A 60948-nucleotide genomic window follows, 5' to 3' on the forward strand; every position below is an offset into this window, starting at 1 on the left:
AGAACGAGAAGGTTGCTTATCTTAAGTCACAAAAACAGACAAGTGTATGTAGGAATATAGTCTCCACTTTAGTAATGCCGAAGCCTTGACAAGTCCAAGTTCCTCAAGAGTTTAAAGTCTGAATACATGTTAGCAAAATAATCATTATCCAACTAACAAATATGCAATTCAATAAGAAACACTTTACATTTCCAAATCATATAATGTTTTTGCTTATTTTTCTTTTATATACATGTCCATTACCATGATATGCTAAAAGTAAGCATATAATTTAACCCTGAAAATGTCATCGTTAGTATATGGTAAATAGGGATCGTTCTAACCGGGGATTGAGGGTACACCTGTAATTGCAAAAACAAATAAAGAATTAATAAAAATAAAAAGTATTATTTACAAAAATAAAACAAAGAAAAACAAGATATATACAAGTTAACGTAAAGAGAGGGGATTTTAGAATTATAAAATCAAAAATTAAAATAAAGAAAACGTAAAAACATATATACAAGGGTGGAACGTAAGGAATAAAGATCAAAACCAATTCCATGTAATCAAATTCGATTCAAACCCTATAATTGTTCTTCCAAGTCATAAGAAAGAAGTTGATCATGTGAAACATTCGAAGCAAATGATTTCCCATATTTTACTTTCCTTTACTAATTAACCTAAGTGAAAGCACCTAGATCAATCCTATTAAACATGCAATCAAAGTCTAGAAAGCTAGCTAATCAAAACATGTTCAACGCAAGAAGTATAGAGAAAGATTATCAACTTAAGTGCACAACCTAGTATGAATAAGTTCACCTATTTGCAATCCTCTTCGATTGAATTCGACCTTTGTCCAAAGCCTTTACTACTTGTGATTTAGGTTCACAAAACTATTAGGTGAATCGTTTGCCTAAATCTAGCACCAATTACATGTAAATCCTACAAGTGTCGACCCAAATAAGATAAACATATAAAAGTTTTCTGTAAAGCAAATTCAATCGAACAAACTCACATAAGCAACTTAGAATCACAATCATAGAATTTGAAAACTTTATTTGAACATAGAAATTGGGCTTAAACTTTGCCCTAAACGTTATTGTTAACTAGAAACAAGTTCATACGAAATCAAACAAGGAAACCAAAAAGGTTACAAGGAAAAGGAACGAATTACACCGTGAGTGGAGATGGAGATGGAGAGCTTGATGGTTGGATCTTGATGAAGGAATGGATGGATTTCAAAACTTTTTAATTAGTGCGGAATTAGTTTAACCATTAAACTACTAACTAAACATAAAATCCATTCCTTTAACCCATGATCTTGGCTTATTGTGATATGTATATAAACATAGCATGCATAGTAAGGAAGAACAAAGAGGGAGTTTATGTTCTACTCACCCTTGGAGCGTGATTTTAATCCGATCCAAGTGAACCACCAAAGTTCCTCTCCTTGATCTCTCCTTGTGTGTGTTTCCTCCACCTTGAAGCACCTTGGATTAAGAACTCCTTCTTGTACTCCTTCTTGTACTCCTTCTTGTGCTAGTAATCTTCTCTTTGATGTAACAAGTAAAGCCACAAAAGGATATGGCCTCTAAGGATCTTCACCAAGTGAATCAAGAGATGAAGAAAGATGAAAGAAAAGAAGAAATTATGCAAGTGTTCTTCTTTCCTTTAATTTTGTAATGGACCAAGAAAGAACTCTTTCTCTCTCTCTATCTCAAATCTGAAAATAATAGTGTGGAGACACACTTATTCTCTTTGTCCATGCTTTCACTTTTATATAATAGGAAATAACTCCAATTACTAAAAGAAAATATTGACTTTCATAAAGCCAATATTTTGGCTGGTCCATACTTGTTATTGGGCACTAAAAATGTATCTTGGGCTTTCATTTAAATCTCATTTAGTGAAGCCCAAGTCCACACCAAAAGCCCGACAATCGTTTAGGCCCAATAGGTTCGGTTTTACCCGAAAATCCTAATTATGTTCAAATAATAAATCTAATTAATTATTTGCTCATAACCAACTCTTGTTTAATCTTCTTCATATACAATCTCAAGGATCCACTTATATGGTGTGCGATCTCTTAGGTTCTAATTAACAAGGCAGTGAAGTTTATAGAAACCATTCTATTTTGTTTACGAATCAAAAACTCCATTTTTGATTCTCCCTTGTTATTAGGATAATAAATGTTTATTAATCCTCGGGGACTTCACAAGTCATGAGTGACGTCTTGCAACATATCATGACTACCCTAGTTAATGTAGAATGACAAAGAACCTATTCAATTGGAATTACAATACAATACGGTCCTTCTCTAACACGATGTTCTAAATCACATCATCGGGGTATGGAATTGATATGTCAATCCCCTAATGTGATTTTCATTCTTATGTGATTATTAGAATGTGATTAAAAACTCCTTTTTAAATCTCATTCAATGCTTTGGCCAAAGACTCATTGAATCACATCTTTGAACATACACCTTATTTACTTAAGGATAGAGATTCCTTGTTGTACACTCACATGTCTCCATGACCGAATTGATTATACCAATGAATGCATCTATTATATCCATTAAGGGACGCAATATTATTGCATCATCAAGAGATAATCCATTCACTCATAAGACAACTATGGTGTCTCAGGTCAAAGGACTAATTTGTATTATTGCAATTTAGAGTTCAAGTTTGACATGTAAGTAAGACTCCATACAAGAACTCTAATGATCGCGTTCAGTGTACTCTTTAAGTTAAGAGCACCCACATACTTGTATTAGTGTCTCTACACAAATGACAAGAGACATATCATCCTCCATATTGAGCATACATAGTATGTGCTAGTCTTTCCGGATTATCAATGTCCAAGTGATAATCCTATGACTAGGAACCTTTTAGGATAAGAGTGTGAAAGAGTAAAGGTCTCACACATCTAACTCTTTAGATTACTTTCTCTTTAACTCATATTCCTTGGACATTGTTCAATCAAATATTAAATATAAGCAATGAACAATAAACTTGCCCTTTTGATTAATAATAATTACAATAATAATTACATCAAAATGATTGTTTTAGGACACAATTCCTTCACTTGAATCTTGGAAGCAAGCCTTCAAGGTGGATGATGGAGGATATGATCTTCACGGCTCCTTCTTCTTCTTCCTCTCCTTGCTTGAAAAAGCAGAACTTTGCAACTAGAGAATGGAGAGAATTTTTCTGAATGAAGAGGTGTTGTGGTGTTTGTGGTGTGTTGGTGTGGTGTCGAGAATGCTCCTATTTATAGGAGGATGACAACTTAGTCTCCAAGTCTTTAAGATTGATCCACACAGCATCAGCCAATCAGATAATGCCACGTTAGCTCTGCTATGTCATCCAACCAATCAAAAAGCTCCAAAATCAATCCCTAATATTTTGTTGCTGAATTTTCCATGATTTAATCTGATTTTATTCACAATTTTCGGCCAAATCTCTAGGCATGAACCTAGACAATGTATCCAGACGCATTTTAGACCTTTTCTCCCATAAATCTCTCCATGGCTTTATCCTTAACATCCTCCCCTTGATTTTCTCCTGATTTTCACATTAAAATTGCAGATTTTATTCTCTAATTTCAGCCAACATATCTTGAGGGAATTAAGGAACGAATCTGGACTTGTTTTGAGCCTTATCTTGTTGCACAATCCCTTGAAACTCTCCCTTGATTTTCTCAACGTAATCTCCTTGATTTCCCATGTAAAAATCAGATTTAATCTCCCATAATATCTTCAAGCCATGTGATCTCCTAATGCCTTCAGGTTTCCTAGCCTCATCAGGATTCCTGCGTTGACTGGGATTCCTAGTTGGACCAGGAATACTCCATTTCTTCATTTCAGCTCATTTCTGCATCCCTTCTGCCTTTAAGCTCATTTCTTCTCCATTTATTCGATGTACCTAGAAAATAGAAACTTTTATTAAAATTACTAAAAATAGAAACTTTCCTAATCAAGAAGGATTTATTTAAGGAAATAACTAAGTAAATATGAGGAAATAACATTTAAAATGTCGCATTAAAATGCTCCTATCATACCACTGTGTTTTGACACTACCGGAGTACTGGTCTTAGATACTTAAACCATGCCAAAAAAAAGAAAAAAGAAAAAAGAAAAAACGAAAGATATAATATACTGTACAACACAGAAACCTTAAGAAAGTAACAACAACAAACCAGACATAGTGTTGCAAGAACTCCGTTGAATTCCTACAATTGTGAGAGGCAGATATAATATACTATATGTGGAACTTTAGAGTATACCTGGATTCTTTTTCGATGATACTACAGCAATTTCTGCAATTTCTTTTTCTATGATACTTGAAACAGCAGCTGCAGGAATGAATAGAACAAAAATATGTAGTGTGTAATCGGGGAAGAAAATGAAGCTAGCTAGTGATGAAGCTTTCTTTCAGGCTATGCTAGAAATGCATCAAAAGTAGACAAGTCACAGTCAACTATAGGAGCAATTAGTAGAGTTAGATAAGTGTAGTCTTACGCCTCTGTTAGTTTAAGTTGGAGAACTCCCATCATGTTAATCAACCTTAGCCAGTATGTACCTAGAGAAACTAATAAATATAGACTATGAGACAAGCATCCTTAACATCTGAAATCAAGGTTCAAATGAACACAAATATCTGTTTTGTGTACCCTCTAAGCGATGATAAAATCCTCCAAAGTTTGATTTATCTTTTGACATAAGCAAGCAACACCACATCACTACCTCAGAAACCAGAAGACCACGATTTACTCTGAAAAAAAAAGAAAAAAAAAGAAGAAGATAATAATATAAAATCAATCTACCATCTAGAACTCCACAGAACTAATATGAAACAGATATTGGAACTCAATAAAAGGGAAAACCAAATCAACCCAACACAATTTAATATGAAACAGAAATCGAAAAGACCAAATTCATCACAAAATTGAAATTGAAAAGTCTACAGAAAACAAGAATTCACGTCTCAAACAATTATCCATTGTTTTTCTTACCAGTATAAGAACCCATCATCCGAACTGGCATATAAGAACGCATCATCCGAACTGGTATAGTGTAATCAAAACACAAGTACAATTAAATTCGAAGGAAATTGACAATACCCATTGAAATAACGAGTCAAAATATAAGAAGAAAACCAGCTATAAATTAAAATTCTTTTACCTGATCGATCAAAAAACAAGAGGTTAGGTTGATGATTTTGGGTCTGGGCTTTTGGGGTAGATAAGTGAAGAGAAGAGACCGATTGGAGAGAAGATGATGGATTTGGTGCCGAGCGTCGAAGGTGGGAGTCGCTTGCAGGTTGAGGTTCCAAGTCGTGAATTTGTTGGAGGTGGGGTGAATGAAATCTCACCCTATTTTAATTCCCTTGCCACGACGTTTTGGCGGTTTAATCTTTTCCTCTCAAAATTTTGATGATGCCGCCGATAATTCCCGCTTAATGAACGAAGCCAAACCGCCTAAATTATAAAAAGAATAGAGATCAAAAATTTATTTTATCTTTGCGCGACAAATTTTTTTTGTCTCCTTTCACTATTTTTTTGTCTCGCAATCACAATGCAAGTCTTAACTTATGGTGACGATTTTTAGGTGACAAATCAAAAAATTTTGTCACCCATAATAGTTATTAGAGACGCACATGAGTTGCGTCTCCTATACTTTTGTCTCTAAAGGGGTTTTCTTTTGTAGTGGATGGATACAAACTTCACATAATGTAATCTACTTGAGAGGAGGTTTCCACTTGAACATTTATGTTAGGCCTGATAATGAAGGATTCTAGAACTGTGACAATATTTGAATCATTTAGCGTATGCAATCAATAGTAAATTATCAAAATCGGATGGACATTTCATGACCCCATCTAATCTTGACATATGTAACAATAAAATACAAAAATCCTTTACCCATAGTGCTGCAAGACATTGATGTTAACTGGTTACAGCAGAACAGACAGAAAATGTAAAACTTGATTCTAGCAAATCAAATATCAACGACATCACCAAATCATAGATCCTTTACAATAACATCTGAGGAGTACTTGAGTTGCAATATAATTTACTTGGCATTAGTCTTCTATCCAACAGTATTATTTAGACAGAACTTCCAAAGCTGCTACGTTCGGAAAGAAGCTTAATTTTACTGGCATGGATTTCTAAGTCATAGACTTTAAATCACAAAATCACATCTTTTCAAATTTTATGAATTGCATATTCCATTCTTTGAATCACAAACTCCTTCAAGACTCCAAGCAAGAAAATTTAATTAAAAAAACAAAACCAAGATATCCAATATAGATTAGCAGAGGATGAATCATACGCTAGGGATCTAAACAATGTGCTTAATCACTAGACCAGTAAAGTCCAAGTTGCTCTCGATGGCTCTGGAATTCCCCAGCGGGGTGGTCTACCCTATGTTATACTGATAACATTTGAATATGAAATAATTGCCACTGAGGAGAGCCATGTCTTGGATGTCAAGTGTAGAATGCGTACTACTAGCCATCACGAGGTGCATCACCATCCCCACAAGCTGTACCGGCCGACATTAGCTTCCACAGATACTTTATGCCTCAATACTGCCCTCATGCGCTAGTACTATGGTAGCTTTTCTTTTCTTTGATTTATTTCGCAGTTTTTTTTAATTATGTACTTTTCATATTCATCACTTGAATATATAAATAGATGGTGCTCTCTGTTTAACCGCTCACAAGGTATGACATTTTATGTTTTGGGAAGTAAGACAATTAAGCACTTTGGTTAGGGATTGCAATCATTCTCCACCCCCATCTCCGAGGTCATTCTCCACCCCCATCCCCTCTCCAACCCCCAATAAAAATATATTGGGATTTCCTGTCCCCATCCCCATCCCCACTGGGAACCTAGTAGGGGTGTGCAAAACATGGGTACAAACCGGCCAAAACCGAATGATAAATATGGTTTGGTTGAGGTTTTTAACGTTAAAAATTGAAAATCGGTTCAATATCGAACCAAACCATTTATGAACTGGGTTGATTTGGTTTCTCTTGTACTTAAACCGCAGAACCCGAACCGACCGGTATGTATGAAATATAAGAGATATATATATACATATAATAAATATATATATTCATTTGTCCGGTTTGTTCTAAGTAAGTTCTAAATCTCCAGTTATAACTTTATTCTCAAATGATATACTATCATATTGAATTCAAGGCCCAAAAGGCCTAAAACCTTAGTATATAATCGCTACAATTTTTTTGATCCTTTCATATCACATCTCTGATCTTTCAATCTCTCATTCTTTGACCTTTAATACTATCAAATTAAGCTAGTATTGATGGCTAATTAAGTCGTTAAATAAGTGAATCACTTTGAATCTAATTTAGGTTTTAGTTCTGAGATCACAATACCAGCCCCACCCCATCCCCAACCTTAGATAGCGGGGATTGGGGATCCCCATCCCCATTTCCCATTTGTCCCCGAATCCTCCCCCCATTAGGAGCGGGTATCCAATAGATCTCCGCCCCGCTGGGGATTTTTGCCATCCCTAACTTTGGTGATCATCATTGGATAATAGCGTCATTTGTCAAACACCTGAAAATAACAGTTGAACCTGGACTATATATGCATGCATTAAAATCAATTGTATCTTACCTGATTATGTGTGGTATACAATAGATTCCATTCATTTCAATAGATGCAATACATATATCTGTGTGTGTGTGTGTGTGGATACTGTGTTCATATGCATCATCACCTGAATGTAGAGCCCAGGTAAGATTTCAAAAGTAACAATGCTATGTTCTACATACTAACCCCAAAAAGTTCCCATGCCAGAATCAGCTAAATAATTCATATACAGGACTTTCAGAAAAAGTGCCACACTTTGTCATTTTCTTTTCTGGTGTTAATTAGCTTTTCATGCTTTTCCACAACATTTTTGCATCAACTTGTTTAGGTTTATTTAGTTCCTTCCTTCAATTCATATTGAAGCATGAAAATCAACATAAATTATATTTGGCATTACATAACTGTGCTGAAGAGCAGGGCTCAAACACCAAACATAGTGCACCTAACATAAAGTCAAATATATATAGGAAACTGAAACAAAGCAAGCAAGCTTCGGAATTAATGAATTTTTATTCAGAACTTTGAGAAAACTTAGTTGAATTGGGTCTGTAGAAAACATAGACACACACACATATAGTGAATTAAAACATGCAGAATCCCAGCAATTGATTGTTTGGCTGATCTATATAGAGATAGTTTTATGTGCATTTATGATTATCCAATAAAAATTAACAAATAGAATCTAGTACATAAATTTTAAGACCAGCCTCAAAAGCGCTAGGAACAGACCCAGGCCAGGGGAAGTGAGTACATGTGGGCCCTGTTGCAGCAACTGTTGTTTGTTTATGACGTTTGAGCATTGCAAAGGTTCAAAAATGGACAGTTGTGATGCATTCAATTCAAAATTGGGCGTGTAGATTGAATTAATATTTTTTTATTTAAATCCCCAATGATTATATTTTTTTTCTTTAAAATCGAAGTCATGGGTTCGAGTCACCATGGGATTAAGAGTGAAATTTTTTATCCCTTTTAACTTAGGAATATATATATATATATATATATATATATATATATATATATATATATATATATATATATATTTGAAATCAGACGGTCGAGATTTATCAAAAAAAAATTTACTGTTTATATTAAATCAAAGTTTATTAATTCTGTAGCAAATTATCACAAAATTCAAATTATATCCCAAAATGATAAAATCAAAACTCCTAAAATTAAAGCCAGAGGTACATTAATCTCGAATATTCCTTGTTCCCGCCGTTTCTTCTAATCAAAGTCATCCAATGCACTTCGTTTATTCACGTAATATTCCTCCATTGGAATCCTAATCCCTATAGACTTGGACTTGCTTTCGCCTCCCATAAATACTGCCCTGTCCTTCCTCCATTTGCATTGACAAAAACAGCAACCAACCAACCAACCTTGATCTACTTGCAATATTAGTGGCATCTGTGGCTCTCCCCTTACTAGTGACCTTGGCAAGTATCTTGGAATGCCTTTGATCCATACTAGAGTAAATAAGCATACTTACGCTGGAATTTTTGATAAGGCTCAAAGCAGGCTTTCTAGTTGGAAAAGCAAGGTTTTGAGTATGGCTGGCAGACTCACTCTTATCCAGTCAGTTTCTTCCGCCATCCCAATTTATGCTATGCAGACTGCTAGACTACCTGTCAGCCTTTGTGACAAATTGGATAAGCTCAATAGAGACTTCATATGGGGTGACACTAATGATAAAAAGAAAGTTCACTTGGTCAGCTGGGATACTATCTGTCAACCTAAACAGCTTGGAGACCTTGGTATTAAGAAAACCTCTGAAATGAATAAAGCTATGCTTGCAAAAGCCAGTTGGAGAATTTGGCAGGCTGATGCTGGTCTTTGGGCTTCCATCTATAAAGAAAAATATCTGCTGAATGGTTGTTTAACTGATAATAATTACAAGCCTCCTCTGGATTGCTCTAGTACCTGGAGAAGTATTTCTCATGGGGCCGAGCTGCTTAGAAAAGGCCTCAAATGGCGTGTAGGTGATGGCAAAACCATTAAATTATAGTATGATTCTTGGCTAATCCCTAGTGCTCTGATTGCTCACGCTCTCCCTAGTGCTGTTATTCACAATGATGCCACGGTTTCTGATTTCTGGGATGATTTTGGTTGGAATATTGAGATGCTCTCTTATGTTATCCCCACTCACCTGGTAGACTTGGCTATAAATACCCCAACTGGTTTTGAGGGATGTGGTGATGATATTAAAATCTGGGCGGCTACCTCTAATGGTTGTTTTACTGTCAAGTCTGCATACAATTCTATTTTTGACTTCTCAAACCCTGTTAACCCTCATTGGAAAATCATTTGGAACCTTGATATCCCTCCTAAACAAAAGACTTTTGTTTGGGTGCTTCTTCACAAAAAATTGCTGACTAATGTTCAAAGAGCCAGGCGTGGCTTCACCAACAGTAGTACCTGTTCTATTTGTAACTCTGCTGATGAGACTCTCCTCCACCTGTTCAGAGACTGCTCTAGATCTAGACATATTTGGTCTGCTATTCCTAAACCCGGATCCATCATCGCCTCCTTTGCCCTCGACTGGCATGGTTGGATCACTGCTCAACTGCACTGTAAGTCTCTAACTCATAAAGGCATCAAATGGTGTAATCTCTTTGTTGGTGTCTGTTGGTTTATCTGGAAATGGAGGAACAAGCAGATTTTTGACCCAACCTTTACTCTCCCTATTAATCCTGGGAAAGTTATACTTGACTCTGCTGATGAGTGGAGAATTGCTGCTTTCAAGGCTAAAGTGTCCACTACTTGTGATTTTAGTTTGTTCTCTTAGACAAGGCCTCCTGAAGGTTATTATAAGCTCAATGTTGATGGCACAAGAATTGCTTCTTCTGGTTCAATTGGTGCCGGTGGTGTTATTAGAGACCATCTTGGCCATTGGATTACTGGCTTCCAAATTAACCTTGGTACTGGTGCTATCTTTGATGCTGAAGCTTGGGGGCTGTACTATGGTCTCAAAACTGCTAGAAATCTACTCATCTCCAATCTAGAAATTGAGTCTGATTCTGTCATCCTTATTAATCTCTTGCAAAGATCTGATCTATCTCTGCACCCTCTTGGATCTCTTGTGGAGGGTTGTCATCATTTCATATCTACCTTGGACAGTTCTAGAATTAGCCATATTTTTAGAGTGTGCAACATGACAGCTGATGCTCTAGCCAAAAGGAGTACTGAGCATGCTCCTAGTCTCATCATCTTTGAGGATCCTCCTACTCATGCTGTGAATGCTTTCTTGGATGACTTAGCTGGTGTTTCTAGACCTAGAAGAACTGGGATTACTGTTGCTCCTTAGTTAGCTTTTCTTTTCTTTCGTTTTTGGGCCTCTGTGGGCTCCTTTTGTAACCAAAAAAAAAAAGCGCTGGGAACAGACCCAGGGGAAGTGAGTACATGTGGACCCTATTGCAGCAACTGTTGTTTGTTTCTGACGTTTGAGCATTGCAAAGGTCCAAAAAATGGACAGTTGTGATGCATTCAATTCAAAATTGGGTGTGTAGATTGAATTAATATTTTTTTATTTAAATCCTCAATATTATATTTTTTTTACTTAAGATTGAGGTCATGGGTTCGAGTCACCATGGGAGGCGCAAGAGGATCTTGTATTTGTCAATGCTGATTATATATATTTGAAATCTGACGGTCGAGATTTATAAAAAAAAATTTACGGTTTATATTAAATCAAAGTTTATTAATTCTGTAGCAAATTATCACAAAATTCAAATTATATCCCAAAATGATAAAATCAAAACTCCTAAAATTAAAAAAAAAAGAAATTAAAGCCAGAGGTACATTAATCTCGAATATTCCTTGTTCCCGCCGTTTCTTCTAATCAAAGTCATCCAATGCACTTCGTTTATTCACGTAATATTCCTCCATTGGAATCCTAATCCCTATAGACTTGGACTTGCTTTCGCCCTCCCATAAATACTGCCCTGTTCTTCCTCCATTTGCATTGACAAAAACAGCAACCAACCAACCAACCTTGATCTACTTGCATCGGTCTCTAGCACTTCATATATTAAACAGAGTACCAAGAGTTCTTGTTCTTGAAAAATGGCCGGAATTGTGGTGGTTTTCGACTTTGACAATACCATCATCGACTGCGACAGCGACAACTTTGTCGTCGACGGGTTGGGTGCCACCGACTTGTTCAATGAGCTCCTCCCTACCATGCCATGGAACTCACTCATGGCTAGGATGATGAAGGAGCTTCATTCACGAGGAAAAACAATCGAGGACATTGTGGAGGTGCTCAGAACGACTCCTATTCATCACAGAATTGTGGCAGCCATTAAAGCAGCTCATGCTTTAGGATGTGATTTGAGGATTGTGAGTGATGCGAATGTGTTTTTCATAGAGACGATTTTGAAGCATCTTGGTCTGGAGGAATGTTTCTCAGAAATCAACACTAACCCAGGTTACGTTGATGAAGAAGGAAGGGTTAGGATTTCACCTTTCTGTGACTTCACCAGTTCCCCTCATGGGTGTAGCCTCTGCCCTCCTAACATGTGCAAGAGCGTGATAATTGAGAGAATCCAAGCTTCAATTGAAGCAAGGAAAAGAATGATATACTTGGGTGATGGAGTTGGTGATTATTGCCCAAGCTTGAAGCTGAGGGAAGGAGATTTTGTGATGCCAAGGAAGAATTTCCCGCTTTTTGATAAGATTTTCCAGAACCCTCTGGCTCTTAAGGCTGAGATTCATGAGTGGACTGATGGAGAAGAGTTTGAGCACATTTTGCTCAATTTGATGAACACAATCGCCATTGAACAGAATGCTGCTGCTCAGTTAATTACAACTGACTGCAAGTTACAGACCATCTCTGTTTCCGGTCATGAGGCCTTCCGTAAAGCTCTCCCAGTTTAGAAGTAGTGGATTTGAATGGTCATTTTGTATCATTGTATGTATGTAACTAGAGTAATATTTTTGCTGGCAAATTGTTGTAGTAAGCTAGCAAAATGTTGCAAATTCAGAGAATCCCTTGTTTTATTGGTCTAGAAATGAGCTAAGTTTCCGAGTTTGTGATTTTAATTGATCAAGAAAATTGGATCATTGAAAATGAAAAATAAAAATCCAGGGAACCTGATTATAGTTAGAGTGCGTTCCTACGTACTTTTCTGAATAGAAGAGTTTATAGTTCTAGTAAGGCAGAAAGTAAACTTTTGTGACTTAATTTGAGCATGCCAAAGAAAGTTTTGAATAGTACAGATGATATTCTTCAACTCACACCTAAAATTTCAGTCTACAGAATGTATTATTACAATCAGAAGCTGAACTTTTGGCAAAAGTGTCTTGGAAGCTCTCAAGTGAATCAGCTGCTCCAAATCCTGTGAAAGCTTCTGGAAAATAAAATTGCAAGGTGATCATGAACTACTTTGCTCTCTAAATACACTCTGATGGTGGTGAACTTGAGGACTTCTGTTCAAGATTCAGAAGGACAGCATTGTGGTCATGCGGTCATGCCCGAGCTCAAGTGTCTGCTATTGCTGATAAGCCAGTATGATTTTCAGAATACGGTAATTTCCGTTTCATTGATAACTATGGTTGACAGTTATGCTGAAGAAATTTAATCTTTATGTTAAATCCAGGGTGACAAGTTTCCACGGTGGCCTATATACCAATCTAGAGCTTGAACATGTTGGCAGAATTCAGTTTGAAATTCCACAAATCCAGATGAAAATCATCATCTTAAGGTACATATACGTTAAAACTTGAGGGTTGTATACTCCTCTCAACAACCGAATTTCAAAGAGATCTTTCCTTGTGGAACATCAAGTAAATATATATATATATATATATATATTTTCCTAGTCTTTTTTATTACATTGCCTTTTGTATCTGTCCTCATTAGAAACTCTGTTTACAGTCCTGTAGTTGGTGGAGTTAATGCTAGAGAAAGGTTTCACTTGCTTATAGTTTCATGGATTCGAAACAAGCATTGTACTTGGCAAGACAAGTGCAAACTAGATATGGTCTATACAGCATCGCACAAGTGATCACCCAACTTCCTCTCATAGATGTTTCTTTTTAATTAGTAGCTTACAAGAATAAAATCAAATGCAGAGAGTTTCCTGGTATCACATGCTCATGAAAATTAGTCTGATAAAGAAACACAGAATGAAACAACTCCTTTAATTCATGCCATTTACAACCAACTGATGGAGACACTCCATGAATATGAGATCATCAGTTCTCACTTGCCCATGTATTCATCTGCTTTGGAGAATGTATGTGCAATTCACTTTGCAAGTCTTTCTTCTTTCAGTCAATTTTATTTTTCTAGCATTTTTTTCTGTTTTACTCTCTGAACCCAAAATTACAATGACTAATTCCTAAAGGTTATGTGTGTATTCAAAAGGCTATTACAGATGTTGATAAGGCAGTTGCTAAAACTCTGGAAAAACGCTATGCTAATGTTTAAAAGAAAAAAGATGGGCAAGGCATACAGTAGCAGATAGATCTAAGTCATTCACAAGTCATGAAAAGAATGTTTCTTCTACCAACTATAATTGAATGGTATTCTTTTTACACATCTTTGTATTTTGTACAACTCTCTTTCTAATTTCTCAATCTAAGGAAAAAAAATTTGTAATTGTGGTATTTGTCCCCTAATTAATCAAAATTGGCCTTTCTTCAGATACTTAAAATCCATGGATGAATCAACACAGTCTAATTTACTGATGTGAAGATTGAACAACTTCAACAACTCAGTAACCTTGTCCTTGATTCCATCACCACACCCAACCTGCAACAGAACCAAGAACTTCTGAAATGCGCCCACTTGAAGTGCCTCCATCAAAATCTTAATGTCTTCCTCATCATCACCATCACCATTTTGGTTCCTGCAGAGCTTCCAAATTATAGAAACCGAAAACTCATTCGCCAAGACTGATACCCTTAGCATCTTCTTAACCAAAAGAGGCATGGTTAGAGCATTCTCGTAGGCCTTTTCTCTCCCTTGCTTGCAATCACAAAGACCTTCCAAAACCCCCAAAGCCCTCTCACATAGGCTCTTCTCTGCATCAACAAGCATCTCTAGCAACAAAGAAACCAAACCCAATTCCACAAATCTTGATTTGATTTCATCACTTGCTCCTGAAATCATGTAGAAGACACAGGATAGAGAAGCTTTAGTTGCTGTAGGACAGACACTAGGGCCCTCCCTAATTATCTTCACCAATGCTTCAATGGCTCCCTCAATCTCCACAATCGCATCCACATGTTTTTGATCCAAAGAAACCAACTTTCTCAGTACCGAAACTGCGTTTTGCCTTGAGGAGAGATCTTTTCCCTCCAAAAACCACACCAAACATCTCAACGATTTTGCAGATCCAAGCTTTGATTGGCCTTCTTCACCAATCGGAAACATCCATGTCAGCACGGCCAAGATCTCCTCCAACAACGTTGTTTCCTCATTTCCGGCGAAGAACTCGAAAGTGGCCGACAAGCAGCAGCCCATTCTGTTCTCCACGATACACTTCTTGTTACGCTCGCTGTCTTTTCCCCAAGCTCTGACCTTGGCCACCAACTCTAGACACTTGTTGTAATCGCCGCGTTGAGTCGCGGCCATGATTCTCTGATAAACTCTAGTAACCTCGTACGCAGACACCGGAATCCGAGGCGTGGGGATGCGTTCCACGCCGTGAGAGCGGTTCTGGACGCACCAGTCTTGGATCATCTTACGTAGCGCGTGGTTGGGGATTTGGTCGAACGTTGCCAGAACTTGATTGGTTACCGGACAGGTCTTGTTCCCTTTCTCGATCCAGGCGTCGATGCTGGACCTGTCGTAGGTCATCCCCGTCGACAAAGTGACCGGATCTTTCATGAGGTCCAGAGTAATAGGGCACCGGAAGTGGGATGGAATCACGATCTCCTCCATCCCCATGTCTAGAGTCTCGCCGGAAAACTCCTTCCTGTTGGCATACTTGCTGGCCCTTCTTCTCCTCCACGACAAAATCATCGTTGCTTACGAAGAACACAGAGAGATTTAGCTTATGTGTTTGTTTTGGTTATGATGTCTGTAAGAGTTGTGGGTTGTGAAAGTGTATATATATGTCGCAGTTGGACGTGTTCAACTCGTACGCGGGTCAAAGCTGGTATGTGAATGTTGACCGTTGAAAGTTTCAAATTTTGAACATGCATGGTCGACGTCTTAACCCCTCTAACTTGTATTTATTTTAGATCGAGTCGGCAGAAAGATTGACCAGCTGTTCTTCGCTGTAGTCAAATTCTTTTGGATAACAATCGCTGTAGTCAAATTGATTAGTTGGTTTCGTGGGCGTAACAGTTGGTGACTGCCTGGGTTGTCCCAATGGACATTTTCGTTTTATATTTTGGTGAAAGGCGCGTAGTACCTATAATTTAGTTCATTACTGTAAAGATATGAAGATTACTTACATTACGTATAGAATTTTACGCCTTGGAAAACTGAAGAATTGGTGCAATTTTCTCAAAAACCATGAGTAGGGGCGATGTTCTGTCTAATAGAATTTGCAAGCTTGTATTGGATTTCAAGGTTACTCTTTCGCTCTGCTTGAAGTACACGTTCTGTTTTCATTGCTGTATTGCTGTAACGTACCGTATTATTCACTCATATTAGTCATAGATATAAGTCCAACAGCAGGCTATGGTCTCGGTCGAAATATTTTCTCGGTCATCATCCTTATTTCTCTATTGATGAACGTGTGTGTGTGTAAAGCAAACTAGGAGGGAGAAGGACCGCTACTTGGCTACTTGCTTGGTTTGAATTAGAGGGTAATTTTCTTCACAGGGCCCTGTGTGCAGTTTGTAGTTGGCCAAAACCAATTGGGTTTTAATCAGAGTGACTTCAACTCTTTCATGGTGTAGAACCATTACAGGCTATGACATGTATATAAAATAATTTGACAACCTTAGAAGCTTAACAGTGTGTTACTACTTGTATGAGTATGAGTAATTGATTTTGGGACTGATTTGTGCCTTTCCTATTGATTCTTTGTGTGCTGGAAATTATTTCAAAACTCCTATAGTGAAATATACTAGGATTAAATTCAGTTTACCTCTCTGAGGTTTGGGGGTAATTTCATGTTAGTCCCTGTCCTCTCAATTTAATTAGTTTACCCCTCGAGATTTTCAATTCTCCTCAACCGTGTCCATTCCATCCAATTTGGACGTTAAGTCTGAAAAAAAAAAAAAAAAAAAAAAAAAAAAAAAAAAAAAAACCACTCTAAGGGCTAAAATTGTCATTTCAATGAAAAAAAACACCATGACAAAAAAAAAATTCTTCTTCCTTTTTTTTTGTCATGGTTTTTTTATTTATTTATTTCTCTCTCATTGAAGAAGAAGAAGAATCATTTTTTTTTTAATTGTCATTTCAAGGAAAAAAAACACCTTGACAAAAAAACAAAAAAATAAGAAGAAGAAGAAGAATAAGAGAATTAAAAAAAAACAAAAAAACCAAAAAAACAAAAATTATTCTTCTTCTTCTTCAATGAGAGAAAATTAAAAAAAATGACCAAAAAAAAAAATTCTTCTTCTTCAATGAGAGATAAATAAAAAAATTAAAAAAAGAAGAAGAATTTTTTTTTGTCACAGTGTTTTTTTTCCTTGAAATGACGATTTAAAAAAAATTATTCTTCTTCTTCTTCTTCAATGAGAAAGAATTTAGAAAAAAAAAACCATGACAAAAAAAAAAAAAGAATTTTTTTTGTCATGGTTTTTTTCTTCTTGAAATGACAATTTTAGCCCTTAAAGTGGGCTTTTATGTCAAACTTAACGTCCAAATTGGACGGAATGGACACGGTTGAGAAAAATTGGAAAGCTCGAGGGGTAAACTGATTAAATTGAGAGAACAGAGACTAACATGAAATTACCCCCAAACCTCAGGGGGGTAAACTGATTAAATTGAGAGAACAGAGACTAACATGAAATTACTCCCAAACCTCAGGGGGGTAAACTGAATTTAATCCAATATACTATTGTTCTTTCTCAAAAATCATTCTCCTCTGGAAAGTAGACACAGAAATGTGAGCAACAGAAATATCTGAAGTATGCCATAATCCCAAATGTTATTCAACTTTCAAAACTTGATTTCTTTTTATTCGAATTGGAAATACTTAGATTCTTTTATCTCCTAAGTAAAGACAGTAGCAAAATCTCTGGCCACTACTTCCTCAGCTTGATAAACAATATCAAGTTCTTGAGGGATTCAATAGTTTCAATTTGCGTGTGAACAATAGTAACCTAGTAGGGATTTCAAGAGATGTAATGATGACATTCTTCTATGACGCAGTCGGAATGATAAACTAGGTTTACCAGCAATAAACCTAAGCAAAGATTCTGGAGTCCACCAGAGATAAAAGAGATAAATCTCAATTTGATTGATAAATATGATAAAAGATGCGTTCTGCAGCCTTAAGGCGGCTTATTTATAAGAAAATAAACCCTAGGGCGACTAACAATGAAACCCTAAAGCCCATGGGTAAAAACGAAAACAACCCGAAAATAACTAGGAAAACCAAAACACCGGAAAATAGAAAAATGCAGTTTTGAGGCCCTAAACGACCCCGAAAGCCTGAAAGGTCACAGGTTTGCCACGAGTTTGATTTCTGGCCCGATTCCCTTTCCGGAAAGGTAAGGTGCGTCCCAAACGGACTCCGAGGAGCTGTTTCGCGTCTACTAGTCACTTTTCGTTTTCCTCCTTTAGCACGATCCAACTGTTCTTCAAATTGGGCTGCCATCTGTTCTGCATCATTCTAACTGATCATGAAACAATAGAATTCTATGGAAAAATAATGAAATATCACCAAATACAGATACATTCCAAGATTTAGCAAGAGCTTCAAGAGAACCAGTGTAAGAAATTGGTGACTAGCTGAACCAGAAACTTGATTACCGTACCCAGGGCTGTATTAACAAGATTGTGGAATGTAGCGTGTGGAAGAAAGTGTTGAAATCATGAATACGTGGTTAATTTAGGAGGCTTCAGGGTTAAGAGATGATTCCACATACATAACTGATTTTCTTACTGAGGATGCAGTAATTAATTAAAGATCAGTGATACAGCAATGAATACACTGAGATTGATTCAAAAGTACAAAAACATGCAAACTATTATTGTTCAAAGATGTAATAGAGGCCACCTTCATCAGAAGAAACACAGAAGAAGTTAACAAAAGGCAGCTGTGTAGCTAAGTTAGATGTTAAGTCTGCATTCATCGTAGCTAGTATCAAGAAGTTAAATATCCGATCAACAATGTTGGACATATTTTTGATCATATTATGACATGTTGTAGTTGGTGTGCTAATTAACCATGGATTATAATAAGACAGTACTAATAATTACATCATATGAGAGTATTCTTACAAATGATCAATCGTAGAAGGATACATTCCACTTGAATACCAAAACGTTACCAACGATGTGATACCTAAAACAAAGAATTACTATTGGTAATAGGAATTTCAATTGCAGCAATTAATGTTGAGTAAAAGAGCTAAAAAGATTTATAACCGCATGGCTTCATCGCCAATCTTAGCTGTTGCCAACCTATTGACATAGAGGCTCGGGAAATAATCCATGTTATGAAAATCTTCTACCCTGCGCATCAAGAACAGACATTCTTCTGATGTACTCTCTAGGTGCTTTACAAAAGTCCTGCAGACACTTGTTCTTGGTTTCAGACAGTATGAAATCACCCACGTACAAACATCACTATAACATATTACATACCCTTTAACCAAAGAGTAATGCTAGGTGAACCACTTTTTGGGAAACCACCTAGAGCCCACCTTAGGTGGCAGCTTATGTGGCGTATCCATATCATTAAAGCATAATTTCTGATTTTTATATTTCTATGTTTTCTAACTTTTCTTAATTACAAAAATTCCTTCTTTTTTTCTTTTTTCTTTTTTACTTTCTTGATTTTATCTCTTAAACCTTTTTTTTTCTTTGTGATATTATCTGGGCAAACGTCTTCTCTATCAGACGTTGTTTTCTTTTCTCCTCCTCTCACCCCTCCTCAACCCTCTCACCTCTTCTTCAATTGATCAACGCCTTCTCAATTTGATCTCGGTTTCCTCGCAAGTATCGTCAACAAACGCTCTGCCTAAACGTGGTTAGTTTTTTTTTTTTTTTTTTCCTGAGTATGAAACACGATTAGAATGGGCAAAGGCTCTATTAACAATGCTTGTGAGGAAACTAAAATCAGACTGAGAATGTGTTGATCAAATCCTAATTCAAATCCACTTCCCCCTAAACCCTAATTTTGAACAAGCTCTGCTATTCGTGTTTCATACTTAGGAAGAAAAAAAAAGAACTAACCACGTTTAGGCAGAGGGTTTGTTGACGATACTTGTGAGGAAACCGAGATCAAATTGAGAAGGCGTTGATCAATTGAAGAAGAGGTGAGAGGGTTGAGGAGGGGTGAGAGGAGGAGAAAAGAAAACAACGTCTGATAGAGAAGACGTTGCCCAGATAATATCACAAAGAAAAAAAAAAATAGGGTTTAGACAAAATCAAGAAAGTAAAAAAGAAAAAAAAAGGAATTTTTGTAATTAAAAAAACATAGAAATATAAAAATCAGAAATTATGCTTTAATGATATGGATACGTCACATAAGTTGCCACCTAAGGTGGGCTCTAGGTGGTTCCTCAAAAGGTGGTTCACCTAGCATTACTCTTAACCAAAAGGAGTTTGGATTTTAGATAAAATTTCTCTGACTGATCAAATCCCATCCTCATGTGATCCTAGATGATATTAGTGGCACAAGAGGTCCTACTTTTACTTTCACAAGTGGTAGTTCTATCTTATCTAAGCTTCCCACTTTCACTGCTTATTTGCAAATTTGAAATGGAGAGGTTTTTGGATGTCACTCAGAAAAAGAGAAATATTCTGGCTAGACTTGGAGGTGTCCTAAAGTCCGAAAGGCTCTGTGTTGACACTTCAGATCGTTCTAGCTCACAGCTTAATACAACGTATTCTTCAGCGTTCTTCAATTGAAATATAATGTGAGAACTCTCACTGCTCCCATATTATATCAGTTGGAGTAGCTGAGGTTTGGAAACCTGTGAAGACTACTCAGGATGGTCCTATGGTTCTCATCTTTTCTTTGCTCATGATTTGACTCTGTTCACTGAAGAGGTGCAAGATGCCTTGGACTTAACCTCATCTATCCATACCTACACAAAGCAGGTTAGGATTAAAAAGACACTTTTAGGAATTAAGCACTTCTTTCTAAAATGGATGTAGGATTCTACAATAAGATGACCAAGTTCTCTCTGCTTAGTACTTAAAGAATAAGAGTATCCTGCGAGTTAATGAATCATTCTTTACTTGCTCTACATATGGTGCTCAACTTAAGGGATTACCATAGAGGATTGGCCCTGGGGTCAATGTCTTTCTCTGGTGGCCCTTTTGGGGATTTTATCAAGGTATCTTTGTCCGATGAGCATCTACAAGTCCAAGCTTTCCTTCATGTCTAGATGGGATATTTCTGAATTCTCTCTTTGCTTCCTGAAAATATAGATAGTCCGTACTCATGCACCATTCCCTAGAAGTGTCAAGATAGATGCATTTGGACTTTAGAGGCCTTGTTCCAATGGTAAGTTTTCTGTCAGTCCAGCAGCTCCAGCTCATGTTCTTTGTTTAAGATGAGAGTACCTGGAGGTGAAGTTTCAAACTATCTCCTAAACTGCAAACTATTTTCTGGACTGTCCTTCATGGAAAAATATTAACTAATATCAAAAGAAGCTCTTTCGGTGATCACATTTGTCCCCAGTTTAAGTTTCGCATTGCATCCTCAGATCTTTTTAGAAGATGTTAATTTTTCCTTGAAAGTTTGGGGTATAACTCTTCCTTCTCTAGCTGTATTTCTCTTGCTTTGAGGACTGGATAGCTGTCAACTTGAAAATAGAGTCCAATATCATTCTGTCACTCCTTGGTCCCTTGTACAAACTGTTTCTTTGTGGTTTATCTGGAACGTGATGGTGCAAAGTTGTTCTTGATACTGATATGCAATCCCCAGTTTGGCCACCTAGTGATTTTGCTCATTCTGGGCCTTCTGCCAACCCTGCTACCCAATCTAAAGTCTCTTGTGAGCCTACTTCCTTATGATAGATTGATTGGATTCCTCCTGCTAGTGGTAGTGTGAAATTGAATACTCATGGAAGTAGATGGAGCGATGATAATATAAGTGCAAGAGGTGTTTTACAATGGATACACTTCAGGGAACTACTGGAGATCCTAAATTTCTGTAAGTGTTTCCGACTTTCTCAGGGGCATTGTACTGAACAGTTGTGCGCACAATGTTCCAAATTTCCGATTAAAATGGCAAAATCAAATAGTAGAAAGTTTCAGGAGATAGAGGCACAAGAGACCTTAATTTACTATCCGGAGAGGCATTGTTTGGACATTAAAACACAGGTAGACAACATCCCAATCAGAAATGATAAAATCAAACACCACAAAATTCCAGAATAAAAGACTCACACTCAAAACTGAAAATGCGAAAAATAACCGATGATAAACTTCTGATTCCATGGTATACGTATATAATTATCTCCCGACTCAGTGACTTAATCAACTACATTTCTTTTCTATCTTAAAGTATGCATGGATTGGAATCATATATATCATGAAACAGCAGCCCACCATTCACATGCTTAAGTGTGTGAGAAGCTATGCACCGAAAATGAAAACACCATTTCAATTCTTAAGGTTTTAATTGAAGTAAGCTAATCACACCACAAGTGTCTGCAAAAAGACAGGACCCTCTCCTACTAATTTACCTGAACCCACAACTTTACTTATACAACACCCCTGTTGGTAGGCCTCATCAACGGGTCGGGCTGGGCATTCGTAGCGGGCTTGGGTCGGGCCTTACTCTATTTTTAAATAGTAGCGGGCCGGGCCGGGCCGGGCTTTATTGTAAATTGAATGATCCAAGCTCATCCATTTAATGCGGGCCTCGCGGGCTTTTTCGGGCCGGGCCGGGCTAAGCCTTGCGGGCTTTTTTGAGGCGGGCCTTGTGGGGCTTTATTTACAAATAAATCTTTAAAGATAATATTTTTTATAAACTTATATTTATCTATCATACACTCCAAAGAGCAACCTCTATCAACTTAAATAAAATGAGAAAACCGACATTTGGATGAGATTATTATAATAAATTATGAGCGTGGTAACAAATTTAGCCAATTTCACCATATTTTCGAATCCGATCGAATTAGTCAACCGTCGTCACGTGTATGTTTTCTTGGTTGACCGATGGCATGACGACCGCGAAACATGTTATTTTTTCACATCACGTCTGTAAATATTACATCGATGGATGTGCGTAGACATAAGATAAAAATTTCAATTTTAATTACAAAGAAGTTTGCCTATATCAATTTGCCTCCAAAAGTTGTATAACTTGTATATTGCATTTAAATTGTTGAGATTTATTCTAAAGCAACCATGAAGTGGAAAATGAATTTAGAGAAATCAACCGCTCGATTGAGAGATTGTAATGTTTTATGGTGATTGTAAAAAATTCAGCTAATTTGATTCTCGTTTCGAATTCGATCAACTAGGTCAAACTTAGTTACTCTTATAAACCTATATTTATATATCATACACTCCAAAGAGCAACCTCTATAAATTCAAATAAAATGAAAAAACCGACCGGTGGATGTGATTATTACAATAAATTATGAGTGTGGTAAAAAATTTAGCCAATTTCACCATATTTTCGAATCCGATCGAAGTGGTCAACCGTTGTCACTTGTATGTCTTCTTGGTTGACCGATGACATGACGACCACGAAACGTGCTTATTTTTTCACATCACGTATATAAATATTCAGTCAATGGATGTGCATGGACATAAGATAAAAATTTCAATTTCAATTACAAATACGTTGGCCTATACCAATTTGCCTCCTAAAGTTGTATGACTTATACATTGCATTTAAATTGTTGAGGTCTATTCTAAAGCAACCATAAAGTGGAAGATAAATTTGGAGAAACCAACCGCTTGATGGAGAGATTGTAATGTTTTATGGTGGTTGTAAAAAATCCAGCCAATTTAGTTCTCGTTTCGAATTCGATCAACTAGGTCAAACTTAATTACTCTTATAAACCTATATTTATATATCATACACTCCAAAGAGCAACCTCTATAAATTCAAATAAAATGAAAAAACCGACCGTTAGATGTGATTATTACAATAAATTACGAGTGTGGTAAAAAAATTAGTCAATTTCACCATATTTTCGATTCCGATCGAAGTGGTCAACTGTTGTCACTTGTTTTTTAGAATATATATGCACATATTCTATATAGAAGTATGAGAACTTCCACACACACACACACACACACACACACACATATATATATATATATATACAGTCCGGCTACACTAAGGACGTCCTTACCTAGCCTTAGGTACGGATTCCGGTTTTCACCCACTTTCTGATCACATTTTCACATCTTAACCGTTCAGTTTTTAGGTCCTAATGTATAGATCACCTCTGCAAAATTTCAGCCACTTTGGTGATCGTTAAGGCATCAAAAACTGAAATTTACCATTATAAATACGAACGGTTCCGGTTTGACAGATTCGGTCCGTTCGTGTAAATTGCAGTTTTGGACGCCTTAACGATCACCAATTTGGCTGAAATTTTGCAGAGGTGATCTATACATTAGGACCTAAAAACTGAACGGTTAAGATGTAAAAATGTGATCGGAAAGTGGGTGAAAACACCAAATCCGTACCTAAACCTTAGGTAAGGACATCCTTACCTGAGAAAAATCCTATATATATATATATATATATATATATATATATATATATATATAAACACACACACACACACACACACACACACACACACACACACAGATATATAAAATAGTTTACGGGCTTTTACGGGCCAGGCCTATGGGCCGGGTTTTTGCGGGTTTTTGTGGGCTTTTTGACGGGCCGGGCCGGCGGGCCTCCATCGGCCCACTTGATCCTCGGGCTTTTTGATGAGGCCTACCTGTTGGAGATAAACATATATATTAGGAGAAAATGAACAACATAAGGTTAGTGCTTTGCCACTTTTCTGCAACCACTTGAGTTGGAAACTTGGGATTCTATCATTCTAAGGCCCTAGAACACCCACATCCAGATTGGCACTTTTACTTGATTTAGTCAAGGACGGAGACCTCTGCTGTGTCCCTATTTTGGTTCCTATGGGCTACAGTCGTCCTCTACAGAGGAGGCTCAAGTATATCAGGGACAGATACGTAACGGAAGTCAAGTCCTATTCAAGCGTGTGATATGAAGTTTTATGGAAGACAAAAAGAAAGCGAGGTTTGTTCGATAGAAAAATAGAGAGATTATCAAGGATTAAATTATTGATTTTTACATGTTTATCGAAATTTTGAAAAAAATGAGATATTGAAAATATTCGGAATATGTTGAAAAATATATTTTTCTTGAAAGAATCAATATATACTAGTATGTGTCCACACTCTTTGTGTGTGGGTGTTTTTTTTTTTTTTTGTAAGAAAGTGGGTAGTTTCTTAACCAAAGCAGTTTTTTTTTAATTTATGTTTTCATTTTTGTTAATTTTTATTAAAATACTAATTCACCTCAAAAAAATCTCAAATTTTACGTGCTAGGTCCTTTGTGGTCTAGTACATCTGTGTATATTTCATAATTTTTTTAATAGTTTAAATCAAATAAATAGAATTTTATTTCACAATAACTTTTTGTTACATCTAACTAATTAGAATAACTAAAACACATTATTACCAAATGAGAGCTCTCGCTCTCTCTTCTCTACGGCGGCTGCCAACCCTAGGGTTGCGTCTTCCGATCAATGATGGTGCTCATGGTACCTGGCTGTCGAGTTCTCCGAACTCGTGGATCTTCTCTGTCCAACCTCTAGGTTGTTGCACCTAGATCTCGTCGATTCGTCGATGGGATTTCATCACCACTGTTTGGCGTGATGTGATTTGTACTCCGGCAGGTCGCAGAAGAAGGCTGCTACTCCATGTATTGGTGGATCCAAATCGACTTTGGGAATCCGGATCCATGGGGTGGACTCCACAACAATCTTTGGGTCGGCATAGAGATTTGGGTTGCAGGGAGATTGCCTCTGAGTTGTTCCGGCGATGTATGGAACAGTCAGACCCTTCCAGGCGTCCGCATTGGTGGATAGAGGCAGAGGCGCAGCGTTTGGGCTATGTAGGGTTTTGTTGGAGGTACTCCGATCGGATCCTTTGGCGGTGGGATTCCCGATCTGGAATCTGCCATGCTACTTCGACGGTGCGGGGTTGCAGTTCAGCGGAGCGGGGACGCGGCTCAGGTGCAACTGTACTGGGTAAGGCTGCAGTTTTCAGGCCTATCTCGATGGTTCTCTTCTGTTCCCAACATTGGGACTTCCAGTCGGCGGGGTGGCGACGCCCTACAGAGGTGGAGTGGCGGTTCCGAGTGGTTGGATGCTGGAGGAGGCGGCGGCGCGGAGTAATGGGTGGCGACAAGTTGCGCCCTGTTTGGGTGCCTACTGGTTTGGGTGCCCAGAACAGATTATGCCGGGTTTGGATCATGGTGTTTTAGGCAGTTGTTTTGTCTCTAATGGTCCTGCTGCGAGCTGTGATTTTTAATTTTTCAGGCCCATTCACCATTGGGCTCGCATTTGGGATCTTGGTGGAGTCCCCTCTCCGCAGATGGGTACTGGTTACTCTCTAGATATGTTAGGATGAGTTTCTTCTTTATTCCTAACACTGTCTTGGTTACTTTGGTTACTAGCGCGTATTTCTAGGGTATTTACATTTAGGTTGCGGTATGGTAGCCTAGCATGGCTTGATTTTGACGTGGCCCTTACGGGCAGGTCATGAATTGTAATTACCTACTTTTGATTATTAAAAGGCTTGACGTCCTTCTCTCAAAAAAAAAAAAACTACTATTTATTTTATTTTAAGGAATTTAATTTTTTTTATATTTTTTATAAATTGACATTATTGTCCTTGTTAATTATTTCAGTTTTTTTAAAAAATTTATATTAGAGGGTTATATTCGTCAAATTTTTCAGTTTTGAAGAACAAGCTCTCTTCTCTTAATAATATATATATATATATATATATATATATATATACAGATCCTATCCAGAGCGGAGCTCCACTTTGAAATTAACGTGTGAAGTTCGAGTTTTGGGTCAACTTTCGGTCGCATATCCACATCTCGACAGTTCAGTTTTTAGGTACTAGTGTATAGATCATCTCTGCAAATTTTCAGCCAAAATGATGATCGTTAAGGCATTGATAACTGCCTTAAAGCTAGTACGGTTGAGGTTGACAGATTCAGTCCGTCCATTGGTTTAAGCGAGTTAGATACCTTAACAATTATCAATTTGGATGAAAATTTGCAGAGATAATCTATACACTAGTACTTAAAAACTGAACAGTCGAGATGTGGATATGCGACCGAAAAGTGACCAAAAACTCAAACTTCACCTGTTAATTTTAAAGCGGAGCTCCGCTCTGGATAAAATCTGTGTGTGTGTGTGTGTATATATATATATATAAATGTACATGAACTAACAAACTTGGTGCTCCAAAAAACTCGAAAGACCTAGGTTTTTCCCATTTCCAATCTCAGTGTCTCGTTTGGCGGCTCTCTCTCAGGGCAGGCATATGGCCTAGTCGGGGTGTGGTGTCCGCCCGACCGGGTTTTTTTTTTCTTGAGGCTATTGCTCGGAAGGTGCTTGGAAGGTTGCTGCTCTAAGTTTTTGCAAGATGGTTGAGACTGACCTAGTTGCGTAACCTCTGTTGCGTGATGGGTGCGACATACTGTGGTGGCGCTTCGAGTCTGGCAGCGTGGTCGTGGTGACAGCGAGGTTTGATGGCGCGAAGCACACGGCACAAGCGCAGGCGTGGCAGCAAGGTCGGGATGCTTGGCTGTTGTGTGTGCAATGGCGTGGTGGAGTTTGGAACTAGGCTTGAGTCTAATCAAGCTTGATGGGCTGGAGTTGTGGCTTTTCTTTGGCCTGCCTTCTTGGATTTTTTCCTAATAGTTAGTTTTCTTACTTTTTAATAATTTTCTAGTTTTTTAGGGAAAGCTATGGTTGAGCCAAATGATTCCTTTGTATCTCTAAAGCATACAGTATGCATTAACTATTTGAAAATTGGTCATTTGTATTCCCATATTTTTTCAAGATTGTCATCAATAAGATGTTATCTCATCCACAAACTTTTCCACAACGATCTCTATTTGTGTTCAAGTGTTTGAAAACTTTCCCAAGCGATATTGAGAAACGTTTGCTATGACCAACCCCAGGTTGATATTGAAAATTTAGGTTCAAGAAATGTGCTACAAACAAGAAACCAAAAAGTTATCTAGTATAAATTTAACTAAGTAATTATCAAGATATAAATGTATTTCGAGATAGAGGCAGTGAAGGCTGTGACTGCAGAGGATCATGACTTCTCTACTTTGGGAATTATTGTTGAAGAAATTCAGGAATTGCTAGGTGATTTGCTTTCTATAGGTGTTCATCATACTTATAGGACCGCTAATCATGTTGCTCATAGACTAGCAGGATTTGGTTTTGATTCTGACATTCATATGGAATGGTTTTCTCAAGCTCCAGAGTGTGTCCTGGCTGCCCTACAGTACGATTGTAATCGTATAATTCATTAATACAATTTCATCTTTACCTCAAAAAAAAAAAAAAAAACAAAAAAAAGATATAAACGTATTTCGAGATAGAGAAATAATACCTGCTGCATGCAATGGTTGACATAATGTTTTATCCCATCGAATATTGATGATGCTAAGCACCCATCAAGTTTGTCTTCTTTTGCTGAAATTGCTCCATCATGAATTGTCCTCACCCAGATTTGTCTTGAGGGAATTTTTTCTCACTTGGATTCCACTCTTTACTTGAATTTCCCTCGAATAGAATACTCCTCACCCAGATTTGCTTTGAGGAGATTTCTCCTCACCCATATTCATCTTGAGGAGATCTCTCCTCACACAGATTTGCATTTAGGGAAACACCTAGATTTGCCTTGAGAGAATTTCTCCTTAACCAGATTCGTCTTGAGGGGATTTTGCTTCACTTAATCCTGCCTTCAGAGGTTGAACTTCAAGGTATTTTTCCCAAACAGGTTAATTTACATTTTTATTGGGCCATATCCTGACTAGAAACCATTATTAAAATTTTACACCCTGACGTAACCTCTATATTTCATAATGTATATTTCTCTGTGAATAACTGAGTTTTTTTTTTTTTTTTTTTCTATGTTCTGTTTTTTCCATTAGATTTTACAGATATTTCTTTATTTTATTGGGATATATCTTAAATATCTTATATATCGATGATATTTGACGATATCGGAGAAATTTGGTAGAAAAGACGGAATATAAGATATTTTCTCCTATGATATATTGATCCCTCCATAAAATAAGATATCAAAGAATATATCAGAAATATCACAGATATTTTAATTCTTGAAGATTACAAAACAAACCCTCTAAAACAAACCTAATTGTAAAAAATCAAAATGTAAAGCAGGGATGGCAGATGAAGGGAGCCGGTCAACCCAACTTTCTAAATCAATTTTATGCCCTAGATTCGCCAAAAGCATCTGCAATGAGATTAGCTTCTCTCCAAATATGTTGGAATTGAATCTAGTGAAAATGGCTTGGCAAGATGTTGATATCATGCACCATAGTATAGCGATGGCAGATCTAGATTAAGCGATTAGACAGAGTGATTAGATACAAAGCCATTGAATCTAGGGTTTTATGGTTAGGGATGAGGGAGAGAAGAGGAATCGAAGTAGGTAAAAGTCAGCTTAAGAGAAAAATGGTATAGAGCAAGAGAGAGAGAGAGAGAGAGAGAGAGCTATTTTGCTGTTTCAGATCCGATGGCCGATCATTAAATCGAAAACGATCAGCAAGCCATGCAGAGATTGGATGTGGAGGTTGATAATTGGGAGTGGAAGAAGCATTAAGAGTGTTGGTGGTATAATTAGAATTATTAAGGACTAAATATCTGCAATATTTCCGATATCTCCTTTTTTCGACGGACCGATACATCTAGGGGGTAAATATCTTATCTTTTACCGTTTCTGCGAAATTTCTCCGACATCGTCAAATATCTCCGATATATTAGATATTTGCGATATATCCTCGATAAAATGAAGAAATATCTGTAAAATTTGAGGTAAAAATAATAAAAAAACTAAGTAATTCTCTGAATGAAAATCTGTGTGAAGAGAGATCTCCTAAAGGCAAATTTGAGTGAGGAGAAATCCTCTCAATGTGAATCTAGGTGAGTAGAAAATCCCCTCAAGGTGAATCTAGATGAGGAAAAAAATCCCCTCAATGCGAATCTAGGTGAGGAGAAATACCCTCAAGGCGGTAACTCATTGTAGTAGCTTTACAGCTGATTGGTGGGCACAATGTGGGTATTCTGCACCAAACATGCAGAAAATTGCAATGCGTATTTTGACACAAACGGCTTCTTCTTCTGCGTGTGAGAGAAATTGGATTACATTTACTATTATTCATACCAAGCAAAGGAACCGTTTGGCATATCAGAAGTTGGAAAAGCTTGTATGCTGCTACTACAACATGAAGCTGCGGCTGCGAGATAAACAGGCAAAGAATAATGTGGTCAATGAAAACAACTATATAGATCTACTTCATGTTGCAAGCGAGCCGCTTGATAATGGCATTGATCCACTTCATGATTGGATTATGTTTGCACACCTCGATGATGAAGCTGGAAGACCTCTTCCACAAGTTGTAGAAACTGCAACTAATGCTGGAATCAATGTAGAGAGAGTCTTATCTGAAGAAGTTGTTAAAAAGCCAGAAGATAATTCAGATAGTGATGATGCGTGGGGTGGTACAACAACTCTAGATAGTTCTGATGATGGTGGAGAGGGTGGAAGCGGAACAGGTGGTGGAGGTGAAAGATATGAATATGGACAATCTTCTGTGGATGGAGGATTCCAATTTACCTGTGAAGGTAATTTTGATCATACCACCCAAGATGAAGACCACGGAGTGAGAACAGCTGGTCATGGTGCTCAAGAGAAGACCCCATATGGGAGGAGGACTAGAGGTGCAACTGATGATCAAAGTACCCCATCTGATGTTTCTTCAATTGCTTTAAGTTTTGACTCTATCAGTTTAGGCACAGAGCGTAATGGGATCTCAAATGAATCTCATGAAGGCAACAATCAATTTGGTTGTGATGCTTATGGATATAATCAATATGGAGAAGTATATGATCAGTCATCCAGTTGGGTTCATCCTTATTATCCCCTTATAGGGGAAACAGTCGGCAGCTCTAAAGAGATCTAAAACTATCATGTTCATCACTACAATTCGCACTATATAGGTCATATGTCTTGGTCTGATTATTGCATTTTCGTAGACCAGCGAGCAGCTTTTCAACCGCCTAGAGTCTCTTTTTGGATGTAGATGAAGTTGACATTCATATGTATTTATATGTAGTTCTAAATTTCTAATAAATTGACTTTTTTTTCAAAAACGACATTTTGTTACCCTGTATCCCCGATATTTCTGATATCTCCCTTTTTCAAAGTACCGATACATATGAAGATACCGATATTTAAACTTTGTACTTACCAATTGAATTTCGTGAGATTTTCCAAAATTTTCAGAAATCTCACCAATGTCGGGAAAATCTCACCAATATCGCAAAAATCCCAAAAATATCGGGAACAGCTGCCTTGATATCAGCATTTTTTTAAGCAAAATTTCAAGACTGGGTTTCGAACCTCTGCCAGTACCAAACAAATAGAAAGCCTTTGCCAATCCAACCAAATTGTCTCTCAGTATAAGCTTGGATTATATTTAAATTCTATCAAAGCAAAATTAAATTAGTTAAAACTTCTAACAATTAACAAAACCCAAGTTTCTTGGTCAAATCTTGACCAAAGAATAACAACCATATTAGCCAAACAATGATTTCGCAATGAAAATGTGTGATTAAACCTGCCTTTCATTCTAATTAGAATGGTTTTTTATTAAGATGTTTTGGTAAATTTATTTATTTATTTGAGTTCAAATAAATTCCATTGATAGAACGGCCAGAACGGCACATACAAACGGTCCATAAAGACACCCGGTACCATTCATTGTTACAAATCTTGCTCAATTATTCAAAGAGCTTGTCAAAACTAAACATAAAAACTAGGTTTACAAAAAATACTTTTGACTTGAGCCTCCCTTTGCAATGCACACAATTGTGGTGAGCCAGGAGGTTCAAATATTTAGTGCAAAAAACATAGCAAAGTTTAGTGTGCAAGCTAAAACCCAACTTACAAATTACTCAATCTCTTTCCCATTCCTCTTGCCCTTACCTGAAGGGCTAGAAGAACATGGTGAATAGGTGAGACTCAATGGAGAAGCAGTTTCCCTGTCTCTTTGGTGGATTTTTATTTTGAGCTCCAAGAGGACTCCCCCTTTTCTTCTTGTCTCTGTAGCTACAACTGGCACCATTATACCTCCTGGAGTTTCCTGAAGCCCCAAAGACTTTACAGTAAATTTGGTGGTGAATTCAAGCACCTTGAGCTTCTTTGGTTTAGTCATTTGTCCTCTGTTTTCATCAATCATAACTAGGGTTTGGACTTTATGAGGTGAAGGGGTAGGAGTGCGTCTACCTCTCTTGCTGCGCATATGTTCTTCAACAGGCACAATAACCAAACCATTGTCTTTTCTTTCTTCAGGCTCGCGAAGCACAATAGACCTTTTGGCCTTACGAACCCCTGTGTCTTTGAGATTCACAAAGGGTGATATAGTAACAGCAGTTGGAATAGAGGATTTAAAAGTAAATGGCATGCCATCAACCAGAAAATTCCTATTCAATTTTTGATACATGAGTTTGCACCACAGTCTTGTTTTTATTTTTTCCTGCAACAGTACACGAACATGTAGGATGGAAGACCAGCAAGCAATCCCCACAACGTCCAAAGAGGTTGTCAAAGTGGTAGTGAATCACCTCTTCAACCCCGTTATCAATTTTCACTTTTTTACCAAAAAAATTAGTTTCAAGATATCATGGCTAAGCCTAACCCTAATCTCCCCTTTGTTGTTAAAGAGCTTTTCATCCAGTTCAAGGGGATGGACAACCACAGTAGCAATATCCATGATAATTTCTTTTTTTCTCATAAGTAGTAGGGATATGAGTGATACGTACCCAATAGTATAGTAGGTTCAGAGGGATCTTTTCAATTGGTGTCACACCATCGATCATACTCCATCAACACCATTAGAGCTCGAGCATAATTCCAAGGCCCTCCTCTAATCACTTTGAGCAGGTTGCCACGGTAATCAAAAGAGAAGAGGAAAATGGAGTTTGTTCTTTCCTGGATTTTGAAGTTTTTTTTTTCCATCACCCAAATCCTATGAAAATGATGACGAAGGTCATTGATCTCCACAGGCTTGGGTGAGAGGGATCTTCCTAACAAGTAGGCTTGAGAATTTCGTCGAGTTTTCCCACGTGACAGCATCGTGATATCAATCACATCATCTCCTGCAAGTGCAAGAGACGCTTTGAAGCTTGCAGTAACTTCCTCAAGAGAAGCCATTTGAGAACAAAGATGAAGGAGATGAGGAGAAGGGCCGTGAGACGGCTGTGGGGTGGTGCGCAAGGCATTGTCAATGGCGGCTTTAGAAGCTTGGATCTCTAGGCCCCATTTGGATGACAGGAAATCATGGTATGGAATAGGAATTAATTTCATTTCCCATTTAAATGTTTCGTTTGATTGTAATTAGATATAGGAAAGGTAATAAAAATGAGATTTGACTGAAAATGTACTCCCTCATAAAGCCTGAATAGAATTACCCAGTTAGGGGTGGTATTCTATTTCCATTTCCCACTGTCAAAGGCAAAATTACATTAATTATCCCTCTAAAAAAAATTATATTCCCTCACCGATATTCCTTATAAGTTGATGTCATATATGTACTTTAATTAGTAAAAGGGCGTTATTGAAAATTTTAATTATATATTTCATTCTTATGACTTACCAAACACTACAATAGGAATGAAAAATTAATTACAGAATTTAATTTTCAGTAATGTTCCAAACACCGACATGGAAATAGCAAAATATATTTCATTCCATATTGGTCTGGAAAGGAAAATAAATCATTTTCCTATTTTGACATTCCTGCTAACCAAACAGGGCCTTAGGGTTTTATACATATCCATTCAGTATTGTAAATTTAAGTAGAGGTTTCAGTAAATAGACGTAATAAAAGGCAAATTATTTTCAACTCAAATTGTGTTCCAATCCATACTACATCAAAAGTTGAGATGTATTAAGTTAAATGTCAAGAATTTTTATTTTGTCAGCGCATATGTAATGAGTTTGATCAACATTTTATTGATATGAATACAAGAGATAATTGATCAAATAAGCATTTCTTAAAGCTTCATTTCAAATTTCTATAATTTTATATAGATTTATGTTGTTTCTTTCAAATATTTACCGATATCGAAATTTTCTCAATATTTCCATCAAAATTTCTGTTTTTGAATCATCGATATATCCTCAAAATCCGATATTTTAGTCCCTAAAATTATATATACCAGTTGAGATGTTAAATTAGAGGTTTGAATATAACTATTCTTTATAAAAATAATAATTTTTTTTGTTATTTTTTTATAAAAGATAGTGGCCACAGAAAACACGCCATGCGCAAGTTCTCGATTGTTCATTTCCACAAGCATCTGATGATGAGTCATTTTGGCCCCAACACGTGCAGCTTCTTCATTTTGGCCCTATTCTATTTTTTGCTTAACTAACAAAGCTAGCTACTTCCCCACATTTTTTTTTATGGGGTGGGGTGGGGGGTACAGAAGTTTAGAGCAAGTTCATTTATTGGGTTATCGGGTCACTAATTATTTACTGTTTTTTAGTGTTTATTTCCACCATCTAGGTTACTGGCACAGTTTTCAAACTGACTTGGGTCACCTGGTCAGTTTGCAAGTCACGAAAGTGACCCAGAAAGTGATTTTGGTGACCCAGGTCAGTTTGGAAACTATGCCTGTGACCCAGAGGATGAAAATAACACGAAAAAATAATGAACTGTAAGTGACCCGGTAACCCAATGAATAAACTTGCTCTTAGCTCCCGGAGACATGCAACTATGCTTCAGCAGAACCAAAACCAAATAACAAAATACAAAGATATGCTTCAAAAACTAAAAAAGTTAAGAGTACTTGAGGGTGATGGACCAGGAATCAAAACCACTTATGACTCATTTCCAGCCTTTTTAGCACTGTCAAACCAGACCTGTGGCCCACTCTTCCAAACCCCCCCCCATGTGCTTCATCTCTCACCTCCCAAAAACAACATTACTCCTCCAAAAAAGAAACAAACAAAAACCCTCCTCTCTCCCTGTGTTCATTGAATCATTGAGTTGGAGTTGATACCCTTTTCTCTCCTCTGCTCCTTTTTACCTAAAGCTTCCAGCTTTCTTCTATGTGATAACTGCCCCATTGACTACCAGCTTATTGATACATAGTGCATGCAAGACCAACTTCTTTCCAACTTTGTGCAATATTTTGTAGAAAACAACAAACCCAACACTGGTGTGTTTATCAAACATGGAGAAGAAGAAACCCCAACATGTTGGGTACTACTACAAGCTCTTGGCTTTTCTGGTTGCTGGGTTTTCTTCCCTGTTGCTCTGTGCCAACTCTCAACCAAGCGCAAGCAACGATGCTGCAGTAATGCTAGCCCTCAAGAAGAGCCTCAACCCGTCTAGTTCATTCGGATGGTCCGACCCGGACCCGTGCCAGTGGAGCTACGTAGGCTGCTCAGATGACAAAAGGGTGACCCGGATCCAGATTGGTCACCAAAACCTTCAAGGTACGCTCCCTACAAGCCTCCAAAACCTCACTCAGCTAGAGCGATTAGAGGTTCAGTGGAACAAGATTTCGGGGCCTCTTCCAAGCCTAAGTGGGTTGGGCTCGTTACAGGTGCTGTTACTTGGTAACAACTTGTTTACTTCAATTCCTAGTGATTTCTTTGCTGGCATGACTTCACTTCAGTCTGTTGAGATTGACAACAACCCATTTACGGCTTGGGAAATCCCCCAAACCCTCCAGAACGCATCGTCACTTCAAAATTTCTCAGCCAATTCTGCCAACATTACCGGAAAGATACCGGATTTTTTCAACGCCGATGCGTTTCCCGGGCTGGTTAACTTGCACTTGGCTTTCAATTACCTGGAGGGCCAATTGCCGGAGAGCTTTTCGGGGTCAGAAATGCAGTCTCTTTGGCTTAATGGGCAACAAAGTGTAGGTAAGCTTGTTGGCAGCATTGATGTTTTACGCAACATGACTACGCTGACTGAGGTTTGGTTGCATTCAAATGGGTTTTCGGGCCCGTTGCCCGACTTTTCGGGGTTGACAGATTTGAGGAGCTTAAGTTTAAGAGATAATTTGTTCACCGGACCTGTTCCGGTGTCATTGTTGAACCTCAAGTCATTAGAGTCTGTGAATTTGACAAACAACTTGCTCCAAGGACCAATGCCAGATTTTCCCAAGGGGGTTTCAGTAGATATGACTAAGGATTCAAATAACTTTTGCCTGCCAAGTCCTGGCCCATGCGATCCTCGAGTGGATACTTTGCTTTTGATTGTTAGTTCAATGTCTTATCCCCAAAAGTTTGCAGAGAATTGGAAGGGGAATGATCCCTGTGCAGATTGGATCGGAGTCACTTGTAGAAATGGCAACATTACAGTCATCAATTTTCAGAAAATGGGTCTCACCGGAACCATTTCTCCGGCTTTTGCCTCACTTAAGTCGCTCCAAAGACTGGTTCTTGCTGATAACAATTTGACAGGATCTATTCCAGAGGAGCTAGCCACTCTGCCTGCACTTACTCAATTAGATGTGTCAAACAATCTGCTCTATGGCAAAATCCCAGCTTTTACCAAGGCTAATGTGATTGTAAACACTGATGGCAACCCTGATATAGGGAAGGAAAAGAGTACCAATGGGCCGTCTCAGAATTCAACTAACCCTTCTACAAGTATTTCTGGAAATGGTAACAGTTCTGGACCTCATGGGAAGAAATCTTCAAATTTAGTAGGAGTAATTGTGTTCTCTGTTATCGGTGCTGTTTTTGTGATGTTCTTAATTGCACTGTTGGTTATCTGTTTATATAGAACAAAACAAAAGCGATTGACCAGAGTTCAGAGCCCAAATGCAATGGTGATCCATCCTCGCCATTCCGGATCTGATAATGAGAGCATGAAGATAACAGTTGCAGGCTCTAGTGTTAGCGTTGGTGCAATTAGTGAAGCTCACACTCTTCCTAGTAGTGAGCCAAGCGACATCCAAATGGTTGAAGCAGGAAACATGGTGATATCTATTCAAGTGCTACGGAGTGTGACCAACAATTTCAGTGAAGAAAATATATTGGGAAGAGGAGGCTTCGGGACAGTGTATAAAGGAGAGCTGCATGATGGAACGAAGATTGCTGTTAAGAGAATGGAGGCTGGGGTAATAGCCGGAAAGGGGCTTGCAGAATTTAAGTCTGAGATTGCAGTTTTGACCAAGGTTCGGCACAGGCATCTAGTTGCTCTTCTGGGGTATTGTTTGGATGGCAATGAAAGGCTTCTTGTATATGAGTATATGCCTCAAGGGACACTCAGTAGGTTCATCTTCAACTGGCCTGAAGAAGGACTGAAGCCGCTTGAATGGACAAAAAGGTTGACCATTGCGTTAGATGTAGCAAGGGGAGTTGAGTATCTTCATGGTTTAGCCCATCAGAGTTTTATACATAGAGACCTAAAGCCTTCAAACATTCTCCTTGGAGATGATATGAGGGCTAAGGTTGCAGATTTTGGTCTTGTGCGGCTTGCTCCAGAGGGTAAAGGTTCAATTGAAACAAGAATTGCAGGGACTTTTGGATACTTGGCACCAGAATATGCAGGTAATTCTTGTTCTTGTTTATTTATCACTTCATTTGTTCTAAGATGTTTCAAATAACTGTATTTACTTCAAAGTAAGTGATAGGAAGGTATTAAAAAAAAAAAAAGTAAATAAGAAAGCTATGGGAGTGGTATACCAGCTATTGAAGAAAATAAAGTTGAGACATTATCGCTACGTTTTTCAATGGCAATGCTTGCATAATAGGCAAAAACTACAAAGAAATTTTAGTTCTTTGACTCCATTTTCTGAATTGCTTACCAAAAGAAATGCCATACCACATATATCTAATCTTTTCTGTTTTTTCCTCTCTTTTTTACAATTTTTGTTTTTTTTTTTGGCTTAAACATGAATTCAACTTAGGATCTCACTATTGATCCCTTTTCTGCCACTAGCTATAGCTCATCCACTTAAACATTATGTGAATGAGGATAGTACTTTATCTAGGCCACAGAAACTTATTTTCCACAGAGAAAAAGAACAGATGCAAAACTGAATCTTTCAAGTTGTTTGGCTTGGATATGTTTTGTTAACTGATTCATAAGAAACTGGTGAAATTGCCAGTCAATTTTCTGCAATGTTATGACTCTGGAGCAATCAATTGCAATCTGGTAGGGTTTATGGTGGATGGGGTTACTGGCATTGTTAAGAAAGCAGATTGGGAAAACTTGAAGTCATCACTTTTCCTTTTGAATTTGTGTGTTAGTTACAGAGACAAGAGGCCCATTATATGAATGATGATGGGCATAATCTAGAGTTCACCAAATTGCATGTTTCAATAATAATCTAAAGTGCTGAATTCAGTTCTCTGCCAGCTATGATTATGGCCTTTTGGGACATCAGTGCTAGGTTTTCTGAGCTATTTGCTGTTTGTCCTTACTTTTTAATATGATACAATGGTAGAATATTGTGCTTATATTGGATTGTTCTCATTGAAACTGTCCCATATATCAGTTGTTGCCAGCTGGTTTCAGCCTTTTGGAACTTAAATACTAGATTCTCTAAACCCACTTATGCAAATTGACGACAAAGCTATTTATACCTTTTTCCTTGCTGTCCTGCTGTTTTTGTTCCCTCTGCCTCTCATAACTTTACCCATCTGTACAGCAGAATATGTCTGCTTACATTTATAAATTCATATAATAATTTCAGAAAATAGATTCAACTTCCATTTGGTCTTGTTAAACGATATTGATATTGATCATAAAACATTTCTTTCACAGTTACTGGTCGTGTGACAACTAAAGTAGATGTATTCAGCTTCGGGGTGATTTTGATGGAGCTAATCACAGGGAGAAAAGCACTTGACGAGAGCCAGCCTGAGGAGAGCATGCACCTTGTCACATGGTTTCGAAGGATTTTTATTAATAAGGACTCGTTCCGCAAGGCCATTGATCCAACAATTGATCTTGACGAGGGAACACTTGCCAGTGTGAGCACTGTTGCAGAGCTAGCAGGTCACTGCTCCGCAAGAGAGCCCTATCAAAGGCCTGACATGAGCCATGCTGTTAATGTTCTATCTTCTCTGGTGGAGCTTTGGAAACCAAGTGATCAAAGCTCTGAAGACATATATGGTATCGATCTTGAAATGTCATTGCCACAAGCACTTAAGAAATGGCAGGCTTATGAAGGTAGGAGCAATATGGAATCCTCTTCGTCATCGCTTCTTCCAAGCTTGGACAATACCCAGACTAGCATCCCCACTCGCCCCTATGGCTTTGCCGAGTCTTTCACATCTGCAGATGGGAGGTAGATAAGAAGTAGCTGTAAATGATTGTAATGGTGATTTGGTATGTTCATTCTGGTTGCTTTTACTGTTTCTGTGTACAATTTGTTCAAACTGCCGTGTTTTAGCCTTAATAGTCCCTTGATGTTTTCGGATATTTATCACTTGTTTTAGAGGTTTGTATCAAATAGGAATAAGTTCTCAATTCTCTCGAAGCAAAATGTCCTTTCCTTTTGACATCTTCGTTGGTATTTCTTACGAGAGTCCAGCAAGTTAAACTTGACTGGTGTTTTGTGGATTTCCTGTACTTAAAAGTTTGGTTGTGGCTTACCGCTTGAATCCTTGAGAAGCAAGGAAGGGTTGAAAGTCCTTAAATATTTGCAGTGTAGAGCTAAAAAGTTAGATGCCCATGTCGAAAAAAAAATTTAGAGTGACTTCAAACTTTTTCTCAAAGAGCGTGTCATGGCACTCATCCCATAAAAAAGAAAAAAAAAGAAGAAGAAAAAAAGAGCTACATGGCAAAGGCTCATTTCTTTATTCACTCTTAAGAATGTCGTTTGTTGCACAAGGAAATAAGGGTATTCCCGATAGTTAGATGTAACAAAAAGTTATTGTGAAATAAAATTCTATTTATTTGATTTAAACTATTAAAAAAATATGAAATATACACAGATGTACTAGACCACAAAGGACCTAGCACGTAAAATTTGAGATTTTTTTGAGGTGAATTAGTATTTTAATAAAAATTAACAAAAACGAAAACAGAAATTAAAAAAAAAAAAAAACAGAAATCTGATTTGATTTTTTGATGTGAAGCGCTCATACATTAATATCATTCTAGTTCATGGGCAAAGAATACTACAAAGAAGACTATTTTTATTAAGACATTGGTAGCAGAGTAGTCTGTGCTAACAAAATCTCCTCACCTCGTAGACAATCTATTCTACCTGACTCCAAACACCAAGCACATCATTGTTGTACGTTGAAACCACATACTTCTAAATGAACTTCAACTAGCATAGACAAGACAACCCGATCGAGCTGAACGTGATTTATCACCTAACTAAACAACTAGAAAAAGAAACAAACATAATAAACAATAGCCCACAAAGGCCAATGGGAAAGATAGAGCCCCAAGCCCAACATGTCTGGCTTAATCCAATCCCAGCCTCCATTTCCCTGTGCCGCATGCACCGCTGTCGTCACAACTCCACCGCCGCCATGACTACACAAGAAGATGCCACTTCGACGGCACCGCCCAGAAACAGCGATAGAACATGTGCAACAATTCCAAAAACCAAACGAATATGCCTAATCATCGGACCGCCAACTATTTCCATGATACCGTTATCGCTGCCGCTGCCGCCGCCACCTGGAAAAACTGGAAACCAACCCCAGCCACGCCGCCAGTCTTCGTCCCTTGCACCGACGCCACAAAAGCCTTGCCTCCTAGAAGTTTCGAACCAGAACCCAATCTAGGCCATTCACTGTTGCCTCCAAGCCGACAGGAGCAAAATAACAATTCCTATTCGGCAGCAAACAGCGGTAGCTAGGCAAGCACCATCGCCACCGTCGCTCACCATCGGACGGGATCATTGATATCATTTCTTCGCTCTCTGATTCTCTAGATGAGCTCTCGCAGCTAGGTTAACTATTCCACAAATCTGATTTGATTTTGAGGAAGAGCAACTCAAAAAATTAGTTAGGAATGCTTCCACCACTAAACAATCAATCCATAGACAATACTAAACCTAAATTCAGATATTTAGGTGACTATTCTCATGGTAAGTCTAGGGTGTAAAGAAACACACCATATTACATTCTCTTACTTGGCTTGTTAAGTGAAGGATGTCATCATGCAAAGCATTATTCCTAACTTAATCAGGATGTTATCTGAAGCCTAACAAATTGAGATCATTAAGTTCGAATAATGTTTCACACATAACGAAAAGCCCAGCACATGATGTTAGTCACTAGGTATGGTGACCCGAATGGGTATACCATAGCGCCGTAATATTAAGCCAATAGGAGCTCAATACGTCGTAGACGAATCGTAGACCTACCAACTTAATACTACAAGGCCTTTTTGAAATACGAGTTTTAGAAAATAAGAAACAAATCTAACTTTTAAGAAAGGACTTTCAATCAACAACTCAATATTCAAATTAACAAGTCTGGAAATACTTCAAAATAAGGTAGGCAAGTGCATTGTGACGCCTTAGGGCTTACATCATAACCGAAATAAAAGGAGTTCAACAGCAACAATAAAACATAGAGTGAGGCGCGCTCCCAGGTAGGCGGACCTCACAAAATTCAACTGAGTTCAACTTTGAAAGGAGGGAAAGTGAGTAAATTGATAGAGTACCCAAAGAGAAGGACTTCAAGCAACAGAGACAACAACACACGGACTCGGCCAACGACCCACTTCTAATCTAGATCGTCCGGAGTGACCTCGTTGTAACCTAAAATGTAGGGGTGAGCATTTCGTCCTCGCTAGCCCAATAGGGGCCGACCCAACCTTAGTTAGGTTTGAAAACTAATAAGGAAAACATAGCTACTAGTATATAAACTGTGTGCATTTGTAAAGTAGAGTAAAACAAATGCAAACAAAAACAATCGTCGTTGTCTTTTTCAGGAAATCATTTGCAGCATGCTTTACACAATTGGAGCTCCGAGATACTTACCTGCCGGCTAATCTAAAACAAGCGATGATCGACCAGTTCGTCATCCTTCGAGACCTGGCAAACTACTCTGTAGTCCTTGTGACTACAAGTAGCGAAAGTGTCTATTTCTCTGCCCTGAGTGTTGTATAATTGGTTCACCGTCGGTACTTACCTTTCCTCAACGCACATAGGAGCACAGCCCCCTCCGAAGGTTCACGGTTATCGACACCGTGAGATGACTAGGAATCAACGCGTCTAGGTCTCATTCATTTTCAGGTCACAAGTACAAACATACAGTGGGGTACAGTATCTCAACACGCAAGTCTAGCCTCGATTTTCGCAGTTAACAATTATCAGTTATGAAAACACAGATATCACGAGGCATCGACTAATGAACAACCAAAAATGTACTCACAGGCAACATACCATTATACTAAAGCATTCCACATATATAGAAAAACCTCTAACAAGGAAGAGACAGCTCACCCTACCTGGAAATGCCGACGTATTCCACACTCTGGTGTTTTTCGTCTAAGCTTCCTTCATGATCGTGTTTCCTGAACCATTACTTAGTTTGTCAGTAATTATCCGGGTAAACATCGTGACTAACTTTAAGTAAACGCGCATAATAAATCCTTTTTATTTTAATGAGGCTATTTATTATTCCTTTCAACTTTTACCAATTTAGGAAACTAACTTCTTTTTTAAAAAGGAAAACATCATTATCGCTCCATTAGACTATCGCCAATCCGAGCGATCAAAGTCGAGCCGATCCTCACGTTTTATGAGGTCAGTCAACCTTTGTAAACCCTCAGAGTTGACTTTTGATATTTGACTTTGACTCTTGACATTTGACCAAGTACCCATTTATTTACCATTATTTATTATTTATTTTAAAAATAAATAAGTAAATAATTATAAATAAAGTTTTATTTCTACTCTTACCCTTTTACTCCTCCTTTTTCACCTTTTTACTTTTACAGTGACTTTCACCTTTTTACTTTCACTTTTACCTTTTACCTCATTTCACTGATTTTACCTTTACTTTAACCCTTTTCACTTTTTACTACTTTACCATGGTAAAACCCCTTTTATTCAACTTTTACTCATTTCTTTATTTTTTTTCTTCCAAAAAAATAAAGACTTTTCTTTTATTCTTTCCTTTCTTTTTCTTTTGGTCAAAATTACACAACAAAAACCACCAAAATCTTCAACACAATTTCCCAACACTTTGAAAACTAGACTAATAAATCATACTAATTAAATCCTCCTCAAAGATCCCATTTTTCACAATTTTCCACCAACAAAATAACTCAATAAAATTCAAAATCAACAAAACAAACTCCAAAAATTCAAGGGTTTGTCCAAAACTCAATCCTTACCCTTTCTTCTCCAAAAACTCACGGCCTCTCCTCCTCCTCAGCCTTCTTCACCTACAAATCCGTCCAAAATCAACACCACAACCAAAAACTCGAAATAAGGTTTCATGGGATAGATCTAGGGGTCATCGCTTAAATATGCTAACCCTTAGGGCAACTCCAACCATGGGATTCATTTGGGGGTGCTATTCTCATTTTAGCACCCCCTTGTTGCACTATTCATATAGGACTCAATTCTCATCTCCAACCATGGGGGGTGCTATTTTCACTATTCTTGACTAAAATATAATATGAGTATAATTTTGATGAATATTATATTAAAAATATGTTAATTTAATTAAATAAGGTAAAAAAAATAATTTAACATTTTATCATAATATTTAAAAATTATGATAATTTATTTAATGAATTTAAAAAAAGAAGATGGGTTAATGAATGGAAAATTGTGAAGGAGATGGAGGATATTTGGTGTGAGGAAATAGAAAATAATGGGGTATTTATAGAATTTCCTACAATTCACTGTTCCAACGGGTAGATTTTTTTCCCTTAATTTTCTGGTAATTCTTTTATTTTTTTTGAAACAGAAAGGATATAATAACCCTTCAATTAATAAGAGCCGTAGATGAGTTTTTTTCCCTCAAATCTGAGCCATCAGATCGAAAATAGATCCGTTCAGTAAAAAAAAAAAAAAATTAATGCAACATCGGACCGTCCATTTTCAAAATGGAGCGATCTCAGCCGTGCATTTAGTGACCGTTGCTTGTCCCAACGGTCGGCAGCAGACAAACTGAGCCCCGCGGGGCCCACTGGAGCAGACCACCAGCAGCTGCCTTTTCTCTCTCCAGCGCAAGTAGGCGCGTCTTCCTCCTCCCCTGTTCTCCCTGCTGCGCGTGCTGCCCACAAAACTCATCCAGCGCGTCACTCCACATATTGGGCTGGGTAATCAGAAACTGTGGTCCCGGGCCACTGTGCTGAGTCCTGGATCTGGAATTGTCTCAAATATGAGACTACAAATGAGACTTGGACTCAAATTTATAGGACCGGATCCACCAAAAACACATGGTTGGAGAAGATAAGTCTTATAATTGGCAAAATTTTGGTTTGGCACCCCATGGTTGGAGTTGCCCTTACCCGCCCGAAAGGCCCGAGCCACTAGGGCCGGCCTTCCGAATGGGGTCAAATAGGGCCGAAATGGGCCTAAAAGGACCTTAATTTGTTTAACAAAAAGAAATATATTATTTTTATTTTTTATCTCAAAATGTGGCTCAATGGCTATATAGGTAATACAAGACTCATTGTTTTTTGTTGATCATATTTAATATAAATATATATATTGGAATTAACTTACAAGTTATAACATTTATAAATATTAGTTAAGATGGTTATATTTAATTAACTATCTCTCTAAATCTCCCAAAATTAATTGTTGTTTAACAAAGGAAACAAAAATTAAAGAAAATAAAGCTTAGGAAATCAATTATAAAAATGAGATAAGTTGTATGTTATAGACTAAAGAGAAACATATTTAAAAATATAAAAAATAGAAAATTATTAGGGCTTAAAGGGCCGGGCCGGGCTTGGCTCTAACGGGCTCAAACTGGCCGGGCCGTAGGGTAGGGTCGGGCTTAATTTGCATGACCCTTACCCTACCCTATTTGAGAAAGGGTAGGGCCGGATAGGGCTTCGGCCCTACGGGCCGAAGGGCTAAATGATGAGGCCTAGATAGATCCTTACCACAAATCCTTGCCAAACCCGTAGCCTAGCCTCATGGTTTAAGGGAAAATCGGGTTCATGCACCAAAATCACAAATGGAAATCACAAACTCGAATTTGATAAGAAATAAGTATAGATCGGATGAATAGAGGTTAGATTAGGAGGGAGATTACCTTGATTTGAACTTAGGATGAAGGAATCACAAAACCCCCAAATTGATTTCGGGTTCTAGGGTTTTTGGATGATTGAATGGCTAAATCTCACGATTTTGGTTTGAGAAATGGATAGAGGGAATAATGAGGAGAAAATCTGAAAATTTTGGTGTTGAATGGAGTACTGGCGGCGGCCGGCGACGCAAAGAGAGAGAGAGAATCGGATGAGAGAGAGGGAGAGCTGAAGAGAGAGAGAGAGTGAAGTGAGGACAATGAGGTTTGGAGGCTAGGGTTTGGGGATATGAGGCCTTAAATACTTCCTCCTTTTATTAGTGTGAAAAGTCTAACTTGCCTTTCCTTTTGGGCCAAGTGGGCTTGGCTGCTCACATTTTCTTTTTCTTTTAATTTCTCTTAAGCCCACTTCAAAAATACCACTTCAAACATCCTTATTTCTCTGACACTTCACTGAATCTTTTCGCGAAAATTTTCCGAGCTTTTCTTAAGCCTCGGTACTTCAAGAAAAGTTTCCTAGACTCAAATTGGATTTTCTCTAAATTCTTAACCCTTTAAAATGGCCTCATAGTCTTTCCTAAGCGCGAATACTTTTGTACCTTACGAATACGTAGTCCCATATGTTGTACGACAAAATAAAATAAACAAGAAAAAGTATGGGTGTCTATACTAGGTCATCTAAAAGTTGGTTGACACAAGTAAGTCTCACATTATCTGGTTGCCTTTCTAAAATATGCAATGATTAGGTGGTCATCTACTTATTTAAGATGTTAAACCCAATACATGCCCTTATGCATGCACTCATAGAAATCATATAAAAGAAAAAGTAAACCAAACTTTCATAAAAAAAAATGAAATTTATGGAATGTTTACTTACCTGTAATGAGAATGAAAATGAAGGAAATGATTTCGGTGCATGAGATTTCCTGCGTTTACTAATATATATAGGTCTGAGAATGATTCCAATATATGAATTCCTGCGTTTACTAACATATATAGGTATTAGAATGGGTGTGAGTCCCACTTCATTATCAGGAATCAATTTCTAAATATGGGGGAGTTTGATAACTAAGGGGGACATGAGTATAGGAATCATTCCCATACCAATTCTTTTCTTATCTCATTCTAGTTGTCTCCAATTCATGACTTAATTCACTCCAGTTGTCTTCGATTGATGACTTTTTTTCATTCCAAGTAAGTAAATGTGTCAAGAAAAAGTAATAATAACTATAGAATTTAGTTACACATCATCATGATTGAAAAGCAAGAAGTCTTCCTGAATTTGGGAAAACAAGAAAACATAAAAGAATTGGAATCGAACTGACGATTAAGGCTTCCTTCTCATGACACTTCAAGATTTCGCATTTGGGATTGCTAGTTGTGTGGCAATCCTTATGTTCTGAAAATTTCTCCAAAATTGCGCATTTTTCTCAATCTTATCTCTTTTTCTCTTCTTTGCACCGCGAAACCTATAAAACATAAAATCAAGCCCAAAAACCTGTCCAGACCGATAGATTTGGTGTGGGTTTTTTTTTTTTTTTAATCAAAACGGCTTGATCGGGGTTCAAACAGGCTCAGACCAATTCGATCTCGGTTCTGGATTTAAAAAAAAAATAAAAATCTCGTTGGACCCGGACTTATAGCCCATAGTAGCAATTCTCTTATCTGTGCCCATACCCAAACCCAAATATGAGAAACTCAGTAATTCCAAACCTCTTCCCTTTCGTATTCTTCCCTTCTTCTTCTTCCTTTTCCGATTTTCGCTTCCATTTCATCTCTAACATCATGAATTTCAACTTCAAATGGTCCATATAAACAAACCGCAAGCAAATCTACAAAATTAGGTACCACAAATCAAAGTCAACGAATTTAGATAGATATACAAAATTACGTACCACAAATCTTCAATAATAAGATGATCTCTAATCCATAAGGTGAAGTTTCTAAATTTAAAGAAGATAAAATGGTCCGTACGATACCTGACCTTTTGCTCCTTATAAATTTCAGTACCTAGAGCAGGTAGCTCTATTAAGGAAGCTTCCATCTGACCATTTTTAAGGGTATTTTCGTCCTTTCATATTTAATTTTTTTTTTCTCTTAGCATCTCTCTCTGTTTGTTTTGTATGTCTGTGGTTGTGTGAAGATGTGTCACGACCCGAATTTTGAATAAATAAATTCAAATCCGAAACGCGAAAACTTAACAAGCACAAAAAAACACTTAGAAGATTTTTCATTTAAACTAAGCAACACATAAACCAAGCTCACCAATGTCAATACCAACTCGTTCTTTAGAGTCACATATTTACATTACAAAGAATTTACAAATTAAACTGAACAACAATTTAATAAGTAAACACATCCACCACTCTCAGTACACAGCAGAAGATTAAAACTAAGAGTACTCTTCGACGTCCATGCTACCGAACGTACACCTTAGCTTCGACGACGATCACTCAATATTCTAACCTGCACAATAACCCCTACACCATGGAATAGTGCACCGGGTTGAAACAACAAACCCGGTAAGCTTTTGCAAGCTTGTATGAGTAAACCTAGAAAACCAATAAAACACCTTTCCGACCCAATGACAACAAATCAACACAATGATTAATTCTAACATCAAATCCTTTTCTTATTAAGGAAAAACACATGTCACCACCGCGACAAATCAAATCATTTGAAATCTCAACAACAAACCAAGAAATCACTTTTCTTTCCTCTCGAATGAAGCATTTATCACCACAACGACATGATAAAACATTACTCAACCCACTAGAGTCTCAACCGCAACTGCACTTACAAATCAATCCAAATAAATACCAGTAATCGCTGCATAGAAATTTAGTTCATGAGATCACCCTAAAAGCACACAATTCAAAATAGAAATCATAGTAACCCATGCATATAGTTTAGTTCAGGAGACTACATTAAAATCAATAAATAGAAATGATAATAATCCCTGCATATAGCTTAGTTCAGAAGATTACGTAAAAATCAACAATAGAAGTGGAAAAAGAAAGATAAATAAAGAAATCAAACAATAGAAATGAAAATGAAAGATAAATAAGGAAATCAGACAATGGAGATGAAAAAGGAAATTAATTAAAGAAATCAACAACTCACGCTAATAAATCCTTCCAAAATTCAACACCTTTTTCCAAAAGGACAATTACAAGTTACCCCGTGACAAAATCATAGGAAATGTTAACCTAATAAATCAATATGAAAATCTGGTTCAAACTTGGACACGTTGGCAGACAGACTAGAGTTCTAACTGAATCGTAGCCCGTCGATCACCCGGCCAAGGTTATGACATCTGATATCCTTGTCTCAGTCGTAGCCCGTCACCAGACCAGGGTTATGGCATCCGATATACTTGCCTCTGTCACTACTGTGACACTAGACCAAAACATTTAGAAGTCACACATGACTCCAAATGTTACCCAAAACTCAAATACTCTTTCACATAATAACATCAACAATTACATGACATATTGTATTCCTGCAAAGAGTAAATGCTCGAAATAATAATCCACATAATATCACAATTATTACTTCACCCAATGCCACACCATCCAGATATATAATTCACATAAATACACACACACACACGCAGTTATCCACTCAGGAATACTACTAATACTAACTATAGTTCACAGTCGCAAAATTCGAGAAAATCATTTTATACTTAAAATCTCATTTTACTTACCCATGAATCGTAGTCGATCAAGTTCATATAATTTAAAACAAATATTCATTTCCGAAAACGATTTCACAATTTATCAATTACTTCCAAATAAATAAAGTAGCTCCGTTCGTAAATGAACCACGTGAGATTTACTCACCTCAGAATCCTGCTGCATCTTCTATACAGAACCGAGATAACACAATCACAAAATATCCGTCCAAGACAACTTCATCAGGTACCTAATCACATACGGTCCCAACTCAGTACACGAAACACAAAGCGATTAAAGTTCGAACCCCCGTTTGAACTAAAACCTTGAAAGTAACGCCAATTGAGGCGGAACTTCATCCCAAACCACCCAAAGTCTCCAGAATACTTCTACGCTCTATATATCAAAACTACAAGTCGATCGGACGGCCGGATCCTCACGGATTGAAAACTGAGACAATTGAAAACGGAAAAAACCCTAACAAATTCATACGATCTCCAAAAATTATGTATTGTATATCGAAATACTCGTATGGACGAGTAGATCGTATACAGAAATAGAAACTGTCCCTGACATAGCCGGAACCGCCGCCAAGCACCACCATAGTCGACGGCGCCGCCGTCGGCCAACTTCAAAATTAGGCCACAATACCTATGCCAAAATCTTCCTCACAACATGTACAACAACTTTCACAACTACACTGAAGTCAAATTGTAAGCCAATTGGCCGAAATTTACCTTGGAAGGAAGATGGCTGATTGAAACACTAGAATTTCAATTCCAAAATTCTATCTCCACGCTTTGAATCGTTGCAAGCCACTTTAGAGAAAAACATCTACGTCCTCTGGGCTCCAAAGCCCTCAAGAATCGTCGCCTATGGTGGCTGGAGTTGAGAGTTCCGTCAAACCCCCGATGAAGCGCTGTCATTGAGCTTCCCAACCTTGTTGCACCCTCCACAGCTCAATTCGTGCTACAATCTTACCACAGACTTGTTGAGGGAGGAGAGACGAAGAGAATGCGACTGGTGGCGTGGCTAACGGTGGCTGGACGGCGAATAAATCGCCTGACGAAGGGAGGGGACCGATTTCGGATTAGGGAGAGAGAAAGAGGGACGGGTTTCCAATTTTGGAAATCTGTCCTTCTTTGCAATTTTGCAAAATTCCGTCCTTTATACAAAAATAGAAACTTTTTCTGAAAGCCATAACTTCTTCATACGAACTCTGATTTTTGCGTTCCTCATATGCACGAACTCGTATCGATGCGTTATACACCTTTTGTGAAGAAAGTTTTGGGAGAAACTCAACGAATAAAAAAGTCAACCCTTTGACCCCCCGAAAATAAAACGTTTCGAGTAATTATTCGTCCGAAGTAGTTCCACCACATCCTCGAACTACGTACTCATACCAACAACCACTGAATTAATTCCGAAAAATCCTCAAAAAATAATAATGAATATCCGGGGTATTACAAGATGCTTATTGTGACAACCCGTATTTTAATCATATTTTAGCAATGTGAGTAACCATTTATTAACTAATTCTATTACCAGCAACATATTTTGTTTTGTATCAACTTCACCATATGGGTTAATATATATATATATATATATATATAATGTAAATATCTATATAAATATGTGTTGTAAGTTCTTAAAGTGGATACGTGAACTTTATTAGATAGTTATTATGGGTAACAAGAGAGAGAGTTAATGAGGTCTAGAAGGATCGGCTTAGACCGACATAACCAAGATATAAAAGAAAAGGAGAAGTCTAGAAAGGGGGAGAATTCAGAGCAAGTCCACCCATTGAGCTTGACCAGTCAAGACTATTCATTGTTTTTTTGCCTTGTATTTCCACTATTGAGGTTGCCTTGTATTTCCACTATTGAGGTTGGCGCAGAGAATGACTTTCTTTGATTTGTGTTGGCATTTTCCTCACTTCCATTCTCAACTCTCCTCTTCTTCGTCCCTGGCTCCGGCCTCTGTCTTGGAGCACTGTGAGACCCCAACTTGGCCTTGAAAGACTGAGTGCTCGCCATTTAATTCGAGTATCAACCTCAACAATCTTGGGGATTTCATCAATGGTGTTGAAACTGTTATTGTTCTCCAAACAACCAGAGAGCCTCCTGCTGTGGTTGCTCAATCAATTTGGGTTTGTTTCCCGATTCAATTAGGTGGAGGATAGATGAATCAGGTGACCCCAATCTCGTTTCTTAATTACATGACAAGGAGGTTTGGTTTGAAGGACCATCTCTGTTAGGAATTTCTCAAGAGATGTGAGCTCATTCTTGTCAATCTCATCTCAGATTCTCAGATTAATCAAAGCCTCAACAGAGGAACTAAGGAAGAAGAACTGAGGGAAAAAAAATAAAGGAGTCGACTCATAGACGTCTTTATCTCTTCATCTTCTAATTGTACGGATTTCTGTTATCTTACTGTTGTACTATTTGTATAACTTCAGTTGAACTACTACATTTGCTTTGATAACCAACCTCTTCTTTATTGTATTTCTTTAAAGGGAAAATGATCCATATTGTACCTGCTCCTTATAAATTTCGGTACCTCACGTTTTGAAAATATCAATACGGTACCTAAGGTTCTCAACCCGACCGAAAATAGGTACCTAGAGCCGTTAGCTCCGTTAAGGAGGCTGCCAGCTGACATATTTTGATCATAAAATGACCAATTTACCCTTTATTTTGATAAAAAAATTCATGAAAAACAATTTTTTTGGAACTGGTAATCAATAAGATAAATCAAACGGCTAAATACTGATTACCACCCTGTAGTTTAAGTCCAAAATTAGTTCGGTCCCTAAACTTCTAATTTCATCAAAAACATATCTGCACTCTTAATTTTGATCTAATAGGTCTAATCTGTTAGTTTTCTGTTAAGTGAGTCCGTTAACTTGCTCATATGAGGCTTATGTTTTATGATGTCGTGTTGAGGTGGCACACATAGTCAACTTAGGAGTGGGTCCCACTTTTAGAAATCTATCAATTAAAAGGGTTTTTGTCTATTTACTCCATTTCTAGAATTTTTTTTCCCACTTACCCCATTAAGGGCATGTTTACTAGCTTGGAATGGGAGGGAATGATTACGGGGTAAAAACATTCATTTGTTTACTAACACATAAAGGAATCAGAATGGATGTAGGTCCCACCTCCTTATCAGGAATCGACTCCTGAATACTCAGGAATTTGATTACAAAGGGGGGAGATGGGTTTAGAAATCAATCATCCGGAATCAATACCGATTCCTTTCTTCTCCCATTCCATTTGTCTCCGATTCATGATTATTTTCCATTCGATTTAAGTAAACGTGCCATAAGTTTTTTTAATTATCCCTTACCCAAAACACTCTAAGGAAGTCTTCCCTAATACTCCATTAAGGTTTTTTTTTTTTTTTTTTTTAAAGTACTATTTTACACTCACTCCTTTGTTACTTAGAGATAGAGAGAGAAACCATAGGAGACTTCGCCAGATCCTGTCACCGGCTGCCGCCCATCTGATTTTTCTGAAAACCTCTATTGCCCCCAATAGAGGGGCAAATAAAGGTCTATTTCCCCCTAATAGACGTCTATTAGGCAATATAAAAAAAAAAAAAATGAGTTATCAATTTTCGGTTCTCCTCCTACACCTACAGTAAAGAGAAAGAGAAGCGTCTTTACCAACGGCGCGCCTCCTTCTCTCTCTCTCTCTCTCTCTCAAATATACGTTTTCGGTTTCATCCTTAGTTCTAGTGTAGCAGCTAAGCCCAGAAACAAGTTCCAACTCAAATTAGGCGCCCACCGGAAATCGCAATGACGGCGACGCCGTTGCCACCGCCTCTGTCACGTGGAGCGACGAGGAAAGCGAAGAAGAAACAAATTCAACAGCAACACGCAGAGCTGGAGCGTTTGGATTCTCTCCCATGGAACCCCTCCTCTGTCCCTCTCCCTAATGACAATGACGATGCTGACCCTTTCTCCCATGTCAATGGCCTCGAAGGAGGTTCCTAACTCTATTCCATTCTCTTATTTCTTCTACTTTGAAATTAATATGATGAAAATTTTCAGTGCATGCTCTGCTCTTAGGGTTTGTAGTTTGCTGTAAGAGTTGATTTTAGTTTCAATCACTGCAGGTTTTCTTATGCTTGAAGAGATTGATGAGGCTGATTATGGCTTAGAAATTCCTGCACTAGAAGTAGAAAATAGAAATCGAAACGATAAGTCTAAGCCAACTAAAAAGTCCAAGAAACGAAAGCATGACCAACTTGATGCAAGTGATACCTTGGTTGAGGAGGTTATTGCTGAAGAGAGATTGGACAAGGATGAGAAACACATGACTAAGAAGGAGAAAACGAAGAAGAAGAAGAAGCTGGAGGAACCTCAGAAAATTGAGGACAGTGATGATAATGGTGGCAGTGAAGTTGAAGAGAAAGACAATGATGGGGATGTCGGTTCAAAGAAGAAAACAAAGAAGAAGAAGAAGAAGGCGGCCGAGGAAAGCCAGAAAAATGAGGAATCCACAGTTGGTAGTTTTTTATTTTCAGTTTTGGTCCCTGATTTGTCTAATTTCTTAATTTTGTTTCTGCACTGGTGTAGTCAAGTAGGTTACACTGTTACTACCGGTGATGCTTATGATATGCATATTTCTCTTAGCTCTCTGGACTTGTGTTAGAGTGAACTCATTCGAATACTATGTCTAGGATCATATATAAAAAAATTAATGTCACTTTCTTCATGGATGCATATTATTATAGATGAGAAGGATGAAGTAGAAGAGCAAGTTGATGAGGATGAATACTATGCATGGAATGAGTTGAGACTTCATCCACTGATTATGAGATCGATATACAGGCTTGGGTTCAAAGAACCAACGGCCATCCAGAAAGCTTGTATTCCTGCTGCTGCTCATCAAGGGAAGGTTGGTTAAGGTTATTGTATAAAGTATTGGACAGGTGACAAATATTCTGTTTGATTGTTAATTAATTCATTTACATGACAGGATGTTGTTGGTGCTGCGGAAACAGGATCTGGCAAAACGTTAGCTTTTGGTCTGCCGATTTTGCAACGCCTGTTGGACGAAAGAGAAAAGGCTGCGAAGATGTTTGAAGAAAAGGGAGAGGAAGCAGGAAAAGTCACTTCAAAAGGCTTTTTACGGGCCCTTGTTATTACTCCTACAAGAGAACTTTCACTTCAGGTAATGTAATAGCATTCTGAGTTGCTTCTATTCAGGCAGTTCTCAGTTGCATATGTTCGTCACATGTGTACATTTATTATATGAGCTTGAACACAATATAATTACAGCTGTGCATAGTTAGGGCAGTATTATCAGGTCCCAACGAGTTTCTAAAGATCTCAAGAAATTTCTCATCTATACTATCGCATTTATCATGAATCAACAGTTTACTGATTTCTTGCCATGTATCTCAACATAAATGGCAGAACTTCTTTTTGAATAAGGAGGGCATGTGGATTCTAGACTTCTTTTGTAACACTTGTCTGATTCCAGATCTTGTCGGGATTTCAATTTTTCCTTTTTCAGGTCTCTGATCATCTTAAGGCAGTTGCTAAGGATACTGATATTAGAGTGGTTCCAATAGTTGGAGGCATGTCAACGGACAAGCAGGAGAGACTTCTTAGATCAAGACCTGAGATTGTTGTTGGAACCCCAGGGAGATTATGGGAACTTATGTCTGGAGGAGAAAAGCATCTAGTTGAGGTCAGTACTCAGTACTAGTAGATGGAGATTGGATAACCTGAGACTACTTATAATAAGAAATTTGGCTTTTCGATATTGTTTTCTCTCCATTTCTATATGCATGCCATTAGATTTGCTTTCATTGATGTAGATTTTGTGCAGTGCACTTTATATTCATCTTTGCTGTTGTTGTATAATGATGCCTGTGGAGTAACTGCCTTTTTATGTTGGATTAGTAGATAGCTTTTCATTATGAGTTGGACTCTTAAATGTTAGATGTAGTAGTTCCTAGTTAGCTACCCAAGTTCACATGTGCATGCTTATTTTATTCTGCATATGATAAGGTCTAGACCAGAGTTTATGTGCTTATAATTTTGTCACTACCAAAGATTCGGAGGAAAGTTAATTAGAGACAAGCCAATAATCAGAATGGAATACTAACTCTATCAGAGCCTGCATGACTTGAACTGTCATTTGTTTCATTTTGCGATGCTAACAGGGCATGCCATATATGTATTCTTATATGTATGAAAGTAGTTGTCTTCATTGGCAGAGGGTGTCCCTGTTATTCCCGTGTAAGTGGGTCAAACATAAGAAATATGGTGGTGATCTTGGTCTCAATTGTGAGATTTTAGGCTTATTTTCACATGCAACAAATAATATGCAAGGTATAGAGCTTGACCTTTATTCTTGGACTCCTTCTCTGCTTTTGCAGTTGCATTCATTGTCTTTCTTTGTGCTGGATGAGGCTGATCGAATGATAGAAAACGGCCATTTCCATGAATTGCAGTCTATTATTGACATGCTTCCTTTAAGGAATGGTTCTGCCGTACATTCCGGAAATGCACAAGATTCTGTTACCATGACCAACTTCCAGAGGAAGAAGAGACAAACATTTGTTTTATCTGCAACAATAGCACTTTCTGCTGATTTCCGGAAAAAGCTGAAGCGTGGTTCTCTAAAACCAAAGCAATCAACGTCTGATGGGGTGAATTCTATAGAAGCTCTCTCTGAGCGAGCAGGGATGAGAGACAATGTTGCCATCATTGATCTGACAAATACATCCATTTTGGCGAATAAGCTCGAAGAGTCATTTATTGAGTATGTGCTTTTCCTCTATTCATCTATTATCTGGCATCTGAAACTTTTTTTTTTCATGAGGATTCAATTCACTTTACCAACTTGACCTGTCTTGAATTTTAAAATTCCCCATTTAGTTGCGAGTACCGAACTGTGTGTGTGTGTGTCAGACAGACATAGATACGTTTAATGGCTATTTAATAAGAAACCAAGTTAAGGAATAGTGGCTATTTAGACTTAGATCACGTGAAATAACCTGACATATGTATTAGTTTTAGGTGTTTTGAGTGTATGCAGGAATAACCTGACATACATATAGATTCAGTATAGATGTTACATACTTATCCCACTGTGCATCTGAGAACTTTGAGTTATCTGGATCTATATTTTGGTTGTGTCCTCATCTTCTTTAAGCATGCAGTTTTGAAGTTTGAAACATGCCCAAGTAATACTTTTCCTTGGCTGGCCTGATGCTTGAGACCCCAACTCTCTTACTCAAGGGTCACTTATTAGGCCTTACATAAGTAATATCTTTTTGTTCAGTGACTGGTAGGATTCATGAGAAGTTCAATCTGCTTTGAATTGAAGTTAGAGTGAACTGTCTGTTAGTCTGTTTTTTTCTTTTTTTCTTTTTACTACAGTCAACCCTTTCAAGTTGTGTAACTGAAAACATAAATTGCGTTCAGCTGTACGATGAATCATTCCAAATTACTTGTACTCTAATGTTGTTGAGTCATCTTGCTGTACATAACTCATATTACGGTAATGCTCTTTCCAATGAAATGCTTAATCGTGGTAGGTTTGCAGATGCAGGGAAGAAGACAAAGATGCCTATTTGTATTATATATTAAGTGTTCATGGGCAAGGTCGCACAATCATATTCTGTACGTCGATTGCAGCTTTGCGACATATAACATCGCTCTTGCGCATCCTTGGCACAGATGTTTTGACACTTCATGCTCAGATGCATCAGCGAGCTCGTTTGAAGGTTTGCTTTTCATTTTCCTATTAAAGCAAACAATCTATAAGTTGTAATTGTATTGCATGCCTACAGAAGTCAGTTATGACTAAATCTCATAAATTCTGTTATAACTAATTCATTTTATATGAAGCATTGACGCAATGATATTTGAAGTGTAATATTTTGCTGAGGTGAATTTTTATTCAGTAATAGTTGAATGGTTATTCGCAAAGAAGAGTTAAAATCCACCTTTCGATTAAAATTTGGTTGACCTGAGGGGAGCAAGTGTATCATATAAGAGAGCAGATGAAGTAAAAAAAAAAAAAAAATACATATTTCAATATGATACCAATGATGTGGAATGAAAAGGTGTCTCTTGCTGTTTTCTTTTTCTTTTTAGTAGCACTTTCTCTTTTTGCAAGCTCTTTAAAGTTTGTGCCTTAAGTTCAGTCTGAAATTTTTATAGAATGGTACCCTAACATGACTTGGAACCACAAGTTCTGTCTGAGTGTGTGTTGGCTTGAATGTATTGGCCTATCTTGATGGAAAGGTTTGATTAAGAGAATGAAATTCTGACAGGCTTAGGATTGCGCAGCTTTCTATTTGTGTACTGTGCTTGCCGTCCCAGAGGGGTGCAGATATGGTTACGTTATTGTAACAGTTACTACCTCCAGATCCCTGGTTGTTAACTTGGATGTATTAGATGGATAATAGAGCACTTCTTCTCCACAATCTATTTGTTATTCCTTTGGAAGTTTTCGTCCTAGAAAAAAAAAGTCCTTTCAACTTTTGGTTGTATTTGTGTGTGTTTGTGTATGTATATGTTATACATATGTTTTAATTACTTTTTTATTACCATTTTCATTGTACTGTATGTAGGCAATTGACCGTTTTAGGGGGAGTGAACATGGTAAACTTGTGGCTACTGATGTTGCAGCAAGAGGCCTGGATATTCCTGGTGTTCGAACAGTTATTCACTACCAGCTTCCCCATTCAGCAGAAGTAAACATTTGGATTCTATTATCATGTTTTGTTCTGAGGCCATGACCTTTTCCGACCTAACGTGTTTTATCTCTTTTTACTAGGTTTATGTTCACAGAAGTGGTAGAACTGCTAGAGCCACTGCTGATGGGTGTAGCATTGCACTAATTGCACCAAATGAGACATCCAAATTTGCTTCTTTGTGCAAATCATTTTCTAAGGTCACAGTCATAAAAAAGCTTTCTTTTAAATGCTACTTTGAGATTGTGGTCATACTTTGAATATTTCAACTGCAGAACTTAAAATATTTTCAGTTCTGGTGCTCACACTTTGTCCTTAATAATTTGTCTTGCTTTCGTACTTTAGGTTAGTTTTCAACGATTTCCTTTGGAGAACTCATACTTCCCAGAGGTTATGAGACGATTATCTCTTGCGCGCCAAATAGACAAGATTCTGCGGAAGGATTCCCAGGTATTCAATCAATATAGAATATTAGAGTGCAATGCTAGTGGTGCATAAAGTGGGTAAACCGTAGGGCTGTGAAATGAAAAGGACCAGAGCTTACTTCACCTGATGTTTGGAAGGCTAGACCAGACCAGCTGAGGCCCAATTAGGCTCGATTTCATTTTGGTTGTTGAGATTGCCTCATCCAGATAGGGCCCAAAGAATTGAAATGAGCCCTAGGCCTGGAATTGACCTAGCTTGGCCCTATCTTCATTATAAAATATAACTAAATGTGCTTAGTTATTCATCATATTATTCAGTTATATAATTGAATATTCTACATTATATAGATATGAGTCTGTGCCTTGGGATAGGTCTATTTGGGGGCCTTCCGCAAATAGACCTTCTTCTTTATGCAAATCAAGTGCACCGATCGCTCTGTCCAAATGAACTCTGTGGGCTCTTGAGTTACCCCTTCTAAAATGTTAGATCTTGCTCATTAGTTGTGTTAATGGCAGAAAGTCTTGAGTTTCAATGTAACTCATTAGAGTTTGCTATCTATGTGTTGTTTTTATTTTCTTTTTCTATAATTCTAACTTCAATTGGAAGTTCTTAATCTCTTCTTATATTTTCTTATATCTTTGTATATGAAATAAAATTATGGTGTTTCATATTACAAGTCTCTTTTTGCCTCCTAAATTATACTTGATTTACACCTTACTAGTATTCTCGTGTATAAGACATGCATATATTAGTAGGTTTGTTATGGTGATTCATTGATTCCTCACTTGTGTCTTATAAGGTTTTCAAATGATGAGCTGGAGTATATTTCAATTTCCTTTTGTAAACTTGCATATATATTTTTTTACTTTAGAAGTATAGATGGTTTTCTTTCTTTTTGCAGGACAAAGCAAAGAAAAGCTGGTATGAAAGAAATGCAGAATTGGTTGAATTGGTTGTGGACAGTGATGAGGATGAAGAGGATAGAGTTAAGAATTATAAGCAAAAGAAAGCCAGCTCCATGAATTTAAAAAGCTTGCAGCAGGTTGGATATTCTTTCTCTTAATGGTGAAATGCATCTTATGATTGGCAGATATGCATTTATGAGTTGATCTAACTTTGTGTTGAAAACCAGGAACTGAAGATGTTGCTTTCACGTCCATTACAACCGAAGTCATTTTCACATCGTTACTTGACTGGGGTAATCATTTCACAGTCTTCTTCTCATTGACATTCTTTCTAGAAGCCACATTAGTATTGTTAACTTAGAGGAAAACAATTTCATTAGGCATATCATGCTTATAAGTTTTCAACAAATAATAAAGAACTATGGCTTGTAAGTTGGATACTTTGGAGCATGTTTTGTTCGGTATTTCACGGTAGAATAATGTTTCACTCTTTATTTTTTTATTTTTCCTTTTATTTCATTTGATGGAAATGTTACTTTGTAAGAGGCTCCAGCAATGTTAGGCATGTTATATGCCCTAATCACATTACTGACATTACTGCGTGACTCATTTCTGTTATTGTTTTTTCAGTCTGGTATCACACCTCTGGTGCAACATCAATTTGAAGAATTGGCTAAGCAAAAACTAGGCGATAGCAGCAACTCAGGAAAAAGAAGTAAATTGTTAGTTATTGGTCAGAATTGTGTGGAACCACTCCAAGCACTTCGGAGTTCTGGGCATGAGGTAGTATTAAGCTCTACCCTTTCCCTATGTTTTCAGTCTCAACTTTTCACTTGTCTGCAAGCAACACCTAAAACAAGAAGAATGCATGAATCAAGATCCTGATACTTTTGTGCTGTATGGTTAAACTTGCAAGTATCTTTATATAACCATTCAGATAATCCTATTCTTCAAGTGTTTCAGAGATTTTTCATAATAGTAAAACGGTTTGTATTTGGTGAAATATTGTAGAATGGTAATGCTGTACAACTTGTCTTTTTCTGACAATAATAGTAGAATGGTACTGCTGAACAACTCATCTTTTTCTCAATTGCGATGTTAAAAACCATGAAACCGAGAGAATCTTACTTCCTTTTTAGAATAACTTATCTTGTTGATCGTTTTCATTGTATATCCATCCGTCTCTTGAAGTTCTCATATTTCATACTCTCTCTTGCAGGTGCACATAGATGTGAAAGAGGCAGCACAAAAACGAAGGAATATGGAGAACCTAAGGAGGAAAAGAAAAGAGGAGAAAAAACGTATGCTTTTCATTCCTTTGTTTTTATTTATCTTTATTTCTCTTTGGGGTGGGGGTGTTATACTTCCTATGAATTGTTTTGGAGAAGTGCATAGTTGTTGATATTGTTATTCCTGCCAGGGTTGAGAGATGACCGCAGAAAGAGGAAGAAACAGCTAAAAGGGGGAGAATGAGTTGAATGGTTACTTGGAATACTCTTTCAATTTGAGGATTGTAGTTTTTGTTAATCATGTTGGAACTCATTTCAAAGCAATTATTTTCTGAGAAGTGATTTTTGTTACTCATTGAGATTGGTTTTGCGGTTCCTCAGATTTAAGCTTTTTTCTCAACTGCTTTGGCACATTTGTCCTCGAAAAATTTTGGAGTCCCAAAAGCAGCATATTTTGTAGTACCGTTCACCTTCCTTCCTCATTTGCGTATCTAGTTTTCAATAAATAGTTAGTTTTTTTTTGTTTGGTACAATGGGGGCACAAGGCCCAGAAGCAAGGAAGAAAACAGAAAAAAAAAAGAGTTTTTCTATTGGAACCTCTAAATTTACTCACTTGACCTCTATGCTTTTTACACCTCTTATCAAATTTTTAAATACTAAATTTACTCACTAAACCTCACTAAACTTCCTCAAATAACCTCACTCATATAATTTGCAAAGATAATAATATCTTTAAAATAAAAAATTTAGTCATTTCAATGATTTAATCACTCTAT

The 60948-nt window shown here is 37.5% G+C and overlaps 4 protein-coding genes across 4 annotated transcripts; 3 read left to right on the forward strand and 1 right to left on the reverse strand.

Annotated features, from left to right (window-relative positions):
- The first annotated feature begins 11553 nt into the window (after positions 1–11553).
- Positions 11554–12716, forward strand: LOC133721119 (inorganic pyrophosphatase 1-like). The gene has a single exon (XM_062147646.1). The coding sequence runs from the start codon at positions 11677–11679 to the stop codon at positions 12487–12489; it is 813 nt and encodes a 270-aa protein (XP_062003630.1). The 5' UTR covers positions 11554–11676; the 3' UTR covers positions 12490–12716.
- Positions 12717–14102: 1386 nt separating this feature from the next.
- On the reverse strand, positions 14103–15648 carry LOC133721118 (U-box domain-containing protein 21). Its single transcript, XM_062147645.1, has one exon. It carries the CDS (start codon positions 15581–15583, stop codon positions 14240–14242), a length of 1344 nt encoding a protein of 447 aa, XP_062003629.1. The 5' UTR covers positions 15584–15648; the 3' UTR covers positions 14103–14239.
- Positions 15649–34964: 19316 nt separating this feature from the next.
- Positions 34965–39531, forward strand: LOC133720115 (receptor protein kinase TMK1). The gene is made up of 2 exons (XM_062146296.1): positions 34965–37570; positions 38790–39531. The coding sequence occupies exons 1-2, from the start codon at positions 35233–35235 to the stop codon at positions 39317–39319; spliced, it is 2868 nt and encodes a 955-aa protein (XP_062002280.1). The 5' UTR covers positions 34965–35232; the 3' UTR covers positions 39320–39531.
- A 12971-nt stretch (positions 39532–52502) lies between these two features.
- Positions 52503–60641, forward strand: LOC133721414 (DEAD-box ATP-dependent RNA helicase 13). Its single transcript, XM_062148019.1, has 15 exons — positions 52503–52877; positions 53008–53400; positions 53629–53792; positions 53874–54068; positions 54414–54590; positions 55285–55670; positions 56457–56637; positions 57490–57612; positions 57696–57812; positions 57958–58062; positions 58940–59080; positions 59171–59236; positions 59574–59726; positions 60163–60244; positions 60364–60641. The coding sequence occupies exons 1-15, from the start codon at positions 52688–52690 to the stop codon at positions 60414–60416; spliced, it is 2526 nt and encodes an 841-aa protein (XP_062004003.1). The 5' UTR covers positions 52503–52687; the 3' UTR covers positions 60417–60641.
- Positions 60642–60948: the final 307 nt, after the last annotated feature.

This window comes from Rosa rugosa, chromosome 7, assembly GCF_958449725.1.
Source record: "Rosa rugosa chromosome 7, drRosRugo1.1, whole genome shotgun sequence".
Taxonomy (NCBI): domain Eukaryota; kingdom Viridiplantae; phylum Streptophyta; class Magnoliopsida; order Rosales; family Rosaceae; genus Rosa; species Rosa rugosa.

Bases quoted from the DNA above. Each gene is read 5' to 3' on its own strand.
- LOC133721119 (XM_062147646.1), top strand. From the start codon at position 11,677: ATGGCCGGAATTGTGGTGGTTTTCGACTTTGACAATACCATCATCGAC.
- LOC133721118 (XM_062147645.1), bottom strand. From the start codon at position 15,583: ATGATTTTGTCGTGGAGGAGAAGAAGGGCCAGCAAGTATGCCAACAGG.
- LOC133720115 (XM_062146296.1), top strand. From the start codon at position 35,233: ATGGAGAAGAAGAAACCCCAACATGTTGGGTACTACTACAAGCTCTTG. The intron at 37,571-38,789 runs GTAATTCTTGTT...TTTCTTTCACAG, and splicing joins CTTGGCACCAGAATATGCAG to TTACTGGTCGTGTGACAACT.
- LOC133721414 (XM_062148019.1), top strand. From the start codon at position 52,688: ATGACGGCGACGCCGTTGCCACCGCCTCTGTCACGTGGAGCGACGAGG. The intron at 55,671-56,456 runs GTATGTGCTTTT...GTAGGTTTGCAG, and splicing joins CTCGAAGAGTCATTTATTGA to ATGCAGGGAAGAAGACAAAG. The intron at 59,727-60,162 runs GTAGTATTAAGC...TCTCTCTTGCAG, and splicing joins TTCGGAGTTCTGGGCATGAG to GTGCACATAGATGTGAAAGA.